The sequence below is a fragment of the Vigna unguiculata genome, chromosome 2 (assembly GCF_004118075.2).
Source record: "Vigna unguiculata cultivar IT97K-499-35 chromosome 2, ASM411807v1, whole genome shotgun sequence".
Lineage (NCBI taxonomy): Eukaryota > Viridiplantae > Streptophyta > Magnoliopsida > Fabales > Fabaceae > Vigna > Vigna unguiculata.
In genome coordinates, this window is record NC_040280.1 from 27,496,426 (window position 1) to 27,557,373 (window position 60,948).

Sequence of the window (60,948 nt, forward strand, 5' to 3'; positions counted from 1 at the left end):
GCTTCAATTTGGGACAACGCGTGGACTACCAAATTCAAAGATTCCACTCGGACTCAGACTCTATACAAGTGAAATTAATATACTACAATTGAATTGAAATTGGACTAACCTAATAAAATCGTCAAATAAACCCAAAAAGAAAATATTGTATTTTTAGAAATAAAATAAATAAGATCCCACACACGTATTATATGTAAAAGAAAATTTATGGTTTGGATAATTATAAATCCATCTCATATTTTTCCTTCTTTATTAAAAATATTGGATAACATTTTTAATTATGTCTAACTAATCAATGGAGAGCACTTAACATTGTGTATAGCTATTGTAACACGAAGACTATAGTTCAAACTTATTGAAAAAGTAATATGAATGATATTTTTATACTTTTTATTTTCAAAATTAATGCAAATTAGGCATTGTGCGCTGTTTTGTTATTATCGTTACTTGTAGCTTTTGTTAATGTAATTCAAGACTTCATTTATCTAACATCTAATTTTAGAAATATAAAATTAATAAAATAAGATATTTTATAATAATATTCAAAATAGATCATTCAAAATATAAAATATATTAATAGAGAATCAAAAGATAGGATCATAAAACATATACACAAAAAGTTTTATACCAAAACTAACCATTAATGCTCCCAGAGCATCTTACAACTCTAACTACTGACTCCTTATCTTCTATAGGTGCCTTTATTCCTACATCTTCATCTATTCACACCAATAAGGTGATCATTACAAAAGAAAGAGAGAACTACAAAAAAGATAAACAAACACAAAATAGTAAACTAATTTGCAAAAGGAATATCATAACAAACACATTGTATCAAATACAATGCACTCCAAACAATCATATAGATATAAATCTTATAATCAAAGACTCTTCTAAACTCAATTATTCGAATACATGCATTGATATCAGATTCACTTGAGACATGCACTTGTGGTGGCCTTTACTGCTTTGCAGAGCTAGTGCCAATGAGTTTCACCCTACCACTCACAAGGTTAACCCCTTTCTCGTCTTAGGCAAAGGAAAAACACACACGCATACAAACACACACACGCACACATGCACACGTCAGCATTCCAAATCCAGCAAGCCCAGTTTGTGCCCAATGAGAACACCACCACAACTCCCAGATTTTAAGTTTAGAAAGCGGTGCCCAACGACACTATGTGGTGCCCAATGACAACCAACACAGAGAGCATTGTCTGGGTGGCGCCCAATGGTATTAGTGTCGTCCGATTATTATACCAAAACTTAAAACACCCCCTTTTGAGCTTTAGTTGAGTAATTCCCAACTTTTTATAAACATCCTAATACTTCAAATTTTAGGTTCTTAACTCAAATTAGACAAAAGCGCTCAATTAAAGGCTTTCATGTTAAGCATTCCCAAACCAAACCAAATTTCAACTTTCTTACATATCACAACTTAATGTAAAAATTCATTAACACTCAACAAAAGAAAACAAAAAATAGTCCAGATCATAATAAGTAATAATTCCAAATTTGAATATCACAAGATTTGAATTAGAGCCAATAATTAGAATGAGAAACACAACATAATAAGGTTAAAATTGACATCACTTGCCTAAATTAAATGCTCTTAAGCTCACCAACGCTTTCTCACAACTCCCACCCACGAAACCCTATTTACACATACAAGAAAGATAAGATCAATGATCTGAGTATACAACTAGACTCACCAACATACAAGGACATATTTTTGATGAAACAGGACAACATGCAATACCGAATAGCCAACAGAAACAAAAATTTCAGATTTGATTCTAAGAGAAGAGGTAAAATGGAATTTACTCTACTCATGAATTTGATTGGTGAGTAGAGTGAAAGAGTTTACCAGAATGACTCTGATTAAAGAAAAGATGAAATTTGAGCGAAATATTGAAGAAAGAATATGAAAAATTATGAAGGAACAACTTAGAAAGAAGACTAAAACATGTAGTTTCATGAATGGCTTCTTACACGAAGAAAAAAACTTTTGCCTTTTACTTTTTAAAAAAACTAAGTTAGTGGTCTTACAATTTACAAGAGAATGGAAAGTGTGATTATTTTATGGTAATAAAAGTTTATATGATCATGACGAGTTTTGTCACCAAAAGCAACTCACTCCGTTCCTTTATCTGATGATAAAAAAATAAAACATGATTTGTTTAAACCTTTTGATAACCTCCACATGCTTTGCATAAGTCATGAAAAATAAAATTTTCATGTAAAATGTCTTACCAAATACAAATCACACTGTTAGCGTACTCCAAGATTCCATTACGCGTAATTTGACCCTTGTAGGTTAAAACGAAATTAATAAAAAAAAAAAAGAGACATGCATGAGACAACACATTTCCAAAACATCAACACTTAAATGCAAAAGCCCAATTTACTTTCTCCTTCAACAACTAACAACAAAAAATACACCGAACCAATTTTTTTTAAAGTAACATAGTTTAAAAAAAAAAAAAAAACCAAGTCAATAAATTGTTGGATGATTATAAAGAATATAAAAGGAAAAATTTGAATCCTCATTTGAAGATGTCATGTGACTACAAATGATATGGGTTCTTCGTTTTTCTTCATCACCTGGAATGGAAAGAGAATAAGACAGTGTTTTTCCTACTCTGTAAAAGGTAAAATGAGAGTTTTTGGAAATTCACTTTGCAAAGTAAAAAATATATCTAACTTTATTTTTGCCAATTTAGTTAATCTCAATTATTATCAATTTGACATGTTTATATTTACAACCAAGTGTTTATAAGTGTAACCTTACCAAATCTTCCTGCACGACACGACGAAATTAAGTGATTTTCCCCACATTTAGGAGCTTTTAATGATTAAACTATTTTGGGAAACTAAAATCACCACACCATACATTTATAACGCGAATTTGGTCATTTATCCAAATTATAACTTTATCTTGAAAATTATTATTTTATGTTCAATTATTCTTTCATTCTTTTTAATCTTTTTACGTGAAAGATATTTATTAAATTTAAACACTTTAAGAATAAAATTAGTAATAAAAGCTCAAATTTTCTTTTTTAAATTTAATTCATTTAAATAAATGATTCAATTTCAACGTATCAATTTGCCAAGTTTACCTTTAAAAAGTTAGACAGATTATTCATTTATAACCTATTTGATTTCCAAAATATTAAGAGCATGTGCTCATAATGCAATGATGCAACCAAACACCAACTAACCCGTTTATTGTCTTTTAATATAGTACTGAAATTAATTAACTTAGTTTCCAAAAAGAAATTCATCCAAACTGAATAATGTCTGCCCCTAAAAGAGAACGTGGAAATATACGAGCCAATAAAGAAAAGACACGTGGGTTAGCTTTATCACTTGTATTTCTTTTTAAATATTCTCTTCGTGTTCCATTCCTTCTCGTATTAATTTATTTAATTTACTGATATATCAGTAAACTATGTTGCTTTTTTATTAAATTAATATTTTGTCTTACAAATATTTTCGACATAATAACGTGTTGATGGGATCCTGTATAAAAAATAATAATTATAGGGTCAAGTTGACCAAAAGCCCTTTGGCTATTGCCAAGTCAATAAAACTCGTGCTTTTGATTTGTGCTTAATGTTACTGCAAATATAGAAAGGAGACAACCTTGGTGTGAACGGATTTAATTCACATGTTGAAGGAAGCAAAACTGTATAATCTAGCTGGCTTAGTCATCATAAAACCATGGTCGTTTTTCATGTATCAATGTCCAGTGTCTAGATATTCATTCTCCCATATCTTGGGATTCGATTTTTTTTTTTTGGAAAAGTGAAATGAAAATTTATAATTGTTAAACAAATAATTAATATTTCAAGCATATATGTAAATAATAATGGATATATTAAATTAATAATTGTTTTTCTAATTAATTGTAATCGTTCTTTTTCCAATTAATAACCAATATTCATATGATTCGTGGGTGGTAGGTATTATTATTGCACATGTGCTTATGGTTGGGTGCCAGTAGTCACAGATTCACAATATTGAGACATGAATAATCGTAAAAGTGCAATGAACTGAGATTTTTTTTAATAGGTTGTTATAATACGAAGAAAGCGTGGATTTATAGAGGATTATAGTAATTGACATCGTAGTTCTATTATATATATAAAATATTTAACATCATTTTTACTCTAAAATTTTAAAATAATAATATTATAGACCTTTATTTTTATATATTCTACGCATAAAGATAAGACAACATTAGAAAATAACAAAGGAAATAGATTATCTACCGAAGCTTATTTAAAGAAAATAAAACAATTAATTAAATCACGTGTAAACACAATAGAAACCATGTTATTTTAGCAGTCTAACTGTTCGAAAGTCAAATCTAATGACTTATATTATGCAACGAAGGGTTGGAGATAGAACTAATTAACAACACACTTTGCTGCTCAATCATTACTCTAATTATTCACACTAATGTGTTTGTTTTAACCTTTATTTGGAATGAATTTTTTCAAAAGTTTTTTTCTCGCATTTTTTCTTTAATAAAATAAGAAACAACAGATATTTTTAATTTATTTTGCTAAACAAATTTCTTCAGAATTTACAGGGTTTAATGTTACAAATAAACAAGCACAACGTTCCTCTTACCGTTAGAAAAGGACGGTAAAGCCGAGGCCCATTGTAGACCCGTATCAGCCCAATAAAGGCCCATAAATCAAAAGGCAGAAACTAACGGCTACTTCCTCATCCATCATCATATTCATTCTGTTTTCTTATAAACCCTCACTACTACTCTGTTCTGTGCAGTGCAATTACTACTATTTTTTCTGTGCAAAGTATTATTAGGTTATTATTTTCAATGGAGACCCCATTATCCACCAGAACAGTACCGACACATAACCCCTCCACCACAGTTTCCAGTGAGTGATTTTTTCTTGTTCCACTGACTGTTAATTTTTCATTTTTTTTCTCCTTTAAGCTCAACCAAAATGACCGTTCATTCATTTTTTTTTCTAGGAAAGATTGAAGATTCTGGAAAAAACGTGTCAGCTTCAAAATCAAGGGGGCAACAATGGAATTCATCTGCATTAATAGACATAACAAATGATTCCCCAATTGTGGGACTCGCCAATGGGGTAATTCTTGATACTCCATTGGCGAAGCAGAGCGGAAGCAGAATGAAGAACACGCCAGGGTCAGGGGAAGACTTGCTGAGGGGTCAAGTGAAGACCCTTTTGCTTAAAGTGGAAGAGGAAGTTGAGATTACCAAGTTCTCGCTTGAAAGCTCGGAACTTCTTGCACCCATTCCCGTCAATGCGTCTGAAACTCAGAATATTTCTGGTTTGGCTTCAGTCACTCCTTCTGATGTTTTCCAACAACCCCTTGTTCCTCAGGTTCGTCGAGTCTTTACCAAAGGAAAATGCCAAGAATATGTTGTTTTTACAACTGAATAGACAAGATAACCAATAAACTAGCACATTTGTTTTGGTTGAACTTACTTTCTAAGAAATTGCAGCTTATTTTTTAAAACTTCATCTCCCAATGTTCTCCCAATGTGACGAAAAAGAAAAAAAGGTTTGTTTTTTCTAAAACAATCTACATCAAACATGTTAAACTCATGATTGAAAAATGTGTATTCAAAGGTTTTGTTTTTAATTTGCAAATTTGTGACTTTAATATCAATTTATGTGTTTTATTTTTACATATTTGTAGAAAATTAAGAAAAATTCAAGTGGTTCTTCGACAAATTCTAAAGTATGAGACATGACAGAAAATAAAAATTACTTTGACCCTTCCTAATTACTTGATCTTTACGACTAATCTTGTGTCATAACTTTGGTGATAGGTGGTGGTGAATCAAGAGAACTTTGAATCTGAAAAGAGTGTGATAAGCAGGTCCCTTTTACTTGACTTCTCAGACAAATCACCAGATTCAAATGCGTCAGAAGAATGTTTCTCTGAGCTGGTTAGTAGCTCCTTCACAGATGATGATGATGATGATTCTATGTGGTCAATGCAGACCAATGCAAGCATCCAAGATGAAGATGAGGGAAAAATAGCTGAAGATAAAGAAGATTATATAGAGAACATTAAAGGAGGGATAGTACTTGATGAACTCTGTGAAGGTTTGAACAGGATTAACATGAATGAAGGAATGGCTCCGAAGTTTGAAGGTAAACACACAAGGTTTATATACGACAGTGATGATAATGAGATTGTGAAAGAGGAGGTGGAAGAGAAATGTGCTCAGAATGATTCTTCACCTAACATACTGTGTTTGAAAGGATTGCCAACCCCGAAAGGGAAACACTTGCGCTTTTATGATGACGAAGAAGAGGAGGGAAAATCTTCTTTATGATTCTTGGATGAACTTTTTTGGCATATTGGTGAAATTTTACAATGTGAATGACATTTATAGGAAGAAGAGAAACTTTTGTTTTGATTCTTGTTGTTTTGATGGAGTATTCTTTGGATTTTAATATGGGAAATTGAGAAGCTAGTTACCACACTTTAGTGGTCCAAACCCAAAGTAAAGTGTGCCACTTTATTGAATGATTTTGTTATAAGTTTCATATTTAAATTCAACTTAATCAATTCACTTCTGATATTAATCAGTATTTAAAAAAAAAAAACAGTAGTTTCAAATTTTTTTCCTTATAACTGATTTTATCTTTATTTGCTTCTCTAATTTGAATGGTTTGATTTTAAAGTAGATAGTAATTTGATATATCGATTTCTCATCTAATTTGTTATTCAAATCCAAATTTTATATGAACTGTATGATTTTATTTAAATTCATTTGTTGTCATTGGTTTTGGTTAAGTTTTAATGTTACATTTAGAAATAAAATAGGAAACACATAAATCAACTGAAATAGTTAATCTGACTTTTAAAAAATAATTCTAGTCACAAAATATGAAACTCAGTTAGTACTTATTAAAGAGTATATGGTATTAGAATACGAAATTTTGTCCAAAGCACTCACTTTCATTAAAAAAGTAGAATTAAATTTTTTGGGAACAAATTTACTTTTTCCATTTTTTAAAATTAACATTATGAAAAATTATTTTTTAATCTTTTTTTTATATATTTATTGAGGCTATTAAATAATATTAATTGCATAATTTAGTATGTCTCTTAGATATTTTTTAGATATATATATTTTTTTCTAATTTGAATTTATGAATTTTTTTATCATTTTAGTAAATGATATTTTTAATATTTATTTTAAATTTTAATTTAAAGAAATTATTGGAAACAAAATTTCTAACGCATTTAAATAAATTCATTTTTATAATATTAACAAAATAAATTTAAATAATTTAAATAATAACTTAACTTTTCAATTTTCATTATCAAATAAATTTATCATTATTAAACAATTAAGTACAAAAAAAATTTATATTTTTAAAAAATTATTATTTAAAAAAAATATATATTTTTCATGTAATGGGAGCTGAAAGTAATTTATATATTTTAAAAAAAAAATTAGAAGTTTGACACAACAACCTTCATTATTTGGTCAACCACATCTCTTTGTTTTGAGGTTAACCATCTAAAAAGAAAAAAAAAAAATCCTCTCTTATTCTTCTTTATCATAATTTAATTCATAGATTATTTGGTAATTCAATTTATCATGGTAGTGTGAATAAAAATTCTTGAAAAACTTTTCATTTAAGAAAAGTAATAATTACTTGCACCTTTTATTTGTTTTGTTGTTCATTTTATTTTTATATTTGTGTAATTATTTGAATTATAAAAATAGTTACTAAAATTATTAAAATGATAAAATAGACAAATAATTTTTATTGTGAATAACTATTTTAATTTAAAAAATAATAATTAAGAGGATAAAATTATATAAAAAAAAGAGGACACAACAAATATATATATATATATATATATATATATATATATATATATATGTATATATATCTTTATATATGTAGTTATTGTATTATTATTATTTTTATCACTACGAGATATTATTATAATGGTATTATTATTATTATTATTACTATTATTATTATTATTATTATTATTATTATTATTATTATAAATAGACACACATCTTAAATTAATCGTATTTCAATTACTTGTCATTTTTATTTGTTTTGTTATTAATGTATATCTTTATATATAATTTATATATAATTATAAACTATTATAGTTGACATTAGTCTTAGTGTTAGCATTAATATTAATATTAATATTAATATTTATAACATAAATATTATTATTATTATTATTGATATTATTATTATTATTATTACTATTCATAATGGTGTTATTATTATAAGTGTGCTTTTTTTTAATTATAGAAAATGTTGTTATACTAAATACTATTGTTAAATAGAGTTTTAATCTTTTAAATTTTTATAATTTATAATTTATATTAATATTATTATTAGTATTTTTAATGGTTAAATAAATATAATAGCAATTATATTATTATTCTAAAAAATTTAAAAATAAAAAAAAAGTAAAAAAATGTCCGCTCAATTAATTATATTATATTACAATATCAATTCTATTTATTATATTTAAAATTGAAATTATTATTACATCACTTAAATTTACTATTTCATTACTTGAATAACAACATTTACAATAATATAACTTAATTTTCATAATATTTTATTACATAATTCTTTCACTATTTTATTATTTAATATACAAAATAAAACAAATATATATCGGTATACTAGTATTTTAAAAAAAAAAAATTAGAAGTTTGACACAACAATCTTCATTATTTGGTCAACCACATCTCTTTGTTTTTAGGTTAACCATCTAAAAAGAAAAAAAAAAATCCTCTCTTATTCTTCTTTATCATAATTTAATTCATAGATTATTTGATAATTCAATTTATCATGGTAGTGTGGATAAAAATTCTTGAAAAACTTTTCATTTAAGAAAAGTAATTTTTCCGAATTCAATCAAACATCAATCAAACTTTTCTTAATATTATAACAATTTATCCATGTTTTAGTTAAACTATACACGACAAAAGTATTAACTTTTATAATTTATATACTTTTTATTATTTTAGCATTTTTTTCATATAGAGAATTACATAAAGATAAATTTTAATAATATATAGATAAATAATAAAAGTAACAGGTTAATTCTGAACACATTTTAAACAGTCATTTACTCAATGATTCACAGATGTATACAAATGTCTTCTACAAATCAATGACCACTTAATTATACATGTGGGTACCTCATCATGCTCCTGTAACTAATACTCTACTGTGTATAGCTCTAACCTATAGCAGAAGAAAAATGAGACCTAATATATAGTCATTTAACAATTGGATTCAACATAATAGCTATCACAGCTCTACAAATCTGGAATATGTACACATATTTACAGTGCTGTTACTTTTCAAGAAAAGAAGACTACCATCAGAACTTAAAACCAGGGATGCCACGTTGGATCCATCATGCACAAGTTCCTAGGGTTCAAGGCAGCTTCAACCAATTCAGTAACACCCCTCTGCACAGGTTGTGGTGGATCCATAACATTCTCCTCCTACATAAAAAAAAACGTAAATACTATAAATTAAAATAGCAGGCAGCATAAAATAACACTAAATAGGTAGAAACTTGGGATAGATATAGTTAAAAATTCTCAAAAAGTATTTTAAATACTACGTTCCAGAACATCAATTGTAGTGGAATTTCTAACTAAATTAAATGAAAGGAAAAGTAATTTCAGAACACTCAGAAGAGAACGCAATTTTGTTTAGTTGCTTGCTACCTCTTCAGAAAAATTTTGAGGAGCGATTCCCTTAACCCTCGTAATAACATGTTCCACATTTGTGATAACTTTTTGCTTGAAGTCAACTGGGCTCATGGTACCACCTGCAGCCATAGAGGCCATGGGCATCCCAAGGGGCCTTCTCCAAGACCAAGACAGTAGCTCATCGCGGAAAAACATAGCTAGATGATGCCACAGGTGCTGACTTTGCTGTAATACCAATAATTTAACAGATCAATTTGGAAGTATTGCATTGAAGTAACATCAAAATATTGAAGAGAATTCAAGTTTATGTATGAACGCTCAGTTCTTACCTTAGGTGAAGCCACAGCCTGCGCAGCTGCACACATTGAAGATACGATTAGGCCTTCCACGCCATGGGAGAAGAAGGCTTGCATATTCCTTGTCAGTCTAAATGGGACTGGTTCGTTAAACTCAATCAACCCATTTGCATCATATGCAGGATGAAAATCAGTTTGGAATATTTTTCCAGTGTTCTTTGCAAACAAAATCTTATTCGGAGACCTCCCACCAATTTGTAGCATAAAAGACATGAAACTTGAAAGGGCTAACTGGACGGCAAATTGCTTCTTGAAAGCCCAACTATGGTTGCCACTCGGTAGTGTTTTATACATATACTGTGAAAAAATGTTGTCATTAACAAGATTTTTCGTTATCTCATTATAGGCTTGCAGACGAAGATCAACAACAGCTTCTGGTGAGATTTGGCCGGAGATAGCTTGGTTCAACTGCTCCTTGAAATAGGTTATTGGAAGATCTGCCTCACGGTCATTCCTTGCACAATGATTCTCATAGACCTCAAGGAAAGTACTATACATCAAATCATCTTCCACCATGCGAACCTGTCCATACAAAAATTCATGTAAAATTAGAGGATACTTTAGGCAGGTAAAAGTTTCAATTGTTGTCTTGAGTTGATAGTCTTTCTTGGTTGCAATCAAGACCATGGTTCCATCAATCTAAAAATTAGTGAAAAGATACAATAATGAACTAGGAAAATTAATTTAACCTGAGACCAAACAGGAATAATTATGGGTGTGTGAATGCATATGTGACGGCGTCTTGATTCCTTGTGCTTCTCAAACATTTGGTTCATCACACGGAAAAGCTGCAATATGCGCTCATCACTTCTAGCATTGGGAGTCAAAGATGTCTGAACAATAAAATGACGTTGGGAGCCATCAGAACCAATTAGTGTCAAACGGCGAAAACTGCTACCATGCCTCCGCACAATTGGAATATCTGCCGCAACCCTATCCAACTTAACAGTATGATCTGGTGCAATTTCCTGGAACAGAATAAATAGGAATCAGTATGGGATGCACCAAACACTCCCCGGGGTAAACTCGGGGTTAGTTTAATGAAATATCAATTCTGTAATATATTGTAGTGCGACAAAAATTCAAACTTTGGCAACTTTTTGGAAATAAACAATTCAGAATCAGTTACCTGATCAGTGAAATATTGCCCTGGAACTTCAACATCAATGACATGGAAGTCCCGCAATACCTTGCTTTCTTCTTCCAGCTTTAATACTGCTGGAAACCGATCCTCAACATTGCTTTGAAGAACATTTTTCCAGTGTTTCAACCGCTCAGTCAATTGAGAGAGGGTAGATGGAAAAGTGGCAGTGCTTTCTGGATCAAGATCTCGTTCGAAATCCTGTTTGTACTCCCTCACAAAATCAACATGCTTATTCACAGCGTCAGCAGAAAAGCAAGCTCTACAAACACCAGAGAGTTCTTTCTTGAGAGACTGAGGAACTTCAGCGGTTGTAGCTGTTGGATATTTATAGCAGCGATGAAGCAAAGCATTAACCACTGCCAGAAGTCTCTCTTCAGGAAGAGTGACAAACCTTGAACCAATTTCAGTTAGCAAGATCTGTGAAATAAAGATTTTGTTATAATAATCCAAGTAACATCTAGTTTACGCAACATGTAATGCAGATTTTATTTTCAGATACAATGGCACAATTCACAACATAGTTGTATAAAAATCGTTTTAACTCCTGTGCTAGTTCAATCCACATAAACATGAAAGACGAGCTTCCAGGAAGTACCAAACAAGTAGACAATTTTGCTACAAATCCAAGTATATAAAAATTATCTACTGTCCTTTTTCATGTGGCTTTGTCCATGGTGTACTCCTTTATGTTTACTTTGCTACATTGATTAATAGCTCCATTCAATAAATGTGTATAATTATCTCATCGCTATTCCTAAGTGCTAGCAGCAATGGTTTTACGCATGCAACAGGAAGAAAGGGTGAATGAAGATGGTGAGGTTGAATAGCATAGACTTTAAACGAAGAAAAACAACTTAAAAAGTGTGGAAGATGATGACCTCGAGTTCACTAGCCAAATTAGCATGCTTGCCCCTAAGTGCCTCCATTATATCTTTTGCAGCATCAAAAGCACTCGCAGCTGAAGCCACAAAACCTAAAGCACCAGCAGCACGTCTTAAAGTGTTTTGACTACCTTCATTGAGGTTTGCAGAACCTTGCTGCAAAGGTTGGTCATTTCCATTGTGCATGTTGCTTTCTACACTTGTAGACCTTTCAGGTTCTTGCCCGTGTGAGTTTCCACCATCATGAGATCCAATTCCACTTGCAGGCTGGGAGCCTTGGTGAGCTTGAATATCAGATGGCAAGTTACTCCCTCCTGGACCCTGTACTCTTGCATTTCCATCAGCCAACCCACCAAGAGAACCAGTACTAGTACCAGAAACACTCTGTTGTGTTCTTTGTTGAGCCATTGCAATCCTACCAAGTTCAGATTTATTCGCCACATCACGTCGTTCCAGTAAGTATGTACGTAACCAATAATACAGAGCCTGAAATTCAGGAGAAGAAACTTGTAATAATTTAGGATCAACATAATGTGCAATAAACAAATGCAATTATGGAAACACTCACCTGAGGATACAACGTTGCAATCTTCATAAGAACAAGTTTACAGTGAGGAGCTTCGGTCCTCTGAAGAGAGAGTAAGAGCTGTGGAATCCAAGAGAGCCAAACCCAATGTGGTATTTGTTCATAGTACTTATCAAATGCCCTTCCAACAGGCTCATTAGAAGTATCAAAGCTAAGAAGATAAAGCACACGAGCAAGATGGCTTCTTGAATTGGACACACCAAATTTTATACCTTGCAAAAAGCAGCTGACAGCATATTCCAACCAAATCTCTTCATGAGTTTCTCTGTAAGCCTATTTGAAGTAGATGACAGACAGTACAAAACTTAGTTAATACTAGATCAGTCATAGAAAATAACGTGAAAAACAGATACTAATTACCATATCACAGTAGTCTCCCCAGCTTATCCATCCTTTAGGCAAGTTTTTGAAAAGACTAATGGCATTTGAATAAGCAACATTAGTAGACTCGGAATCATTCAATTTTAACAAGAAATCCCCTTTCAGACGGAAAATTTCAGCCTTATGCTTTGCAGGAAAATACTCTAGATTAGTGCTGTTGATCAGATTAATACCACTTGTAAGTTCTCCCTTACTTTCTAGGTATGCCTTTGCTTGTTCGGTAATCTTAACAAACGCTTCCTGTAAATACTTGACAAAGAGCATATCAGATAAAATCTACACAAGTTCTCAAATTTCAGAGTTCAATACAGTCAAATAAAACGTACTGTGAAAATAAAAAAAGGTATGTTAATGCTGTACATATATAATTATTAAGAACTCCTATTATGTACAAATAACATACAGATTAATAAAAAAAACTGAACTTGCCAGATGGTTTTTATGTCAAAATGATCAGAACAAAATGTAAAGCGACCCCCAATGGTTAGGCTCATAATTAAAAATGTACAGATAATGAAAAAAATCAGATAATCCTCACTACAGATGACCAGATATCCTACCTGCACTTCCATAGTTGAATGGCCGTATAATTTTTCAAGTATGGTGACACAGACATCAAAAAGGCCTTGCTTACGAGCAATGTGAGCAAGCCTGTTTACAGTCCAGGCTTTGTCACGGTAACCTAGATGATGAAGTGCTGAATTTGTGGCACCAAAATCTTTGAAAGCATCAATGACAGAGTTGTACATTTCATTCCTCCACTGAAGCAAATCATACCAAACAGACATATTATCCCATTCATTTGGGGTTCTAAGTCTCCATGTCTCAAGGATGTCCTTCAGATCAGCATAAAGGTTCCCTTGCACACCAACCACCGAATTTCCTGAGAGTTTATTTCCATTGGAAATATCTATTAGAATCCTAGCTGACTCTTGAACTTCAACTATTTGTTGGAATTGCTGCAGAAGAGGAATTCTGGAATGAACAGACATTTCAGGCAGCTGCCACCATTGTTCTAGAGCAAGATCAACAGCTTTACCTACCATATTCTCAGCATCCCCCACACCATTTGTATTTTTATCATGAAGAGCAAAGTATGCTTGAATTAGACGAAGCTTTGGAGTTTCTTCCACTTGAGCTTTGGGAATGACATGCTCCTTCATATATGTCCAGTCAGGCAATTTCCAAAGACTGTCAAGCAGAATTTCGTAATTCTCAACACTCTTACCAAAGTCTGCAAGTGCTTCCCATTGACTCAGTTGACTAGCACAGTATAACCACTGCTCTTCCCATAGACACATCTCAGCCTTAGGCACAGTGTTATTATATGTTCCTTGAGTTGCCTTCACCATGGCTTGATAGAAGAGACTTTGGGCACGATGCCAATAGCCATGCTGAACAAGAGAAAGGCCAGCCCGGGTTTCTGCAGTGACTGATCTCTTCTTCCACAGCCCACATCTCATATCCTCTTCATTGAGCAAACGATAGAGCTCAGCCAGAGACTCGGAGCATTTGGAATCATTAGGGAACAACATAACATGACTTTCCAACAAAGCTAGTGCAATGTGCCATGCATTATAAGTTTTTCCAATATATTTAATAAGCTCGCTTGGCATTCTGGGTTGAGGATGGCTCAACTGAAGCCCTTCTAATAGAGCTTGTACTACATTTGGTCTGTTGGCTTGCTGCTTCTTGTGGTAATCTTTAGACAAAAGATTAATCATTGGTTTTGCAAGTGTTACCTGTTCTTCTTTATGCAATGTAACCCAGACAATTGGAAATACCAGTACCCACAAATGGTATGCAACGTTAGCATCTGTGTGGGCTAGCTCTCTCAAGGGAATTAATAGATCAACCACCTGGAAGAAATTTTATCATTGTGTGAGATTATGAAGTATTTGCCAATAACTAGGCACATCAGATACTTACAAATTTACAATGTGTGACATAAAACAGTGATAGGTCTGTAGTCCTCAATTTGACAAATCCAAAGTATAAGGCCAAAAAAACTCTCAATCATTTTAACGTTTTTAACAAACACAAGAAGTTTTACACATAAGAAATACTGTGCCACTACCATATCATGAAACTTCATGATGCAATACAATAACCAGAGCAATAAAACTCTAAATGTACAACTTTAATTAAGAGAGTAAAGAAGTACTTAAGTGATTAAACATTCAGTATGTTAGTAGAAACAAGTTAGTTTATAAAGTTTATATAAGTATTACATGTAAACCTCTTTGGACAGCTAGTAAGTCTCTTTGTACAGATGTAGATTTATTAGTGAGCTACTTAGTACAGCTTTAAGTCTTTATATAGCAGTCAGTAAGCGATGCCTATATATACAGCTGTGAGTCCTCTTTCAGTTTTATAGTAGTACTTAAGCGATTAAACATTCAGTAACCTGGAGTTTGCTCATGCTGTTAAGAAACTGGGCATGCTTATGCACAAGGGTCTCCAGTGTTAGAGGAGCATCCTCGGATCCTTCAAGTACATCATTAACCTTATGTGGCATCCCACTCAATTCCATAATAGAACCTGAAACGAAAAGGGGTTGAACTCTGGCAGAATTTGGAGCTAGTGTAATAGGTTTATCCTCAACCAATATTGCCAGGAGAAGATCAAGGCCTTGCTTGAGCCAGAAGACATCACTCAAAGCCCCCCAGTCTTGAATTTGGATGATAAATTGAAGTCTGGTAAAAAGAGTTTTTCCAAGAGACTCGTGATAGAGAGAGAAAAATTTCATCCTAACTTCCGGATCTTTGGCTCGTAAACCAAGCATATATAACCTTTCCACCTTCTGAAAAATCTCTTGACGCAAAGGTAAAGGGTATCTGGAAATCATTTAAAAAAATAAGACAGAATACATTTCAAGCATAGCACAGATAAACTTAAGATGAATAACTTACTTATTTGAATCTGCACAAATCCCATATAGAAGTTCAAGATATTTCCTGTCCCACTCTTCTAGAGCAACTGGTGTGAAATTTTGCTTGTCAACTTGTGACAGCTTTTGAAGAAAAGAAACTATCTCCTTGGGGGTGAGAAAGGAACCTGGCGTGATTGGAGTTCCTTGTTTACAGAAGTCATCTTCAATCCACCCTTTAACCACATCAAGAATGCAAAGAAGTACACTAGCATCAATTGCTTTCTCCGAGAGTAAAGCATTCAATATTTGAGACACAGACCGCTTGCACTCAGAAACAATCATCACTCTATCAGTGATAAGTTTCAAAATTGATTTTACATTTGAAATAACTGCTCCAACATCAGCACCTTGACGAGAAGACGTGACTGCTGAATCTGGATCTGTTCTCTGACCCTTATAATGTATGAAAATTTATCAAAACATGAAACATAAAACCAGATCACACGAACTTCTAATAGATTTAAAAAACAAATAACGCAATCAACAAGACAAAATATATGTTAATCACACCAGAATGGTTGGATAGATTTGATTTAATACTAGAAAGAAGTCCAAACGACCTTTGTTTTATAACCATGTCTATAAAGCACCTTACCAAATAAAAATCAAGGCTGCAGAGTAGGTCTTGCTACATTACACCACGGAATTTAATTGTCAAGCAGCATATTAACAATATAAATAAATAAAACTTCAATGTATCCAAAAGAAAAATAGAGGAACTGACACAAACACAACTACTTCAATCTGGATAAAAATTAGCAAGTTTATAGTCATTATCATAAGCTTTTACCGAGTGAGGTTAAAAAAATTAGATAAAAAAAACAATTTAAATCATGCATGTGCAGACCGATTTATCATGATGCATATTTTCCCACTAAGTTCTAAGTATTGAGTTTGTTCTTACAATGATTTCTACTTTAATACAGAAATCCATTCTATACCTGAAACTTAATAGAATATTATTAATTCAAAAGGAAAACCAACATACTTGTCTTAAATGAGGCCCTGCTGCTGAACCCATATCTCGTTGCAGCCGTTGAAGAATGCGAACCAAAATTAAAGGATCAACAAAGTTCCTTTGTACCTCTGTCAAGGTTTTTATGACAAGCAATAAGAAACTAATTGAACTAGCATTATTATCATCACTCGCTGTTTGAGGAGCTGTGACAGTGGTAGCATGCTTCTGTATCAAATCATCAAGCTTCTGGTACAATAACTTAACATCTGCAGGTGTGGTAGTTGCTTCTTGAGGAAAAGCAACAAAAATCATCCTCAACAGTGAGCAAAAAGATTTGCCAGCATCTAACAGCTTATGCTTGAAACATGGTTCAAGAATCTGGAAGAAAAATACAATAAATATCAAAACTGAATCAGAGGAAATGAAACAAAAAAAAAACAATATAATGTTAGACCCACTTGAGAAATCTGATTAATGTTATTTCTTATGAACAAGTGAGGTTGTTTCTCTAACACTTTGTTCATAACATCCAAACCCTGTGCCAGTGCAGTGGATGGATCCTTTGCTTGAGATGGCTGTATACTGCTCAGAAGCTTTTCCAAATAATTAAATTTTACGTTAGCATTCGGCCACACCTCCAAAGCTTGTGAAAGTAGCTCCAGAGCTTGTTTGTACATGGCACTTGCCTCTTTGTCCTTTGGTTCTATGACCAGAGCAACCTAATCACACAAATAAGAGGTAATCATCAATAACATCCTTATTAAAAACAGAATGTTTTAAGAGTTGTTTCGAATGCATTGAGAATCTTTTCAACAAGCAAACCTATTTTGGCCTTGGAATGAAAGTACTCTGTGTCAATCACTTTCATTCATATACATACATGTCATTTCTGGACATCAAAGGACAGATGACTATGATTAAGAAGCACAAATATAACTCAGGTCACAAAAAATTTGGTAAAATTTTATTCAGTAGATGTCACAGTTATAGAGTAACATAAAATTAAACTAAACTACATAAATCTTTAATAAAAGGAGAGAATGTTGGAATAAATATTTTAAAAATGAGTAGAAGTCACAGTAAACATGATAAAATCTTAAAGCTATCTAATTATCATTGTATCCAAGTTGTAATGGCCTTAAATAAAGAAATAAAAGTAAATTATTAAAACTCAGCTGAAATTATTCAGTGTCTACACAACTTCATGGCGGGCAGGTACTACACTATGTACAATACACAGCCAGCTACAACTTAGAAGTGTCCGTGATTAGGCAAGAGAATATTGCAATATTAAGAAACTAATAAGTTATCCTTTGAACCTTTAATCCATAAAGATGATAATCATAAGGGAAAGCAACCACAATTTCAATATCACAACATCAAATATTGGAAAGTGTGTTTCCAAGATGTTAACTTATCTTGCATTGAATTAGCCAAATTGCATCATCACCATACAATAAGAAAGCAGGTTAGAAGTAAGCCTCACTCTGATAAGAAAGTTGATAATCATTTCCTCCATTGCAGCATTTGGTTTAAATTCTTCATCAGGTTGACTGCCAGATCCCGGGGTTTCAATGTTAGGTATTGATGAAGGACCACCAGGTGACATGACACACATGGATTGAAGGCCAGGTTCAGCTTTCACTCGCTTAGTTGCATCTTCAGGAAATGTAGACCCATCCACAGATCGCTTAGAATCAGCTGAGCTAGGATTAAAGACATCATTGATCTGGTTGGGTGCATCAGAATCGGTAACAACTTTCATCTCATTTTGTCTTTGCCTCTCCCAGTTAACAACTAATCCAGCAAGCTCAATGGCGAGTCTTCGGTTTTCTGCTGTGGTATTATAAGGCAATCCAAGCCGGCTAAGAGAATTCACCATCTGAGGAACAAACTGTGCTCTGCAGCTATAGAAGAGATCGGAATGCCGGACAATAAGTTGGAATATGTGAATAAGATTGGGAATTGAATGACCTTCTTCGACAAGGATTTTCTTGGTGTATCTTATCCATATGGGCATTCGAGAATCACCAAGGGGCAAACGTCGTGGCAGTGCTGGCATTAGAATGTCAAGAGCTTGCTTGACCAACATTTTATTTTCCGGTTGGCAAGTCCTGAGAAGTGCAACAAAAACCTGCAGTTGCAAATCAGAGTCAAGGTATGGATATAAACGTTATTTTTTTATTAATTACCATTTTAGTCCTATCATTTCTTTATTTCATTCAATTTGGTCTCAATATTTTGGTTGCTCCTAGGCCACTAGATCAATTAGTTTAAAGACATACACAGATTGGTGCAAATCAGGTGATGAGCATTCAAAACTCCAAAAATCTGCCATTCATGTAATTCACTCCAAATAAATTTTTGTTCTTGGTTGTATTCACTTTTGTAAAAAAATAATTCATTCTGCATGAGATCCTGTTGTTTCTTGAGTTCATTCTGCATGAGCTTTTATTGTTTATTGAATTCATTGTGCATGAGCTTCTTTTGTTTATTGATGTTAAGAAATAGATTTTAAGTCTAACTCAACTTCACAAAATCGGCTTGTAAGATGAGGTTTGCACCCTAATTATATATTATGAAATTGCCATATCTCTAGTTAATGTGGGATTTCCAACACCTCATCTTACAAGCTGGTTTTGTGGGATTGAGTTAAGCTTAAAATTCACTACTAACATGGTATTAAAAACATAGTTCAATTAGTTTAAAGACATACACAGATTGGTGCAAATCAGGTGATGAGCATTCAAAACTCCAAAAATCTGCCATTCATGTAATTCACTCCAAATAAATTTTTGTTCTTGGTTGTATTCACTTTTGTAAAAAAATAATTCATTCTGCATGAGATCCTGTTGTTTCTTGAGTTCATTCTGCATGAGCTTTTATTGTTTATTGAATTCATTGTGCATGAGCTTCTTTTGTTTATTGATGTTAAGAAATAGATTTTAAGTCTAACTCAACTCCACAAAATCGGCTTGTAAGATGAGGTTTGCACCCTAATTATATATTATGAAATTGCCATATCTCTAGTTAATGTGGGATTTCCAACACCTCATCTTACAAGCTGGTTTTGTGGGATTGAGTTAAGCTTAAAATTCACTACTAACATGGTATTAAAAACATAGTTAAAAAGCCTATCCTAGCGAGATTTTTCTTAGGCATATAGTTTCATCTGCGAGTTAGACTTAAAGTCCACTTTCTAATAATTGAATTCATTTTGCATGAGTTTATGTTGTTTAGCTTCACATGTAGCTTCTCAAGAAGTGAGCATAATTGGAGTTCTTCAGAGGTGATAAGTTAATATTAATTAAAGTATATCTCTAGAATAGAATCGTTAGTCTACTACTTGCTTACCATATTTATCATTGCATATGTTTAGGTTCACAAAGAGAAGGAATAGGCTGAAGCAAAGCACAGTGAATGTTGTTTTTGGGAGGTTAATTCAAGATTAGCTAACAAGTGAACAAGAAAACCAATTCGTATGATGATGAGTAGTTCATGGAAGAGGAAAACTTGGATTTGGATGAAAACTTGGTTCCTATCCAAGTTGAGGAGGACATGGAACTAGAAACGATGGAGTTGAAGGTTGCTATGATGTTATTGTATAAGGATTTGTGTTGTAACTAGGATATAATTGCTGTTTGGAAATAAGATGGAGCTATTGGTTTACTGTTTTGTAAACTAGGAAGGAGTTAGTGTTATGTAACTAGGATGGGGTGTTTACACCTATTGACTTCTGTTTTATGTTTATTGTATTGTTTTTATTTGTCATTTTGAATTTATGTTCAATTATCAGTTTTGAGTGAGATACAATGATCTTGTGCGTGCACATATGAATTTTATAAATTTTATAGTATCTTACAATCTGTCCTACAATTATTTACTATCCATACTTTCCTTTCTGATTCTGATTAAGATCTCGATTTTGACTACATTTGGTTGTAATAGACTCTTAGAGATGTTAATTAAATTGCATTGTAACAGCCTCACATCTATAACTAACTTTGCTACAGGAATCCTTTCAGCATCTCTACAAATAGGTGTTCCGTGCATGTAGAGACAATTATATTTTTCAGATCAATAATTCTCTCAATACGAATTCAAATCTGTCCCTCCGCTCTCTTGAACTTTTCACCACTTTCTTTCATTTACTTTCAGTTTCCCACCAGCTCACGTTTACAAGATACTTATATGAGTAAGGAACATTTAGAAGAAGTCAATGTTTCATACCTGGAGTATTATTTTTTCAGGGGCTTGATATGCCTCCAAGAAATGGCAAACATTCACAAATGCCCATTGTTTGCTGGCTGTGTCTTCTCGCTTAAGATGATTCCACCCAAACTTTATCAGTTCCTTCCTATGATGGACAAGATCATTCTGAAGATATTTAAGAAGCAAGGTGGCAAGCTGCAGTAGTTCTATTCTTAATGGCTCATCATACTCAGCAGAAACCTACAGAAAAGGGACACTATGCATTGTGAGACATCATACGTCTATGTCAAAAACTGAATCATGAAGATTTCAACAAAAGGCCAAATGAGAAATTAAAAATGATAAGGTCATACCTCCTCTGGAGGATCAAGAAGTTTATCAACAATTGTCTTTATAATACCAGGATCAACAACTTCCCAACTTTGACCATTTTGAAAGGCATGTGCAAGCATAGGAAGAATAAGCATTTGCATCACAGTAACCAAATGGTCGTGACCAAGTTGTTTTGATTGGAAAAGGCTGAGAAAATGCAGTAAAAGAGCCTTTTTCATGCCTGGAGGATAACCTTCTGCAACCTAAAAGTCACCAAAAAAATTCAAAATACATAAAGGAACCCAGATATTAACAGAAATTTCAAAACCGATTATCAAGTACCTCAATAATGTAAAACTCCTTCAAGAATGTGTAGTCAATCCGACTGTGAAATAAGAATATGGTAAGTATATCAAAGAGAACATTCACTTCGTTTTTGTCATGTCTCAAGTAATTAAGAAAGCATTTGACAAGCCATTTGCTTTCTTTAACCTGCGATACCATAATGACCATGAAAACAAGTTAACCAGCCACTTAAAAGACAAGTCAAATTAATGAATGTGCAGTTAAAAAACTATCTAAAAGAATAAAATGATAGATTAGACAAACCATGAGAAAAGAAAAACAAAATCAATCAAAAATCAGCCTCCGGCCAACTTTAAAATACCATGAATACTAATTTCACAACAGAAAACAAAGCAACAATACTAATAGTGATAATGTGAAAGGAGTAACGCATGCCGTATCCACATTAATTCTCTAATGGCATGTAGTTGTAGAACACAATAAAAAATGAAAGTGTAAATGTACGTAGCCTCAGATTGTTTGCAAGGAAAAATGAGCTTCAATATACTAAGTAGTAAGGCTAAAATGTTAGGTGATGACATTGCATTGGTGATGCTAAAACATAATTGGAGAGGGGTGGGAGATGAAACAAAAAGATATGCCACGAATCTATAAATATTCCTCATGAAGTCCAAAGTGAAGGTATCTAGAAAAAAACCAATATATCAATACAAACAATATGGTCAAGGCAGCAAACGTTTAATATGCAAAAGCTAATTCAACAGTAGACTGCAATGAAGTGGCAACTTCTCCAATATGCGTAAAACCATAAGGCAAAGCCGAGGGTTAATAAATGGCTTAAGAAAAAAAAAAATTGAAAGTTAGTGACTGAAACAGACAAGTTAATTGACGGAAAATAGCATCAAGAGGATGAGTTTTCAAGGATAAATATGACTAATCATTCCCTTTTCCAAACTGTTATGTTGTAAAATCAAATGGTACTGGCATGACCAGCATCTGCAATGCTGAATTGAAAATCCAGAGCCTATCCTCCTATTATTCTACACTATTACAATTAACTTAGGGCAAAATCTGATGAGATAAGAAGCAAAGAACAATAACACAATTAAAACTGCTAAATATCTTTACATGCCATGAAATTGAAATAGTTCATGCAATTGTTGAATAATAGAAACAAGAAATCATTAAAAAATCCACAATCAATAATGATGATACAACACTAAAAACATTTTATACTTACTTGCACTAGGTTAAGCTCCTGTTCCTTTTGCAAGCGGGATATTCTTGCAGGTGACTTCCAAACAAGTACCAATGTATCAAACACGCTACGGTTACTTTGTAACCAACCAGGGATTAATTTAACCAGTGTTTTTATAAGTGCTAGTCCCTGAAAGTAAGCATCAGATGTTGCACTGGGTGGAGGAGCAGGTGGATTAGAAGCATCACTTGACGGTGCAACACTTTCTTCACCTAATAAAGTAGTATGTGTACTTGTGGAAGCTGGAGTCATTGTCACATCAGATTTGGGAAGAAATTCAGAGAATGCACTTGCAAGTATCTTTTGTGGTGATTTTGCAAGTTCATCTCTTAATGGTTGGCCAGCTTCTGAACGAATTATATACATGAAACTAAATTTACAGTAAAAAAAAAAAACAACGTAAGCATCCAATCTTACGACGTATATAATTAAAGTTCTGCAATCTAAAACATACCGCCTGAAATACTTTGGTTCACTTAATCGAGCAAGAAAATAGTCAACTGCAAGGGAAGCATATCTATTTAAAAACTTTGTGAGTGGAAGGCGATATGGACTATTGATTTCGCTATATACTTGTCCTGGGGGTAGAGCTCCTTCCAAATCAATTGTCAATGTTACAAGTTCATCAAGGAACTTCGAGGCAGCGGGAGGAAGCAAATGAAAAAGCTCAATTATAGCTACAACAATAGAAAAGACATATCAGCACAAGTATGATCTGTTAGAAGTTGAATTAGATACACTTGCATTAAATAGGTTAAACCATAGATGTAAAACCTGCAGCAATCTTTGGTTCTTCACCAGCCTTCCACGACTTCTGACTTTGTGCCAACTTCTCAGGCTCTAACCACCTCTTGAGATGCTCTAGAAGTTTTCCACCCAAAGTAACATTAAACCAGTTCGATAACAGTTCAAGCAGGCGAGCAAGACCAAGCAGAAGAGGCATACTAAGGTTTTTTGTGTGTGCTAAATTCACCAATATAGGCCTAAGGCTGCTTTGTAGAAGTTCTTTGGGCATCCTTTGATTAATAACCTAGGTAAACAGGGTGACAAAGATGTAAATGAGGTTCAAAAATGATTCTGTGCTAATACTAATAGCATGCAAAACTAAATCAAATATTCACACAGATGTTTCCAATAATTCTCAGTCACATGGAACCTTAGGCTTGACAATCCTAGTTCTTATGTAATGCCAATGATTTAAAAAGTGTAGTCTTGCACCATTGAATAAAAAAAGTAATACAACTTTCTGCAAATGATATGGCATTTTAAGCTGACTTTTCTGAAGATTAAAAAAGTTTTTTTTCAAATATTAACGTGTTGCTATCCGTATGGAAGTGTTGGCAAGTTTGCAAGTTGTTTAGAAGTGTCAGATTAATTAGAAGGATTTCAAAAGTGTCAACAAGTGTGGGGTAGGTGTTGATGTCAGAAAAATGTCTGAAACTGCGACCTTCACACAGCAGCTGCCTCTGCGCTTCATATGTTGAGCCCCTAACCAACGTAAGGAGGAGGAAGGCAGGAATGTGGATGAATGGATAAGGGAAAGAAGAGAAACATCAGATTTGTAAAAGGTGAGTTATCTATTCCTAGAATTGGCAAAAGAAAATCTCTTTAATTCTGGTGAATCTTAATGATCTATGATCCCATAGATTCATGAGAATAAGGAAAATAGGGAATAGACAAAAATTCTTAAATTCTCACCATAATTTGTACTTTTTAGCTTGTGTACTGGTGTTGCATAAATTATTTAACTTGAATTGAAAATATTCAGTATAGCATTCGTCCAGGGATTCATTATCCAATTATAGCATTTTGGGGTATGGCTGCTCCACTATATGGGGTTGATAATTATGATTGACATAAATGATCATGGATCATATGCATGAAGAGTTCAAATATTCTATCAAATTACAGGTGTTGACATATCAATAGGGATATATTTGTACATGTGTTACAATCAAGCAAATGAAGAAGTGTAAGTTATATATCATAAAAGTTAACTGTACCTGCCGCAGACCCTCTTTTGCAACAACAACAATTTCTGGAGTTCGACAGGTTAAAGACTTGAAAAACATTGAAATAATCTTGGCACGCAACTCAGAGTGGTTTTGAGTTTTAAAATCAGCCCATGCCATTGTTGTACAAAGAAGCTCAATGCAAGCAGTACGAAGTTTAGTCAATGATGTCATCACTTTAGGGTTGATAAACTTAGCAACCCAGGCATTGTCATCAGATTCTGCTATTTGCAAGGCTTCTTGCAGGAAGTTAACTAACTCCGGTGTCAACTTGAGAAGAGGTGGCCTCAATGCTAGACAGAAATTCAATGCTGTAACTGTTCCAACCTACACAAGATATAATAAACTAGTAAAAAGATAAAAGCTAAAGAAAGATCAAATAAACCACCATCAGCAAAAAACATGTACCTGTTGATCAACAGTCTTCAACTTGAGTGATCGCACAATAAGAGGCTGGAGAAAAGGCTGATATAGTGGCTCTAGTAATTCTGACACCTCACTACCAGTCCTGCTAGCTAAAAGTGCCAGGCATGATTGTACATTCTTTCTCACAGTGATAGATGCATTCTGGTTGAATAGTTCTTGAGCAAGAAAATCAACAACCCCTTGAAAACTCTGCTTTCGTGCCTCACTGTTAGCTTCATCAACATTATTTACCACTCGAAGAACTTGAGTAAGCACTTGACTTGTCTCTTCCTGCTCCTTGCTAGCATATATGGGAAGCTTTTTAAGAACATATATTAGACCACGCACAATTCTTACTTGAAAAAGGCAAAGAGTCTCAACGGTGACCTTTCCAACCAAAGCACCAAGTCCCATGACGCCACCCATTTGAGCTTGCCATGTAAGCCCATAGCAACAGTGCAGAAGACGAGGCAATAGTTGTTCAAATACAGGTACACGAACACTAGGGGGTGGAGAATATACAGGATTCATTGATGGACTAGAGACGATCATAGGTGTACCTGGCCCTCTGGACATTATGAAATCGGTATGTTTTGAACGAGCAAGAAATACAAGTGTTTCCGCAAACACATTTAAAGCCCCAAGAGCAGCTTTGGCATGAAGCCTGTTTTCATCTGCCAGTACTTCAACTAAAGCATCCAAGAATATTAGGGGGTCCAGCTCCTTCAAATTTGAACAAGCATTGCTTTTTAGCCTAGAACCAACATGAACGTTATTTGAGAGTGATGAACCCCCAAGTGCTGCTACTGATACATTGCTGGATGAAGAATCGATGTGAAATATTACTGCAAAATGGCGACATATATTGACAACAAAATCATCGGTGGGATCTGTGAGATCTGTCTCACCATTGGCAGCAATGACAGTCATCAAAAGAATTTTAAAAACAGACTTCTCAGCCATAAGTTGGGTCTTTGTCTTTACACCTAAGTCAGCCTGAAAATGAAGTGTCATATTTTTGCTGACATCATATGCCACAGTATAGACCCACCTAACTTATACAAGTACTCAGTAAAATATTGGAAAGGATAAAAGACCAATTACATATTATTGCAGAAACATTATACTACATATAGACCCATCTAATTTATGTAAGTACTCTCGGTATATATTGGGAAAGATAAGAGACCAATTTAAGTACACAGTACCTAAAGGAAACCACATAAGTATAATGTGATGGAGAAAAAAAAAAAACAAAAGCAATCAACAGTAGCAGAGTTTTTATAATTTAATTAGACCATCATGTAAGAGAGGAATACAGTAAACTGAGTTATTTAGTCACACAAATCTATCAAAAGTGTCAGCACATATTTTTACACAATATTAAGTGTACTTAATAACAAACTAACCTTGACATCCATTAACTCAGACCTCCGCGATGTTTGATCAACTGTAGAAACTAACAATGCGGATAGTTGCTTCGACGTAGATCCATCATCAGCAACACTTCCAGGCAAATTGAGCTGAGATGACAGGCACACCCGAAGAAATTTTAGAGCTTGCTTCCGATAGAAAGCATCCATGCCACAATTTTTGTTCATTACAGCTTCCACAGCAAGATTTATGCATCGATCAAGTGGCACCAAGAATGGAGTTGCAGGCTCAAATGTCAAAATCAGGCGAAGCCCATGCTCAGGATTCTCCTTACATTCAAGTGCAAGAGGCTCTTTGAGAAATCGTCTGTTTCGGCCTCCTAATTTGCCAAGAAGCTGCAATGCTTTTGCACCCCAGGGATAGGGAGCTGGTCTTAAGTGAGACCACAAGGCAAGAATCACCTCCGACATAACACTAGCCATAATGGGTTCAAGAAAATCAGGATTTAAACTATCAACCCAAAACTCAAGGGTTCTTAAACCAAGACTCACTAATTCATCACTTCCCTTGAGACATAATACCAAAGGCTTCATAAGACGAGAAAGGTACGGTAAAAGAGAGCTTAAACGTGCGGGTAAGGTCAAGCAGAGCTCCAATAAAAGATCTCTCATGTCTTCTGCAGTTGGCCCTTCCAACATAGCAAGCAGCATATTGAGGCAGGGCTGCAACATGGGCACCAAGTCACGGAGCAAAAGTTCATATTTGCACCCTGAAAGTGCCTTGAACATTGTACGAAGCAACTGCATGTAGCCAAGAGGTTTTTCTACTTCAGTAGCATTTTTCATGCAAAATTCCATTATAACAGGAGCATGAGGCTGCAAAATCCGTTCAAAATCAGCTGGGGCTTTGGTAACAGCACCAAATATAAATCGAAAGAGATGCAAAACCAATTTTGCAGCAGGTGAATCTGGTTGCTTCAAGGCATCAAGTTTGCCGCTCACAAGAAAATTAACAAGCACATCTGCAAATGGCCGGTACACTTTTGGGGCTGATAGAAGGGTAGAGAATATATGGACAAGTTGATTATTGGAGATCATGCAATCAAAAAGCTCGGGCATACACAGAGAGAACATATCCATCAGATCTCGAGGTTCCATGATGGCCAAAATTTGTGAGAAGAGATGCATCATTTCCCTCTCCTCATCCTTCTCCTTGAAAAGAGCTAAGCAATGAACACCACTTTTTAAAACACCAGAAGCTTTGCATACCTACACAAGAACCTTAAGTCAACTTTGCCATTAAACCTAAAAACACATATGTTTAAGTTAAGCCTATCTACAGTACCTCATCTTCTCTCATGCCCCTTAATGCTTGAGGCGGTGATAGATTGGAAGATGGTGAGACAAGAGTCTGTAATGATCCATGGAAAGGGAAAATTCATATTTGAGAAATAATACATGTGTTAAGTGACGGGAAAAAATCCACAAGCAGAAATTATTTTCATTACCTGAGGCCTAGGGGAATGTGCATGGGTGATGCTCCATATTATGGTCTTCATTCCTGAAAGTTGCAAAAAAAGTATTAAAAGTGTAAACATATAATAAAAATGCATACGTTTATCAGACATAAAATAAGGTGTCAAAAGCAATAGTAGGGTTGACAACAGACCAAATTCAATCAGTAAATCTGACAAAAACCAATCCAAACTAGAGAAACACAGGTTCATTTGAATATTCAAATTAAAATGGATCAAAAAGAGCTTGACAGGACCGACAACCAAATTGGGTAGAAGATCATTCAATTTCATCCAATGAAGGCGCAATCTTAGTTTTATTTTTTCTATTTTATTTGGATTTATTATTAATGGTTATAAAAATTAAGATATATATATATATATATATATATATATATATATGTGTGTGTGTGTGTATGTGTGTGTACGTCACGGGCATGTGTGTATAACACCGAATTTTATCACTGTTTATTTTCTATAATATTTCATTTTAATAACTAGAACATAATAAATAAATAGAATAAAAGAGTATATATGACAATCCAACGACTTGATCAGATTCCAACCATTTAATCAAGTTGATTTAGGTCAGATAAGTTGAAAAAATTCAACAGCAAAGATCTAATCCATCCCAGTTACAATTAAACACATTGGAATTCATTTTGTCAATCCTCATTCAGCCCAAACCATGATCACCCTTATGTGCAACAGAAGGTTTAAGGATACAAATTACCCATCACTAAGGTTTTTATCAAATGTTTGCAATCATTTACTTCCTTCGAATGCTCTACAGGAACCTGCAAAGCCAAAACTGCCTGCAAAAAAAAAGGACAAAATCACACAGAGCCAAAGACATATGTTGATCTAACCATCATTAAAAACAACATCAATAGTAGTAGTATTTCAACTCAACATATATTAATCAAACCGTAACTAAAACAATTATGTATTGTCATTTCACAAGAGAAAAGCTGGAGTCTAGATACAGCACTACAAGATTTGTAAACTCCAATGAACAATTGCTTGACATATTCACCAAATCTCTAAGAGGACAGATAATCAATTATACAACCCATATGTTCCACAAAAGCCTGTGGATAACAGACCAGTTTGCAGGCGCAATAATAGAAAAAATCAACAGCAATGGAGGACCAAATCTATTTGAGGAAGTCAAATCTCATACACAATAAGTTTTAACAATTAATAAACAACACCATACATATCAACAGAGGCAACAACAGTACAAAGAAATGGCAGGAGTCATGTGATGTCAGAGACAGTGGTGGAAGGCAACAGCAAAGGGAGGCAATAGCACTAGTGAGGTCATGGCATGAGGGAGGTAAGAGATAGTAGCATGAGGAGCAATGCGAGAGAGAAGCAATGGTTCCATGGCCATGGCACAAGGGAAGAAAGGCAGTTGCATCATGGTCGTGGGTGCATACATGTGTTGTCACAGTCTGAGTCACACACAGAGGAATAAGATGAGAGTGAGGTGAGATTTGTAATGAGGGAGTTAGGTAGGATAGGTTTTACGAAATTAGGGAAAATAGTAAGTTTGCAGACTGTGGGTTTCCGAACTGGACTCAATATTTAATGATCATAAATATGTTTCAAAATTGGGCCCATTATTCACAAGGTTCAGGGGGCTCGACGGACTCGGTAGTCAGTAGTAATTCTAACATCAATTGTTCATGCAATACAACAATAGCATGTGCTCATGTACCAAAATGTTCAACTTACTGTCAGAATGTCTCTAATCAATTAGAAAAAATAACCTCATTCCCAATTGAGAAAATAACCAAACATGTGTTCACTTCCTCCTAGTTTCACATTATGATTTATTGACTTCTCCATCCTCCCCACTTCCCTATATGTTTAGACCACATGCACAATTGTTGTATAACATAAAAGAGTTTTGTGATCCCAAGATGGAGAATATCTATAGAAGTAACAGTAAAGAAGGTTCATTAAATTGAAAATATTCCAATAGGAGACCAAAAATAAAATCTTTAGCACAAAATTGAGGATTTACTTGTATGATACAAGCAGCCAACCCCGCCTAGCATGAAAAAATGGAAATGCTTAATTGATGTTGTTTGTAAAATATCCCCCAAGATTAGAGATCTGAGGGTATATTCTAAGCATCATGTCCTCAGCTCTTACAAACAAGAATGAGCTCTTCATTTAAATCCCCAATATTCACTTATAATTGAAAAAAAAGAATAAGAAGTCTCTCCTTTATTTCAAAAGTAATTCAAGACGGATAACATTTAACCATCAAAATTTATTTCCTTTCTCTACAAGTGAGTAATATTTCTTTGTTTATTTCCAAAAAAATGCAAACATAGCTCAAAACAATGCAAATCATGACCATTCCAAATGTGAAGATAAACATCTTAGTACCATTATATAGCCTGAAACAAAATCACAAACAGAACTTTTTTGATAACCTGCACAGGTAGTTCAAGCTTTGATCTCAAGGTAGCTCGATCCTTTCCTTCCTCACCTTCCTCCAAAAGCTATAAAAAAATAGCAGCAAATCATATTACTAAAAGATTATGAAGATATGCAGTAACAATTACCCACAGATTCAAATTAAGAAAAGTAAAATGCAATTAACTGTAAACATTGTGAGGCAAATTAGAGATTACTGATCAACCACCTGAGCAAAAGGGCTCAAGTGGTAACCCAACTCATTATAATTATGCACAATTATAATGAGGCAATAGTTAGACATGACATGGAATCATAAATTGACTCAAGTAACCTGGGGAATCGTCCGTTTGAAAGTACTGAATTTCCCAACAAAAGCATCCAGAATGCGGCCCTACAAAACAACACAATTAACGTCAATGCGATAAGTGAATGAAGTACAATACAAAATTGCAAATTGTAGCAAGTATCAAGCAGCAGACCAATAGAATCCTTGCTTCATCTGTTGATTGCTGATCAACCCCTTTCTCAAAAATTGGTTCCACCTATACCAAATATAAAGAAAAGAAGATTTCAAGAATTTAATCGGATAGAAAATCCTAATTTTGAGCAAAGGAGAAGACAGAAATAGAGATCAAAATTTGTATGTCATGTTAGAAGTAATGATGGATAAATAATAACTTTAAGAGAAAAACACTCTAGAAGCAAGCATACGAAGGTATTATATAAGAAGAAATTACAAGATATAGAAAAAAATAAATAGTCCAGAGAGTAGAATAAAAAAAACATGGCGAAAAATAAAAATGATAATACAACCAAACACCAAGACTACATGAGAAACAGTTAGTCAGGCCCTGAACTCCTAAGTTAAAGAAGGCAGCACCCTATGTTTTAATAGTTCAATATAAACATCACACCTAATAGTAGTACTTCTACAAAAGCCCTTGGATCTAATAGTAGATCAAGACAGAAATTGGAAAATCAAACCAGAGAATAAAATTAACTATATTATTAAGAGAAAGGATAAGCACCAGGTTCAACATCAAGCGAGCACAAGTGGTGTGGATGCTCAGTGATAAAGAAGCATCATGCATATTACTTGAGAATAAGTAAATAATTCGCGACAGCTGCAACCATAGAGAATTCAAATTAGCAAAAGATCATGTCTAGCAGAAACCTAGTCAGTTAAAAATATTTGCAGAAACAATTTCTCACAAATTCTATAGACTATAAAAATAATAGAACAATCATTTATATGTAGTTCAGAAGTATTCCGTGTAAATTAGGGAACAAATGTATAAAAAATAACTATGTATTGAACTCCAAGGAGACACGGCTTTTCATTATAGAACCCCAGAAATCCACCTGCTTGTTTTCTTTTGTTTAAAATTAAATGTAGAAACCTTCTTTGTATTTTTAAACTAATTGATATTCCTTTCTTGTTTTTCCCTAAATTAATTGTTAATTATTCCCACTATTGGAGTGTACATCCCTTTCTTAGTGAAACATTAGCTATATATGAGGAGAAATTTAATTAAAGAGTAGAATAAAGGAAAATTGGACCAACAGATGTTATGATCAAAAATGAAACTCAAACTCAAATCCTAAACCCTATAAAGAAAAAACAATTCAACAAGGCCAGGCTTTGAATCTTTCTCAATATCCAACAGAGACCCCCATTGAAATAGCCATTACCTAACCATCACAAAAACGCTCATAACACTACTTTATTCCATTCAAAACAATAAAACATTATCCGTGAAAACATTCATCCTGTCCAATTAAACGCAACAAATTCACATTCACTACACAGAAGCAAAAAACCTTCTCTATTTTATTCTTCATAAAAACACATAAATGTTCCAAATTCTCCACATTATATTGGCTTGCTGAATTACTCCTCCCTTCTATACTGCTGGTCAACTTTAATTTTTAGTTTCCAACATATGTTCAGTTGAATAACGTGGAAGAAAATATCATACCTGTGATAAGGAAAGATCTTGCCGAACATGATGTACAATCTCTGCCAAAAGACTATAAGCCAAGGGTCTCAATGTCTCAAAGCATGCCCTTCCAGTCCCAACTAGAACCCTAAAAGTTTGAATTATCTACAACATTAGAGAACATTCAACAGAGTTCTATAGATGTTCAGATTAATCCTGACACATGATGTACTTCCTAGTTCCCTCTAAAAATATTCTACTTCCTGACAAACATGGATTTATCCATTTAGACCCTCTCCCCATAACACAAAAGTTATACTTTGATCTAGGATCTCAAACATCTAATATTGGAAACACAAATTAAGAACTATTATCTGAGAGGCTACAGGAACATGGATAATAAACTACACAAATTATGACTCTCAATACAATTGACAGATAACTATCTGATGCAAGTACAGCTTATACAGTTTAATCCTTATTTACTCAACAAATACACAAGTGTATTTCCAGAAAAATTTAAGACCATCTAGTTTGTACTTTGACTTCCTCAAAAAGGAAAACAGAATCATCAAAAGGTTCTCTGGATAAATATGTAATTTGACAGGATAATAATGACATTAGTTTTTAAGTCACATTTAAGCTAATATAGTAGGCATAACTTAACAGCCACTCGACACTTAAAAGTTATTTATATTTCATGTAAAATAGTACTGACAGGAGTCCCCTATTTGGACTCCATCTAAAGTGTATCTGCATCAAGATCTCAGAATAGGTCATCATCATGTTACCTTTCTTCCAGTAGAGTATCTATAAGAGGAAATAAACCTCTCCTGAAATCTGTTCCAAGGACATGTTTCAGAGATATCAATAGCTCCTGCATCCAACATTTTTGTCTTTAAATCAATGAAACAGAGAAATAAAAAATAAAAAATAAAAAAACAAGAGTAACATCAGTATCACCTTTCTAATGGATACAGAATCAGAGCATGTTACAAGCAAATTTACAATGCTTTTACATATACTTTCTTCATGTGGCCTTATATAATCAGCATAGCTCTTCAATAAATAAGTTAAAAAGGAAACCGTCTGCAATAACAAAAAAATAAACTAGTGAGTGTATAATTATATTACATCAGGAGAAGGATTAGTCAATGAACGTGGCTTTTCATTCTCAATTGTTCACCCCAAAATAACTATGATAAAATAGAATATATATATATATATATATATATATATATATATATATATATATACACACACACACACACACATACATACATATATACACACCCACAGGTGAACCAAATGCCAAAATTAACCATCCTCAAGGTGTGTCTTTCACCTCACTTTTTCTCATAATCACTATTGTTGAAAATCTTAAAGGACTTCCAAAATTAACAAGGGACAAAAGAGATGCAAAAGGTAATAGCAGCAAAATTATGAGTAAAAGAATTTTCTTCAATAACTTCACTTGCCTAACTTGTAAATAATAAAATTTAACTATTCTGCAGATTAAAATTGAGAGGGTACCAAAAAAAGGATGACACAACAGCTAGATATTTAAGGAAACAACTGTGGTTATTTCATTTGAAAATGTAGTCTTTAGAGTTTGTCATACATGTTCTACCATGCCTTCAATAAATGGAAATATTTGAGGTCATTGTTTTCTGATGCAATTAATATGTTTTCACTGATAACTACAAAAATGACACATTGTTTTAGTTTAGAAGGAAATGACAAAAAAAAGGGTTGTCTTCACCATTTCATTCCCAGGAGTTTGTAAAACACGGAACACGGTGAAAACAAGGTGGCACTTTTTTAATTATTAGTGAAAAAAAAAAATTAAAGCAGAGAGCAAGTAAAACACCAGCTTTACTTCCCTACGATTGCCAATTTATGCCATGTTATGTGATAGGTGTTGAAAATTCAAAATCCAAAAGTAGTTGGTGACGGTCATCACATATCTCATAAGCTATACTGAAATATGTTGTGCTATTCCTCTAAGTACTACAAATACTAAAATTTCAACTTACTAATATAATTATTAATAAAATCTAGGGAAAAAAATTTACCCAGCCTTCATTATTACCATAAACACCTACCTTAACCTGCGCACCCTTGAGCTCAATGAAATGAGTTTTCAAATGAGGAGGAACCCTTTCTGGGCCAGGAACTGATATAGCAGCAACCATCAATGGCAATAATTGAGGAATATTGGCTTGCACAAGACGACTGTATAATTGAAACAGAAACATCACCACCAGCGGACTCTCCGTAACTATCTTGAATGAGCGTGTACTTGGATTAAGCTGTGAACCAGTTGCAGTGGTGGTGTTTATACCTTGATCAGATAGTGAAGTCTCCATGGGCTTGACATCTTCCCCAGTCATTGCCATGTTATCAAAGAAATGGCTAACAGTCAGTTTAAAATTTTGGTAAATCTTGCAGACAAAGTCCAGAAACGGCTGGACCTCATTCTCTAGAGTTGGCCTAAAGTTCCTCAAAAGGTCAAAGATTATACGAATACAAATTAGGCCATTCTCCTCATTATCAGTGGTAAGCACTTGCATAGCAACCTTCAAGAGGTCCTGAACAAAGGGGCGGAGAACTTCACTGTGTGGAAGTCTATTCAATATCTCAACTACAATATTCCGAAGCTTGTGCTCTGGATTGTCCACAAACTGTGGCTTCGTAATTTGTAGCAGTATCGCCGAGAATGCCCTGAAGTAGCACTTCAGAAAATTCAAGTACTCAGCTGTGTGCGCAATCTCTAGACTGTCCCTAACCTCCATCACCATCTGCAGCCTCGATGGAATAGCTGTTTTCAACCAGGAAAAAACATTTTTTAAGAAAAAGAAAGGGCTAAATGTCAAAACTACAATAATCTGGAAGCACTTAAATCCCAATAAACACAGGTATAGTTGAATCCATTTCCTACTGCAAAAGAACGTGAAAGTAAGCACCAAATGCCAACAACAAAAACTGAGAGGGCTTAATTGCCAGTACAACAGGCATATTGGAATGCATTTTCCTATAGCAGCAGAAAATGAAAATAAGTGCAACATGTCAAGACAAGAAAAAATGGATGTATTTAAAGGCCAGTACAACACAGGCATAGTTGAATTGAATCCATTTTCCTACTGCAAGAAAATACGAAAAGAAGTGTCAAATATCAAATCGATGACAACAGAAAACAATTAGATGCCAATACAACAGAGGCGTGAGGCATGGTTGAATCCCTTCCTACTGCAAGAGAACATCATAAGCTCCAGATGCCAAAACGACAAAAACTGAAAGTCCTTAAAGGCCAAAATATGAAATATGGCACAGACATAGTCGAATCTTTTTTCCTACTGCAAGAGAATATGAAAATAAGCACCAAATGACAAAACAAAAAAACTGAAGGCATTTAACTGCCAATAAAAGAAAACGGCTCAGTCCAATCCATTTTGGTACTGTAGAAGGGAAAATGAACTCCAAATATCAGAAGAGAAAATTGAAAGCACTTAAATTACGATACAACACATGCATGCTCGAATACATTTCCCTACTGCAAGAAAACATGAAAATAAGAAGAAATAAAACCACAGTCGAAAACAGAGAGTGAAAGCATCCAGTGTCTAAGTTTCCGCCATCACGTAACTTTCTTTTTTCATTTCAATCCGCAATCAAACAGTAAATATAGCACACAAAATGATAAATAATGATTGTTGCAGCAAGAGAGAAAGCATACGGATGTCGGGCTCCACGAGGTGACGAGAATGTTGTTCGAAATTCTGAACAGGGCTCATTTTGGTACTGTAGAAGGGAGAGGGAAATAAGAAAAGATTTGAACCCTAGTTCAATTTTGCGAGAGAGAAACGAGTCTAAGACGCGTATGCTACGATTCTATCTCTAGGGTTCAATGAAGTAACGCTAATCCAAAGGTTCTGCCAGCAACCTAGAGCAGACCCCTCACTCTTGCAATTGGGAGAGAGTGATTTTAAACAAAACTGAGGGGAATTGAAGGAGTTAAAGAAAGAAGAATTTGCAGTAACTATGAGTTAGAGAGTTTAGAATTTGTTGTTAGGGCTTAAGAAGCAGCATTGAGGAACAGTATTTCCCTCCTCTTTCCAGTGTCGTGTTCTCGTCCTTCTACGGGACTCGACTCGGCACCACCGGGAATTGCACTTACTCGACGGGCTAGAGCTTTCGTTTTATAAAAGTGTCATTTACAATTTTACCCTTTGAAAAAATTTTTTTTTAACTTATGTATAATGTCATCAATTTTATATTTTGCAAATTTTATTAATGAATTTTATTTTGATATATCTTATTATTTTAATATTACAATTGTACATTTGGTTGTTAGATCACTGATGAATGTGAACTCACTTTTAGTTTCAAATTAAATATGTACTATATTTCAAATTTTGTATTTTATATCATTTAATTTTTTCAAATTTATTAATTTTATCACTTTCAATTTTATAAATTTTCAAAAACTTTAAGTAGTGTTTGGACTAGGGAGTAAACATGAGGAAGAGTAAGTAAATAAGGAGATAAAGAGAGAATTATGAATTTATTTAGATTAAAATATTTGAAAGGGGAAGATGGAATCTTAAGAAATGTTTTTAAGAGTTTTTGAATGATTGATGGGTGTTTTAATAGGTAAAAATATATGATTATTAATTTATATTTGTATAGAAATGTGATAAAAATTTAAATTAAACCGTGAAAATATATTAAAATAAAATTGAAATTACAAAAATAAAATTAAAATCTATAAAAAAAATTTGTAGAAATAAATTTTAAATCCATTTTCTTAAATAATAATTTGTATATTATTATTTAAATTATTGTTAACAAAAAGGATTTTTTTATAAAAGGATTTGTAAAAGGGATTTATTATTTCTCAAATACATTTATATAAGAATTTGTTAATACACTTTTACTATTCATACATTCATAGACATGTTAGCTTAGATAATACAGTTCTAAATAAAAATTAGGTTAATTTGGTCTTTCACTATGTAATATATCCGTACATTAATGTTCGAATTGATAAAAACATTATCCTGCAAATCTGCTTTTCTAAATTGACTTAAATAACTGAGAACAAACATAATAGTAAGTCTCGTATCTATTTTCAAACACATCCATAGACAATGGATTCTAGTAAATAAACAAAACTATAAACTTTAATAGTATTTACCATTTAAATTCTAAATTGTATATATATAACAAAAGTTTTTGTTCCGGAGAAAATTGAACAAGACAAATATTATTACAAAAAATTAAATATAAAACATAATTTTGAATACATATTTTATTTAAATAATTAGTAGTATATTTTATTGTATTTTATATGATAATTTTAAACTATTTGATTTATTGACCACAAAATATCTTTATTTTACTTTTTATGATTAAATAAATTATTTTTAAACGATTATATGGCAGAAAATTATATTAAATATTTGGAGTAGTTGTACAACAAAATAATTTTACTATGCATCGATATAAATATGTCAACAAATTTTGATGACTTATACTTATTTATAGTGATTAATTTTAAAAAATGCTAAATTATTAATTGTTAAACTTTTATATTTAGTATGACATGTGATTATGTTTTGTGTTGCGCAATGTTTTACTTATGTTGTTTTGTTTCTAACTAACTACTCTCTCATCTCATATCTATCTTACACATACTCTCGAAGGCTTCCCTCTCCCTCCAACCACCACGAGACTACACACCACACACTCATTCATAACAGGGGGTTAGGGCAGGACACCACGCACCCCTTGCGAGCCACCACCACAACATGAAAAACGCGAGTCTTGTCCATCATTGCACAGGAACAAACCACCACCACAAGAGATTGGAGGCTCTCACACAACGTGAAGGAGAGCAACGCCAGTTCCCACAACAACGATGGTTTTGAGAGTGGTGACAACCACTACGAATAAGTTCGTTGGAAAAATCCAGTGCGAGACTAAGAACACACCACGCAAGTCATGTTGAATGTGAAAACTCAATAACAAAATTTCAATTAATTTGTTTCACTATAAGAAAATCTTTTATTAATGACAAATTTTAGTGACAAAAAATAATTAGTCATTATAGTGACTAATTTAAATATCAAATTATAAACTAAAAATTATTGATAACTAAAATAGTTTCAAAAATTATAATTGATCTTTAAATTGGTAACTATAATAGTTTTTAGGTTTAAATGGTCTTTTGGTCCTATTTTGGACGACTTTTTTCACTTTGCTCTTACTTTTGAAAATATTTTCAGTTTGGTCCTACCTTTCGTAATTTGTTTTCAATCGACTCCTTTTCATTAACTTCGTTTAAATCGTTAACGGAACAGTGCCAGAGTGTGGTAATTTTGTGTGACGTGATAACCATTTAGTTGAAATTGCACTGTGCTGACCATTTAGTTGAAATTGCGGATTCATTTTAGGGTTTAAGTTGGATTAAATTAGGTTTAGGATTGTTTATGTCGAATTGTGGATTTGGGGGTCGAATTGGGGATTTTGTCGTCGCTCTTTGAAATTCTGGAATTTGGCCTTTCAGATCAATTTTTGTCTTCTCAGTTCGTCGCTCTTTGGACAATCGTTGCGGAGGGAAAAATGTTTTCATCGTGGAGGTATGTCCTGCTTTAAGGTATTATTTTTGGTCAATATTGATTGGGTTTACCCAAGTTCTTTATAGTTTTAGCTGTGTGCACCACTGCAATGTATCCGCAATCACAAATTGGGGGTGAGCCTCAAACCCTAGAACCACCATGGTAGGAATTGCATGTTGGGTGAACCCAGCTATTGCAAGAAGATGAAGATGCCCCACGAGACATTCGTTTTCAGCTGAACTTTAATGGAACCCTAAACCACAATGAACATAAACCTTAAATTTCAATTTAAAATCTGGGCTATGACAGTGCAAACGGACATGTCACTGAACAGTATCTACGTCACACAAAGTTACCACACTGGCATTGTTTCGTTAACGATTTAGACGGAGTTAACGAAAAGGAGTCGATTGAAAACAAATTACGAAAGGTAGGACTAAACTAAAAACATTTTCAAAAATATGACCAAAGTGAAAAAAGTCGTCAAAAACTAGGACCAAAAGACCATTTAAGCCTAGTTTTTATTATGAATTGGTATCTAAATTTGTCACTAACATTAGGTTTTGACTACCAAAAGAATTGGTCTCTAAATCAGTCTATAATTAGAAAATTGGTCTCTAAACATATTTTTTGTCATAAATTTTTTCATTATTTGATAGTTTTCTTGTAATATTTCATAATAATTAGTTGTGAAACTTAAATCAAACTTAAAATAATATATTATTACTATCTAACTTATGATAATCCATAATATATATAAATACAATAATCTACATTACAAAATAATCAATTATATTTTAGCATAATCAATTAATATTTATATCAATTTTTAAATGACTTTAAAAAGTAGTTAAAAGTTTTTCCTAATGACATAAAATTAAAATGAAATATACAATTAAAAATAATTTTATAAATACATTATTCAATTTAGAAAGAAAAACACTTCAAAGTATATCAAAACCAAATATATTATTTTAAAACATACTTTTGAATAGACATAATCAAATATCACATGTATTATTATTATTATTATTACATTAGATTTGTTTTCCGAAACCCAAACCCTAAAATATTATACTATTTAAATTTAAATATATGTGTATTCCCTATTAAACGAGTGTATTTCAACCATGTTTTAAGTTAATGATTCCAATCCTTATAAAATAATATTTTGGTTTTATTCAAAATATATATATTTTTCCTTTAACTCATCTCATGTTGTGTTTGCTTTCACTATTCACGCCAGGAAAAGACAAATGCTATATGTGTTTGCTTCTGTTTTTTTACTTGGACTATCTTCTGATACTTAAAACTACGACACAAATTAAATTTGGATGAATTTAATAGAAATTTACCAAAATCAAATCAAAATAAGTGTTAAAATTATCTTAAAATTCACTCAATCTAGACACTTACTACCAGACTTTTATTTCCACTTAGGTCGTGGCGAGCGTTGCCTAGTAACGATGCCAAGAATCGAGATCGATTTCTTACTTGTTTTCTGCAGGCAAAATAAAGTCCGAGTAAATTAGATTTTTCAAATTAAACCTTTGGCACATATATTTTCCCTCATTTCCCAAAAAACTAAAAAAATAAATAAATAATGCAAAATATAATTCTACGTGAGCTACCAACTAAGTGGGTAAAAATGAGGTAAGGAAATAATGGATCAAAATATCATTTTTCTAACAAAAACAACTCTTTTATGTTTAAAATCAACATATTTTGATAAACACGGTATTATTTCAATCTGACTGTTTAATATTTTAATGAATAGATACTATTTATTTAACTAGCATAATTTATTTCGTTTGTCCACCTTATTAGCCTTAGAAATAAAAGCTCAAAAGTTTAGAATAAATAATCCAAAAAGAATTTAAAATTAGGTATTAACAACAATAAAAATAATAATAATAACAAAAACATCTTTAAATTAAAATATATAGGTAGGTCTAACTATAGGGTGTTGGATACCTATTTAATTAGCAATTTGGACGATGCACTCGAATGAAAAAACTCTCCTCCTTAAGAACACGAACGTGCCAAGTCTTATTTTCTTTCTGAAAATGTTTTTCATGGGTCCACTGATGCCTGAAATGGAACCAAAAAGAAAGTATATGCTATCGAAAATTTCGATATCATACAGATTGAACTAACTAACTAAACTAAACTACGAGGACAGTTCAACCACCCTTGTCAACTTCAATTAACGAAATACCAGTGAAGTGGACGCGAAGAAAAGAAAGGTTTTGTGATTCTACTAATTTTCTTTTCAAGTTACCCAATTATTACACCACCAAAACCCATTACTAATCACCCTTAAGAGTAGTCCCCTCATCTGTTGCATTAAATGGAGCTTTGTCTTCACACATTCTCTCATACATATCTTACCATCGTTATTAGCAACTTTCTCATTCTATCACGGTTTAGTTTCTGCACAAACTGAGGACAACTCGGCAACTAGTTAGCTCAAGAACAAATATACATTCACTAGAAAAATGGTGATCATGGAACGCACAGAGATTGACACTCGTGCCCCATTCAAGTCTGTTAAAGAAGCAGTTATGTTGTTCGGAGAAAAAGTATTAGTTGGGGAAATTTATGCCAACAAGCTCAAAGAGGTTCTCCCCATTTCTCTCTCTATTCTTTAGTTTTCACCTACTTTCATGTATTTTGTCTTTCTGTATCAATGTATTTACCTTAACTAAAATGTTCTTGTGTCTTAAAAACATGTAAAGTTGAATCCACTTTCTCTTTTACCCTCTACTAGATTCACCAAATCAATCTTATTTTTTCAAATTGTTAGTATAATGATCAAACTACAAACTTTTTCTCCATTCTCTTCTGTCTTATCACTAAGTTACCTTATCACTCTTTTCAAATTGCAGAAGAAGATGTGTGTAGTTTGTTAATTAATTTTTCTCGTGATCATGCATGTGTCTGGACTGATTAAGATGCAAGTTGAAGGGAGTGCACAAACCAGAGGTGGGGCAATGGCTGCTGAGCTAGAAGAAACAAAGCAAAGTCTTGAGGGAGCCAGAGAAGAAGCTAGCATGCTGGTTCAGCGCATCAAGACCCTGAAGAAGGAACTGGAACAGACAAAGAAAGAACTTGAAGACACAAAAGCAAGGGAGAAAAGGTTGCTGCAGGGACGGGATGATCCAGAGATTGAAGACCTCAAGTTCATTGCAAATGCAACCAATGTGGAAACCAAAACACCAAGCAATGAGGAGAGTGTTGAGTTTCAAAAGAGAAGATATGTGAAATTCGCTAGTCCTCATGCACTTGCTCATGTGATTCCTAACAGGGGTGAATTGCTTGGGAGACCCCCTTCTGTCAAGAAGACTAAGAGGAAGCCATTGATGCCTTTGATAGGATGGCTTTTCTCTAAAAAGAAAGGAAGCCATGAAATTGACTCTCCCAGACCCTGAAAAGTGCTTCTCACCTTCCTAGTTGCCTAACTTGCTTCTGTTCTTCTTGAGTTTTCCACAAACATGTGTTGGGTGCCATCAGTTTTCAGATTAATAATCACCCCTCGTTTTTTTTTTCTTTTTTGTGTGTTGTCAACAAGTAAATACAGCACAGAAATCTTTGCTTTTTTATCTGTAGATTTATTTCATTTTGACTAATAGTCATAAGCCCCTTTATCCGTCACGAGTGCTTAGCATACATTAGCCAAAGTCCACTACAAAACCGACACAATATGTTTGCAAGTCTAAAAACAAAGTTTATTGTGGAAGCACTTTTAACTATTTTATTAAATTTTAACTACAAATTAATTAACTTTAAAAAAAAAGAAGTAAAGTATTGATGATAAGCACACGCTTGTCATCATTGATAGATTTTATAACTAATAAAAAAAAAACTTCACCATGAGTCTGAAAACAAGGCCTAGGAAGTTTTCTGCTTGATACCAGGAAACACGTTCCTCCACCACAAAATTGTTATGTACATTTAAGTTAGGTTTTTAACCGATTAAACAGGAGATTAAATATAAATTTAACATAAAATATTATAATCATCAAAGTATGACCAATACATATATCTACAACCACTACAAACTTTACGCATAAATGCTATTAAACATGTCCATTCTTCTAAAACTTTGATAAAAAATATTCAACACAATCTACAACGGAGACTATATACATAATTATTCATCCTTGATCTTCCAAGTTTGATCCTAAAGGGGAAGCCCAAAAATTTTAAAATGAAAAATCATGTACATTCATAACCAGAGGGTGGTTTTGACAGCTGAGGTAGCCCCTCCACCAAACTTAATTGTCTTCGCAGCTTAACAATGTGAGCTTGCACCTAGGGCATGGCAACAAAGTCAACAACTGTTAAAAGACTAAACATTTAAAAAAATGCTTTCAAGCTGTAAGACAGAGGGGCCCACATGTGCAACTGGAGTAGTTAAGTTAGTGCTCACTTCATATGCATCCAAAACAATGCCAAACAAATAAAACATTTAGTGAAAACCATGGACTAAATCACTAGGTTTCACCATCCAATAAAAGCCTCCTAGACTTTGTGAAAAGATTATCTTGATTAATTGCATATCAGGATCAGTGATTTTAATATATTTACTTTCATATGGTAATCCTCATGGCGCATAAAATAATATTACTTTAAGGAAGAGGAAAAAACGGCTTAACATAGCATATCATCCGCAAGAAACTAATGCAGAATAAAAGCCACTAATAAATCCCTACCATAAAACTGCCAAGTTCAAGAGGCATGGTAGAATAATTTGAATAATAAACAATAACCTGCTGGCGTGCTGCTGCAAGTTTTAAGAGCTCATCCGCCTCGGAGAAGTTCAAGAACCATTGGCTTAGAGAATGATCTTTGGTGTCACCTCTCTCCTTGTCACTCATAGTGTCAATTGGTACTGCATAAACCAAAATAAGGGAAAGCTTAAGGGAATAAGTCTTAAGGGGGAAAATTCGAAATAATAGTAGGAATAGGAATAACATTCAAAGGAAAGTACCAGGACTTGGTAAATTCAAAGCAGCAGGAAGCCTAGGCACATTAACAACAGGATGATTCTGTATACGTGCAAGAAAACCCTCAGAGGGTTCAGGAAAAACAATCTCATTATAAGATTCAACAACTACAGGTTTTTTTGTAGACTGGGGGCCAGATTCATCTTCTGGATATAATTTCAAATGGTGATACCTACAATATCGAAATTCATTAACATAAATTAGTCAAAATAATGTGATCGTAGAAGTACCAAATCCAAGTAATCAGTAAAGAATAAGCCACCGATTTCATTTGTGACATGTATTACTCTTTCTCCTATGAAGTCTCTAAGTAAAACAAACTACTCAAGTAGCCCTAAAAGTATCAGAAATCATGCTAAATAGCATCTCACGTATTAAAACAACCTTCAAATTAATTCTTAAAATGTACTCAAATAGTTCGAGTACGAAATTGATGGTTTATTCAATCAGAAAAGTATGAAGACGTCAAAAGAAGCAACTGAAACTCACAAATCCAACTGTTTTTCACAGACATCACTGTGGAAATAGAGAGTAATGGCTATTTCAAATTCACCCCAACCGCTTTCTGACAATTCAAACGGTGGCGACTCCACAACTCTAGTGGGGTTATTAAAACTAGGATGTAATTGAAACACAACCCGCTTAATCACCACCCCAAGATCTTCATTCGAAGCTCCGCGTACATACACTGTCCATTTGTGTGATTGAGACCTGGTAGCAATGAAGGATTAGAGACTATAGCCAAATCCAGTGACCCAAAAAAGAAAACAAACAACGACCCAACTTACTCACTGGCCTTCCTACCAAGATAGAATGCAATGGTCCCATACACTATCGGGACACAAATTTCAACATCTTTGATCCTCCTGTTCGAATTCTGAACCAAAATAAAAATCTTTAGGGAAAAAATTCGGTACCCAAAACCCAGAAAAGTGGGAAAAAGAAACCAAGAAGGAAAGAATCATGGAGACCTAGAGGAACAATGAGACAGAATTAGGGTTGAAGAAATTAATGATAGAAGCTGAAAAAGGGGTTACCTTCTTGTCGAAATCCTCAGATGGTATTGCTATTTTGAGGCGAGAGGGTTTAATGGCAGATGCACCATCGTCGGACAAATGCTCACCTTGTCTCTTGAGGGGTAACGGTTGAGAGTGAGACATTTGCCAATTTCAGTGTATTGTTTTTGTTTTCCAAAATTGAGAAAGATACAAGTCAGGAGAATGAAGTTTAGGGTTTTACAGAAATTGGTGGCACTCGTACTGCCTGATTCATAGGACTGGACTATGCCTTGCTTGCTTTGATCCTCGGCAGTTGTTCGGTTTTTTGCGTTACACTTTAAAAAAATAAATAAACCCTGGAATGTTGGCTTTCTCCTGTGCAACAAAATCCAGATATTTTAACTTAACAAAAGAAATCCAAATTTTTTAAGATAGAAAAAAAGAAAGATGAAGAAGAAGAAGAAAGAACTCCTTTTAGAAAAATATAATTAGAGTATTTAGTCTCAATTTACCTTTGGATCACTGAAATAAGTTGTAGTTAGATTTTTATTACATCAAAGTATATATATTTTTATTATTTAACGAGTAATTAATTAAAAATAAACTAATAATACAATCTAATATATATCTATAACTATATATATATATAATATATAATATATAATTATAATATATATATATATATAATATAAAGATAATTCCCTCTTTTGTGTCCATATTTCATAATTCCAACTTTACCCTTTATAATTTAATTATTTATTAAATCTTTAAAAATTAAAGGTTATTTTTACAAGTTTGAATTCCGTCCATATTTCATAATTCCAACTTTACCCTTTATAATTTAATTATTTATTAAATCTTTAAAAATTAAAGGTTATTTTTACAAGTTTTTATAAAACTATTTACTTATCTCCTTCTTCTTTTTTTTTCTTACTATTCATCAACAATTTTTTTTTTATATTTTCTCCATACATTTTACTTTATTTTTTATAAATATACTTTTATTTTGTTTATTAACTTAATAACATTATAATATTATTAATTATTAATATAATTTAAAAAATACGTACACACAGGACTATCGCGCATGTGTTTACGCTAGTGTATATATATATATATATATATATATATAGTATTAAAAAACATTAACGTTCTCGTTACTTTTAAAAAATAAATATATAGTCATTAAAATAAAAAGTTGTTTTTTATTCAATTTATTATATAAACTAGAGTAAACACAGCCACGATAGCGCCTGCGTGTACATATCTTTTTAATATGTATGATATTATATTAGTAGTTGATGATATTGATGTATGGAGAAATAAAGTGAAATGCATAGAGAAAATATGAAAAAATAACTATTGATGAATAGAAGAAAAAAGAAGAAAGAGATAAATAAATAGTTTTATAAAAACTTATAAAAGTAACAGTTAATTTTTAAAAATTTTAACAAATAATTATACTGTAAAGGGTAAAGGAATTATGAAAAGTGGACACAAAAGAGGGAATCCTCTTTGTATATAGGTATAGATAAATTATTTTTATAAAAATAATTTTAGAAAAATTATGAGATCGTTATTTAAAAAAAAAAGATTATTTAGTTATTTTGAAATAAGAAGTTGTCCAATTATTTATTTTATTAAATAAATAAATACATTTTTTTTCATTTTATATTAAAGGATGATACCTTATTTATGAAAAGGTGGAGATAAGATAAATGGAATGCAATCCAACTCAGAAACAGCTTAGTGACGTTAAAGTTAGATATAAAATTACGTATTAAGATAATATTAATATCATTTAAAGTCTACAGTAATCTATTCAAGTGTATCACAATTACTGTTCACTACATTACTTCACTAAAATTGCTTACAAATATATAATATGTAATATTTTCATCCTTTGATTTAAAGATTAATAAATCAAATTAAAATACTTTATAAAATATAAAACTAAAATCAATTAGTGTGGATATTGATTTCAAGTTTTTACACAAATCGTAACTCATAAATCATCGAAAATCGACGAAAGTGAATATCAGTGTCACTCACAATCAAATCACTCTCCTTAAACATGACATTCCTAATGTGAACATAGTATAAAGAACTTAAAAGATGATCAAATTTAAACCTAGAAGAATGCTCTAGGACCCACATCTACCCAATCATACCTGGGTGAACCTTCCTCACTGCTACCAACAACAACCGTCGTGGAAGGACTAGTTATTTCACCTTCAATGACAATCACACCCTCGACAAGAGGTTGATCAACAACTTGAGGTAGAGACTGAGTGACCATTAGGGGTTGTTCGACTTTGAACCTAGTTGGTGACTTCACCATCGACTGAGACACTTTAATATGACTACTTTCGGAAAAACCTTGAGGTGACCCCGACTTTGAGGTGTCTAAACTTATTACTTTAAAATTCGGGACCAAACCTTAGGGATAGTATCTGACATAAAAAAGAAATTCGTTTATCTCGACATTGCAATCCAATATCTCAAACTTGAAGTAGAAAAAACAAACAACCGAATGTCAACCGAGAACCACAAGAAAAGGTTATCCTATACAAGCATTCAACCGAGGACACAATTGTCAGAGACGACCTCTTGGCTAGAGGATGACACCAAGGAAGGTCAATTTTCGGTAACCAAAATATAGGATTAAAATAGAGAAAAGGATTAACAAAACATAAACAGTACTAAGCATGATTAAGATATTATTGGGCCTATGCTAATTCGTGAATAGTATTAGGCCCACAAGGTAACCCTATAAGAGTGAGTAGTAAAGTAAGATTTTTAGACTCCTTCATAATTCTAACAACCTATTTGTGAAAAACTAACTTAAACATCAGAATATCTTCAGCAAGTACAACCGCTTCCTATGCCGAAGACCGAATAAAGGAGAATCTAAGCCAAAGATCGAATAGAGTAGAATTCGAGAAAGAAACCGAGACTGCTAGAATACAACAAAGAGAAAAGTGGAAGAGTGGTCTTGTGGGATTTACTGGGTTTTGTAAGAACATCTTTCATATCAAATAGAAAGTCAAAGATAAAATCTTACTTTGTTTGATGAGTTTTATGACATTTTTCCAACCTTCTTCGTATTTCTAGGAAACAAACAGAATTAGGATAAAATGAAATTAATTAGTTTTTAGCTTAATTTCAAAATACTTGTATCAAAATTTCCAAGCTCTTGATCTTTGTCCCATAACTATGTGACAAACTGGAACACTTCAACCTTTCGGCGATGTTCATGCGTTTTTATGTTTCCTCTAATGCCGAAGTCACGAGTTTCAATGTTCTGGTGCAACGCGTTGGGTTGCGAATTGAGTTTTTTTAGCTGCAACGTGAGACAGAGTGATAGATACAATGACATTGATGCACTCATTTGACGCCAAGGGCATGATTCTCACGCATGGAAATCAGTCCTTGTCCCATTGATGATTATTTGGCTATGGAGATCCTCAACATGTTGCTTTGCCTTCACCTAATGTTTCACTTGTTCCGATTGATACTTAGTTGTACGTGATAGTGTTGGACATTCAACAATTCCACATTTGAATATATATACATAAGATAGACTTATAATGAATCTAAATATCATTTTAGAAGTCAAATTTGTAAATAAAATAACATAAATATCTTGTTTTACGATCACGATATAACTAAAATTGAAATTAGAAAACTAATACAGAGAAATTAAAAACTAAAAACCACTCCAAATTACTCCTTTTGTTCTTTACTGAAGTTTTAGTATTTATAATATCAATCTACTTCGAGTTTTAACAGTTTACTGATGTGAGGTTAGGATTCAGGCTCAACGTATTTGGAGCAACGAGACACCCCATTCTCATTTTTTTTTCTTCCCGTGAAAGAGCACGCTAAGTTTACATTCCAAGCACAAGTATCTTCTGTATTCAACCTTAACAACAATAAATGGCACCAGAAAATAAAACCAAGGCATTAATGATGTTTATGGATAAGCTTTGTTTAATGCCTCTTCTGGACGAGAGGACCTTGATCAAGTTTTTTATCCAGTGAAGCTTTCATTTTAGATGTGCCTTCATTGGTCAGCATAAAGCAACCGTCCCTAACGTGCTATGGCATTTACATGTTTGAAGCACTTAAGGCCATTACCTTACATTGTTCATTCAATGCAAGAAGTTGAGCCTCTTTCTTGTCAAGCAGTGCACTCAACCTGACATTCTCTTGCATAAGTTTCTGAACTTCAGCCTCTTTCTGCATCTTCTCACCCTCTAATTGTGTAGTCTTTGCAACTAGCCTGCTCCAGAGGAACATAAGGCCATAAGAAATGAATGTACATATCAGAGGTACAAATGAACATTGTACATCACAATTGAAATGAATGTTTAACCAGTTCACAAAAAATGCAGCAGGAACTATACTGAAGACACGTGATAATATTGTTCATATCAAATAATATACTTACTTTTCAAACAGCCTCTCAATAGTTCGAAATTGTTTCTCCGAAGAAAGCAAGGTTTCTCTTACTGTGATTAGACCACTAACGTATGATTTCAGAGACTCAAATTCTCGCTTCACTCTAGAAAGTTCTTCTTCATTTTCAGCAGCTCGTTCTCTCTGTCTGGTTGTTTCTTCCACCAAGTCCTCAACTCTCTGCCGCATTTCATTTAGAATACTGTTTGTATTCAAAGCAAAACGCTCCATTTCCTCTAATTTCATAGACACGTTCTCTAACTGTGTAGACTTCCGCTTAATTTCTTCCTGGCTTACACTTACTTTTCCCTTTTCTATTGCAGTTTCTGACTCAGCCAAGAAAACTCTTTTGACAAGGGCTTCCATCACATCTGCAACCATTTGTACAGACTTGAGTATCTCTCCTATATAAGCCGCATCTTGTTCGTCAAAGGAACCATGCTGATGGCTAATTTCCATCCAAGATTCTTCATCTGCGTCATCAAATGAAGAAAGGTCAACATTGCTGGACCAACCTGATAATGGTATCCCATTTTTGTCAACAAAGCCTACCCCCTCTAATTGTTTGATGCCACAAGCTGTATGGGCTAGATGAGGAACAGCCATGAGCCTAGCTTTTGATTTCAAGTAAGTCAACAATGTAGAAGCAGTCTTCACTCTTTGCCAAAGAACCCTCAATTCCTTTTTTCCTTCTCCATCTGAACCATTATTGCAAGCCTTTCCCTCTGTAAGTTCTGTCTGCAATACATCTACTTCGGATTGGCTTCCTGAAATCTCTTGCTTCCATGTTTCATGTGATTCACTCATCTCGGACTTCACATCTAACAGGTCAGCATTTTCATCTGTTGCCATGCCCTGTTCAATGTTTCACAGAAATGTCAAGAGCACAATATACATGGAGGATATGTATTGTGATACAAATAAGCTAACAAAGGCCAATATTTCATCGTATGAAACCTTTGGCAAAGCTCCACCAAAGAGTAATCTGGAAGATACTATCAGTTATCTTAAAGTGATTATATAACTAGAAGGATGCAGCACAGCAAGTTCAAACACATATTAAAACAAAGCAAACAAAGGTAAATCCAATTGTGCTTTATTAAGATACATGTCGGCCAGTGTCCTCATTTCAAACACAAGTACCAGGAATACGCCCAAGAACTTTAACATGTTTAAAAATAATGTCTCCGGGAAAGCAACAAGAAGCACAAAATCTATATACTTTGCTTGTTTGAAGCTTCAGAAAGTTAATAGCATCCACCTATCTATACCAACTAGAAGTACTAAAATATTGTAATCCAAATAAAAGACAAACCTCTTGGAATCACACTTCTACGTCACGCATTAACTGGTTTGCAATGGTTTATGTCTTCAACTTACAGAACAGACAAACAGTTAACTCAACCCATGTTTTTGGACAAAGAAACACTACCATTACTTTTCAAGCTAGATCTCTCTGACAGAGAAAACCTTCAAGCGGGAAAAAAATAATAATTAACAGACAAATAAAATAAAAAAGTGTTTCTGACACTATAAAGCAGCCGGAAAAACACAATTAACCTTAACACAACCAGCTGTTAACTCCTGTGAGCTCTAACCTCGAAAAACATTTGCCACTCTCTCTCTCTCTCTCTCTCTCCTTTTTACTTAAAATTAACTAAAGCTTGGATTTTAAGCTGTAGTCAATTCAGCATAGTTTGGTGAGCAACACAAGCACCGCCCAGGATCAAAGCAGCACGTCGAATTGTTAACCAAACAAAATGAACTAAGAAAACAAAACTCTGAACAATCTCATGGTAGGAAAAGAATCCATACGTATTTCAAAAAACAAAAGATCTCACCCCTTTCTCTAAACAGATCTTATAGTGGAAGGGGGAAAAAAATCAAATTTTTACCCCAACCCATAACCAAAGGAACAAAGTTGAGACCGAATATCCCCTAAAAAGAGCAAAACAGGAAATTGCATGCTTAAAGATAACAAAAGTGATTACAATTGTGGAATCTGGTAAAAGGGGATAAAAGTAGAAGAAAACAATCAAGCAAATAAGAAGGTAAGAGGAGCACCTTCTTTGAGAGGAAAAAGTGAGGATCGGTTGAGTGGAATGAATATTACAGGTCTGAGTTGGATCGTGTTCTCACCAAGTCTTCCTCTCACTTACATGAAAACGAAAAAGAAACGCGATGAGAACCAGAATCTGCTGTCCGCAACAGTTTGCTGCTTTACCTTTGAAAATGTTTTGTTTTTCTTACTTCCTTAAAATGAAAGTAAATTGGATGATAAATTTTAGTATACGATGTTTCTTAATCTTTTTAACTATTATTTTATTGATTTATAATAACTTATTTCATACTAAACAATAATAATTATTAAAAATTTTATAAAATTAATACGACATTATGGATAATAACTTATCCATGATGTATTTTAAATTTTATACCTTTATCATGTTTTTAGTCTATAATAATGTATTTTCTTATTTATAAAATGAGCTAAGTTTAAAATTTAAAAGTAATTATTCGAATATTATAAACAAAAATAGTTTTCCAAGTGCTACATCTTTTAAAAAAAATAGTACGTAACGTCAAGGCTTAATCATAAAGTAGTTTTGATAGCTAAAAGCTAACTACACCAAAACATTGGTTCCTTGCCTCTGCTTTGCTTAGCGAACAAACTTTACATTATTTATTCATCACATAATTCTCTCTAAAATTTGAAGATGCTTCTAATGCTTAAAAATAAAATATTTAGCCTCATAAATGTAAATATTCATTCTACACAATTATGCATCGTATTCAAGTCCAACATTTTTTAACAGATTTTTTTAGTAATATCTTTTTCTAACATTAAAAATATATTGATATTAAAATATTATAATTTTTTTAATATATTTTAAAATATCGAAATTAGTATTATTTAATATGTTTTGAAAGCAAAACCAAAAAACCTATCATAAAATTCAAAGTCATTTTTTTTCACCATGAGTAGTAACCTCTTTGTTTTTAATGAATAATTTCCTTTTAACCTTTTTCTCACGTTCCATTGTATTTACTCAATAAAACCAAATTTAATGAAAATCAATACATGAGAAACATGATTATCTTTTAATCTTGAAAAAAAAATAGCATAAAAAATGTATATTATGACAACTTAATTGTGTTTTTTTATTATACAAACAATTATAGGAAATATACTTTCTTTTTTGCTTTTTGTTATTAACAATTTTTTCTTACCTTTTTTTTTTCACTCCCACCATTCTTTTATCTATAGAAGCATCGAAAAGTTATCTGTATTTTCCTTCTTGTTGAATGAAAACTGGGTGGATGCTTTTTTAAGATCTAAGTCGATTGAAAAGAATGGAAGTATATGTTGAGGCCCATTGTGGTATGACTTTCATCCATTACAAAAATCGTTTTAGACTTTTTGCTATATTATTTTTTATAAGTTGAAATATTATCAGTAATATTTTGATTCAGTTAAGCTTTTTTAATCATATTTTCTATACAATGAGTATTCAAAAATTTTATATCTTTTAATTTTGTGTTGTTTATTTACTTTTTCTAATTAATGATGTGCTTACTTGAAAAAATGTTAAGTTTTCTATTAATATAAAATAGAAATAATTTTTATTATTTTTCTTAGGGTTAAATATGATTTTGGTTCTTTAACTTTCAATGAATTTTGAAATTAGTCAATTTCGAAACATTTAACTAATTTAGTCATTCATTTTTCAAAATATGTGGATTTAGTATTTTTAATAAAATGTTGTTAAATTTATTTGACATTTTAAACGCGTTTCATAATAGTATTTGACTTCACATTAAAAGAAAAATATGTCAAACAGTATAAACAACTTAAATACAATCTTGAAATGCGTACGAAACATCAAATAAACCTAACAAAATTGGATTAAAATGACTAAATCCACATATTTCGGTAAATGAAAGACTAAATTGATCCAAAATTTTAAAATAAACTAATTTTAAAATTCACTAAAAATTAAGAGACCAAAAATATATTTAACTCTTTTCATTAAATATTTGTTTTGGATAACGAGGTTTAACACTATTATCGTTTATTTCAAAACAAAAGTTAATCATGATACGTTAGTCATTTGAATGGGCTTTTTATGCATTTGGGAGGTCCATCAGTTGTGGATTTGATTTGTCCCATGGTAGCCTCATTTATGAAATGCAACAGCTTCTGAATCTACTTACCTGATATGTTTAATATATTATAAGTTAAACTACACTATAATTTTTATTAGAATAACTTGAAAGTATGTATAGGGTAAAAAAATATTATTTCTCATAATCATTTTAAAAACCATACATAAAAAGATTTCTAACTAATTTATTGTGAAAAAAAATTATAGTAATACGTTAAAATCAAACACTTATTTTGTTTAAATAACATTTTACTTTATCATTTTTTTAATTATTCGTATTATCATTTAAGTTTTTTTTTCATACAAAATATAAGAGAAATTTGTCTTAGTGAAAGGCATCCCCAATAAGAAAAAAAATTAGCTCGATAAATTCTAAATTTATTGAGTTAAATTCTAAATTAATAATTAAAAAAAATTCTAAATTTAACTCAATTTTATCAATTCGATTTTATAAAATAAAATTCAAACTCATATATATATATATATATATATATATATATATATATATATATATATATATATATATATATATATATATTACATCTTCTTACCTTAAAATATATACATATTATAGTAAAAATGTAACTAAATATTAACGGACAGTCTGAGAATATATAATACAGTAATAACAAATATTAAATAAAATAAATTTGGAATGATTTTAATAATACCTATAAGTAGTGAAGAATAATTAATTGTAACAATTAGGGAGAATGTAATGATGCATTGCAAGCAAGTATGTCTCGGGGGCAACAATTGAAAATTCAGCTCGATGAATGTCTGAAAATCTGATACATGACTAGACTTTTCAATGTTTTCATCAATCGGAAAAGGAATCTGCAGAGGATGTTATAAAATAAATAACATCTAATTAATATTCACAGAAAAAAGAATAAAAACTTAGTACAAGAAGAAAGCCCACGCGCATGGGTCCATTCATGATGTCAAGTGTTTACAAATGCTAACAACATATTAAGGTAATTACAGTTTATGAAATTGTCTAAACTTCAACTTATCACCTAATTAGATAATAGAGACTATTTTTAGGGATCACACATTTTAATTTAGGAAAGGAATTTTAAGCTGACTAAACAATCTTAATAAAAAACCTAGTTAAAATTTAGATACTATATTATATACAATTGAGCTAAATATACAATTAGTTGGTGGATAGGTGACAAAGAATAAGCTCTGTGCTGTTATAGCCATTTTATTGAAAAAAGAGAGAGTAAATCTTTAACTTTTTATACAACCAATAACAATATAAAAAAGTAATCTCACATTTTATTTTTTCTACCATTTTATTGAAAAAAAATAAATCTTTAACTTTTTATACAATCAATAACGATCTAAAAAAAATAACCTCACTTATTTTTCCTTTTTTCTAAACCAACCTAAAAGGTTGATAGTATGTTTTGACATATATTATTAATTACATCTCTTTCTAATCTTCATTTATTTCATAGTGGGCATTTTTATTTATGAACAATATCATAGGATCTATAACTTCAAATTTCACTGGGCAAACCTAAATATCTATCATGATATTTTTATCAACTTCTAAAATTCATTTTTTTATAAATTTTTTTAACAGGTAAAAATAAGAAGAAAAATGAAATGATTTTTTTATAACTTAAAATTAATTTTTGCATAATTTAATTTATATAAATTCTCTCTGTGAGAATTTATAATGCCTTAAACTTTGGCACATGAAAATAAAAAATCTTCATTTGGTTCTCATACATATACCTGCTGGTTGTGTGGAAGCAAACCTTATCAAATATAATTACCACAACTTTTATAAATAATTATACGCACATCTTAAGAATTTACATATTGATTTGAATAATTTTTTCCACTCTAGTCCATAAGTAGTTCTCTTGTAATTAAATATCCTCCAAATTGATTATAAAATCCGTATGGTGATGTAAAAGCATATAACAGGATTGTATTTCGTTATATATTTAGTTAACTTATACATGGTGTATTGAGAAAATTGTTGAATTGAATGATAGATTGAAGAAATGTGGGTTTAGGTAAGACAGTTTGGGTATATCGTGTTCACTACCTCTCTGCTGCTGGCATCATGGATCGTGAAGAAACTTATAGGAGGAAGAATGTTGGTGGGAAAGTGCTTGGTTTCTTTTACTAGTCTAGTTTACTTTGAAAGATTTTATGTTGATTTCTTAAACTCAAATGTTGAATCTTAGACATGTAGTTTTTACTGAGTATAGCATAGCATAGCATAGCAGGAGATGCTTTGTTTGTTTGCAGAACCAAAATCATATCACAAAAAACCAGCATTTATGAAAGCAACTATTTCCTACAGAAGCTTGAGAAAATATTACGTGGGGATTTGAATGTTGATGGTGGAGAATATATAGGAAGAAAATGAAAAGGGTTGTGTGAGTAGGAGTTTACTCTATATGGTTGCAAAGTGAGTGTGTGTAATAAGGAAAGAAGAAAAGCAAAAAGAAAATGAGAGCAGTAGTAGAAGTAGAAGGCTAAAGAGAGAGATCTTTGTGATGTATGTTTGGAGATTCGGGTAGAAAATTAGTGCAAAAGAAGATGATTACCCGTAAGACTAGGGTGTGTACCACTGCGGCTGTGAGCTCTCTCTAGCTTATGAGGTAAGCAGTTTCAGGATTTTGGAGGAGAGAGAGAGAGAGAGACTGGCTTGGAAAATCAAGTGTTGCTGCTAAATCTAAATCAAAGAGAACAAGAAAATGTGAGTGACCATTTAAAAATAAAATGAAGAAGAAAGAAGAACAAAGTGTGTGTGTGTGCGTGAGAGAGATTGCCATGTAAATGCATGATAAGGAAAGCCAAATCTCATGATGGCGGTGTCAAAATCAAGCAAATTATGCAATCTGAAAAAGTTGAAACATAGAGACACGTACACCAAGGATTGAATAAGGTTCAAATCAGTAGTATATTGTTTCCAATGTTTTTGTTTTGTATCAAACATCAAATGAACCAGACTGTTACAACAGAATGAGTTCAGAAAGGAAAGATTGAATAGTTCCATCCACACTAGTTTCCCTGATTGGTTCGTTTTTATGTAAAACTTGTACAATGGTACTATTTTACTGTAGAGTTATATGCACGAGAGGGAACCCAAAAAGCACTGTCCACTTCTTCTCTTTTCATTTCCCTACATATATATATATATATATACATAATTTTTTTTTTTTGAACTTTGGAGTTACATATGTATAACTATAATGTCCCAAGAGAAGCATATGTACGCACCCACATGGCATGACATGACCCAGTTCATCAGTACATAAGATTATGGACATCAACTGTGTTGTGTTGTGGATAATTTATTTTATTTTATTTATTAATTTAATGGAGAGTGAAAGTAGTTCTAGAAATCTGCAATGTTGCAGAAGAAAATGAATTTTGTGTGTGGTTGAGGATTAATAAGTTGAAAGGTACATATAACCAAAACAGAGTTTGAGAAGAAGGGTTTTACTTTATTTTTCTGTTTTTGGTGACTGCTGTTGTGTTGAAAGTGCAGGCATGCGAAGAAAGAATTAGAAAAGAGCTTTTAGGATATCCCTTTTCTCTCAACACTGTATATTTTGAAAATCTTTGTCACATAGGGTATAGTCTTCATTGCACACGCATCATCTACTTCACAAGTACAACTTCAAAACTTCTACTTCTCATATGAGTTTATGAAAATTATAAAAAGCAAAAATGAAAAACAGAAAATTTTTATGTATTGGTTGGGAATGATGAGAAGTTGAGAAATACATTTTTGCACTCCCTCCATGTCCACAAACATGAACATAATGTACATAACATGCTTGTTCTTATAAGTACATAATATCTTGGTAACTTACAACATTTCTCACTATAAAACGATATATTCAAGTAGTTAAAAGATGCATTAGATTTAGTTTCATATGTGTATGACTATAAACACTAAAAGAAAATAAAAAAAATGTATTGGAAGTGTTTCTCAATTAAAATTATTAAAACAACTTTTTTTTTGTCAAATTCTAAATCAAGAATTATAATAGACTTCTAAAAGAATTTAATATTATTAAATTCAAAACATGTAAACGCATAGGGGTTTTTAAAATATAGAATATGATTTTACATAATTTACTTTATAAAAAATATTAAAATATCCACTTACTATTTAAGAATATACTTTTAAGAAAAAAAAATTAATATATTTATTAAATTTTATATAAATATTTTATTTATAAAATTAAATAATAATAATATTAAACCAAGTTTTTTTTTACATTTACAAAACTACACATTTAAAAGAAAAAAAAAATCTATACATTTTGTCTTATTTTTTGGTAAAACCTATAATTTTGAATTTATATAAGAAGGATATAGAAAGTTAGTAATAAACATTATAAATAGAATTTGATGTTAAAGTTTATAATTAACAATTAATTTGAATAATGATTAAAATATATTTATTTATGTAGATGTTGATAGAAGTACAAAATATCTTGATAGGTTTAGAGTAGAGTTTTGTACATAGTATATAAAAATGTGGGTAGGGGCCATTTTGTGATATCTCTCTCCATGAAAAGAAGAACCTATTGAACTCCCAAATGACAACCCGCATCATTCCATTCCATTCCATTCCATTGCCATTCATTCATTCTTTCATTCAGAACATCTACTTTTCTACTTTTTTGCTTTCCTTCCATCCAATATATCATTTCATATTTTTCTACCTTTTTCTGTATTTCATTATACCTGGTCATGCCTTTTCGTCCAAGTAATTCCTGATAGTACCCTCACTTTCTAAGCTCTCTTTTGTCCCTTCCCTTTTTATGAACACCACTCTGTCAACCTCAGTCCTTATCTCCCAGATATTTTTTCTGATTTTCTCTCTTTATCACTCCATGTACTATGTGCCTGTGCCTCCTGTGCCTCCTCATCTATTATCTCACACCTATTATAATAACTTCATATCATCTTCATTCCAATTCCATCCCATTCTATTCATGCACTCTCCCTCCTCACTTCACCTACCTCTCTATCCAACAACAACAACAACAAACAACATTGTTTTTTGTTCTTTGTTCTTTGTTCGGTTCCCTTTGTTTTGTTTTGTTTCCAGTACTCATGATGGAACCTCAACAACCACAAGGGAGCCAACCAAACGAGGAGGGTGGCAGTGGAAAAGGGGGCTTTCTGAGCAGGCAAAGTAGTACACGGTGGACTCCCACCACCGACCAGATAAGAATATTGAAGGACCTTTACTACAACAATGGAATTAGATCCCCAAGTGCAGAACAGATTCAGAGGATCTCTGCTAGGCTGAGGCAGTACGGTAAGATTGAAGGCAAGAATGTCTTTTATTGGTTCCAGAACCACAAAGCTCGAGAAAGGCAGAAGAAAAGGTTCACTTCTGATAATGTCCCCATGCAAAGACCTCCTGCCCCAACTAATGCTGCTCCTTGGAAACCTGATCATGATCCTCCTATTCATACCCACTATTCTAACATTTCTTCCACAGGGATCTCTTCTGCATCATCTTCTTCGGTTGAGATGATCACCGTCTCCCAGATGGGGAATTACGGCTATGGTTCTGTTCCCATGGAGAAAAGTTTTAGGGTAAGTTATAAAACTTTGGATTTTACATATTACCCTCATGAACTTTCTGTATTTTTTACTCTCCTACCCTTGTTCATCATTGCACATGATGCATTAAAATGGAAAGTTCCATTAAAGGAAGAACCTACCCCACTCATCTCTTCAATCTTCTAAAACGACAAGGCAAAAACATTTTCATGAAATAAAAGCTACATTTCTGTTGAAGCCAGGAACTTACAGCATTCAAAGTTCAAACAGTACCTCACCAGCTCATAACTAGTTACCTGATTTAGAGAAATGTTTTGTACAAAGAGCTAAACTAAGTGCTCTAAGTGTTTGTTAATTCTTCATTTGTTTTGAACCATTATAGTTTTTTTCAGGACTGTTCAATATCTGCTGGGGGTAGCAGTGGCCATGTTGGAATAAACCACAACTTGGGATGGGTTGGCGTGGATCCTTATTCCTCACCCTATGCCAACTTCTTTGGCAAAATAAGGCCAACTGAAGAAACCCTGGAAGAAGAAGAAGAACAAGAAGAGGATGGTGCTGCTGAGATTGAAACTCTTCCTTTATTTCCTATGCACGGTGAGGACATTCATGGCTATTGCAACCTCAAGTCTAATAACTCTTACAACTACGATGGAAACGGCTGTTATCATTCTGAAGACGGCTTCAAGAATGGTTCTCGTGCTTCTTTGGAGCTCAGTCTCAATTCCTACACTCGCAGATCTCCAGATTTAGCTTAAGTATCATATATATGTACACACTCAACTCAACTTAGTAATTATTATAATTACAAGAAGATGATAACATTTCCTGATTAGTTATCATGTTAAGATTAACTGTAGTTATTAATGTCTGTGTGGCTGTTTAGTCAGTTATGTTTTATGTTTAATGAGTGGACAAATGTAATGATCTCTAATTGTGTTCAGTGAGCAGTTCCCAAACTGACACATGTCATGAGCAGGGAACTTAATGGACTGACACTGACTAATTAATCATAGTTATCTTATTTTGTCCATCTTCCCAAACATTCTTTCATTAATTTGCTAATTGAAATGATTGGCTTTTGAACAACAATAATTAATAATAGTGATGATGGAAGATAAGCTTATCTGAAACTGACCATACATAAAACAAACATAAAACCAAGAACAATACTTAATCACATGCATGCAGCTATAGACTCTCACCATATTGTCATGTACTTTGACCTTGAATCCTGAGATTTTTTATGAATAAATGATGCAATAATGACTTAAGTATCATTGTTTTTAACGTTCCTCATTACTCAATTGTTTTGCTCTTGAAGCAACAAATATTGCCTTGTTCACAGTATTAATTTCTTCATCTTCCCCAACTT

The 60,948-nt window shown here is 32.7% G+C and overlaps 6 protein-coding genes across 9 annotated transcripts; 3 read left to right on the forward strand and 3 right to left on the reverse strand.

The window, feature by feature from the left end:
• Positions 1 to 4,784: 4,784 nt before the first annotated feature.
• LOC114174201 lies at positions 4,785 to 6,534 on the forward strand. Its single transcript, XM_028058992.1, has 3 exons — positions 4,785 to 4,916; positions 5,014 to 5,390; positions 5,843 to 6,534. The coding sequence occupies exons 1-3, from the start codon at positions 4,856 to 4,858 to the stop codon at positions 6,353 to 6,355; spliced, it is 951 nt and encodes a 316-aa protein (XP_027914793.1). The 5' UTR covers positions 4,785 to 4,855; the 3' UTR covers positions 6,356 to 6,534.
• A 2,587-nt stretch (positions 6,535 to 9,121) lies between these two features.
• On the reverse strand, positions 9,122 to 36,913 carry LOC114173054 (transformation/transcription domain-associated protein). 2 transcript variants are annotated; one of them, XM_028057258.1, is made up of 35 exons: positions 36,491 to 36,913; positions 34,860 to 35,575; positions 33,718 to 33,843; positions 33,546 to 33,631; positions 32,794 to 32,902; positions 31,843 to 31,938; positions 31,294 to 31,356; positions 31,146 to 31,205; positions 30,829 to 30,897; positions 29,112 to 29,193; positions 28,373 to 28,425; positions 28,210 to 28,275; positions 26,901 to 28,133; positions 25,495 to 26,487; positions 25,078 to 25,413; positions 23,849 to 24,104; positions 23,529 to 23,751; positions 23,057 to 23,444; positions 21,853 to 22,002; positions 21,552 to 21,773; positions 21,217 to 21,438; positions 18,473 to 19,120; positions 17,445 to 17,705; positions 17,017 to 17,364; positions 16,009 to 16,421; positions 15,504 to 15,933; positions 13,657 to 14,955; positions 13,076 to 13,345; positions 12,698 to 12,988; positions 12,127 to 12,615; positions 11,234 to 11,665; positions 10,794 to 11,072; positions 10,078 to 10,626; positions 9,764 to 9,973; positions 9,122 to 9,535 (listed from the first exon to the last, which is right to left on the reverse strand). In XM_028057258.1, exons 1-35 carry the CDS (start codon positions 36,546 to 36,548, stop codon positions 9,416 to 9,418), a joined length of 11,646 nt encoding a protein of 3,881 aa, XP_027913059.1. In that variant the 5' UTR covers positions 36,549 to 36,913; the 3' UTR covers positions 9,122 to 9,415. The 2 variants fall into 2 exon arrangements, with proteins under 2 accessions (XP_027913059.1, XP_027913060.1); XM_028057259.1 differs by having other exon boundaries at positions 9,137 to 9,535; positions 13,076 to 13,336.
• A 4,770-nt stretch (positions 36,914 to 41,683) lies between these two features.
• On the forward strand, positions 41,684 to 43,028 carry LOC114174125 (WEB family protein At2g17940). Of its 2 annotated transcripts, none has more exons than XM_028058889.1 (2): positions 41,684 to 41,995; positions 42,263 to 43,028. In XM_028058889.1, the coding sequence occupies exon 2, from the start codon at positions 42,305 to 42,307 to the stop codon at positions 42,803 to 42,805; it is 501 nt and encodes a 166-aa protein (XP_027914690.1). In that variant the 5' UTR covers positions 41,684 to 41,995; positions 42,263 to 42,304; the 3' UTR covers positions 42,806 to 43,028. The 2 variants fall into 2 exon arrangements, with proteins under 2 accessions (XP_027914690.1, XP_027914688.1); XM_028058887.1 differs by having other exon boundaries at positions 41,690 to 41,995; positions 42,329 to 43,028.
• A 361-nt stretch (positions 43,029 to 43,389) lies between these two features.
• On the reverse strand, positions 43,390 to 45,748 carry LOC114170853 (transcription initiation factor TFIID subunit 14b-like). The gene is made up of 7 exons (XM_028056313.1): positions 45,623 to 45,748; positions 45,421 to 45,513; positions 45,172 to 45,260; positions 44,873 to 45,094; positions 44,368 to 44,555; positions 44,147 to 44,268; positions 43,390 to 43,688 (listed from the first exon to the last, which is right to left on the reverse strand). The coding sequence occupies exons 1-7, from the start codon at positions 45,653 to 45,655 to the stop codon at positions 43,593 to 43,595; spliced, it is 843 nt and encodes a 280-aa protein (XP_027912114.1). The 5' UTR covers positions 45,656 to 45,748; the 3' UTR covers positions 43,390 to 43,592.
• Positions 45,749 to 49,207: 3,459 nt separating this feature from the next.
• On the reverse strand, positions 49,208 to 52,095 carry LOC114174177. 2 transcript variants are annotated; one of them, XM_028058960.1, is made up of 4 exons: positions 51,907 to 52,092; positions 51,158 to 51,312; positions 49,835 to 50,697; positions 49,396 to 49,666 (listed from the first exon to the last, which is right to left on the reverse strand). In XM_028058960.1, the coding sequence occupies exons 3-4, from the start codon at positions 50,692 to 50,694 to the stop codon at positions 49,492 to 49,494; spliced, it is 1,035 nt and encodes a 344-aa protein (XP_027914761.1). In that variant the 5' UTR covers positions 50,695 to 50,697; positions 51,158 to 51,312; positions 51,907 to 52,092; the 3' UTR covers positions 49,396 to 49,491. The 2 variants fall into 2 exon arrangements, with proteins under 2 accessions (XP_027914762.1, XP_027914761.1); XM_028058961.1 differs by lacking the exon at positions 51,158 to 51,312 and having other exon boundaries at positions 49,208 to 49,666; positions 51,907 to 52,095.
• Positions 52,096 to 59,114: 7,019 nt separating this feature from the next.
• On the forward strand, positions 59,115 to 60,331 carry LOC114174617 (protein WUSCHEL). The gene is made up of 2 exons (XM_028059445.1): positions 59,115 to 59,606; positions 59,966 to 60,331. Exons 1-2 carry the CDS (start codon positions 59,115 to 59,117, stop codon positions 60,329 to 60,331), a joined length of 858 nt encoding a protein of 285 aa, XP_027915246.1.
• Positions 60,332 to 60,948: the final 617 nt, after the last annotated feature.

Coding starts and splice junctions, on each gene's coding strand:
- LOC114174177 (XM_028058961.1), bottom strand. CDS start 50,694: ATGGCAACAGATGAAAATGCTGACCTGTTAGATGTGAAGTCCGAGATG. Junction 49,667..49,834: donor ATTGAGAGGCTGTTTGAAAA/GTAAGTATATTA, acceptor CCTCTGGAGCAG/GCTAGTTGCAAAGACTACAC.
- LOC114174617 (XM_028059445.1), top strand. CDS start 59,115: ATGATGGAACCTCAACAACCACAAGGGAGCCAACCAAACGAGGAGGGT. Junction 59,607..59,965: donor CCATGGAGAAAAGTTTTAGG/GTAAGTTATAAA, acceptor AGTTTTTTTCAG/GACTGTTCAATATCTGCTGG.
- LOC114173054 (XM_028057258.1), bottom strand. CDS start 36,548: ATGAGCCCTGTTCAGAATTTCGAACAACATTCTCGTCACCTCGTGGAG. Junction 19,121..21,216: donor CTGAAAAAATAATACTCCAG/GTATGAAACATT, acceptor TTGCAACTGCAG/GTTTTTGTTGCACTTCTCAG. Junction 11,073..11,233: donor GGCAATATTTCACTGATCAG/GTAACTGATTCT, acceptor ATTCTGTTCCAG/GAAATTGCACCAGATCATAC.
- LOC114174201 (XM_028058992.1), top strand. CDS start 4,856: ATGGAGACCCCATTATCCACCAGAACAGTACCGACACATAACCCCTCC. Junction 4,917..5,013: donor CCCCTCCACCACAGTTTCCA/GTGAGTGATTTT, acceptor TTTTTTTTCTAG/GAAAGATTGAAGATTCTGGA. Junction 5,391..5,842: donor AACAACCCCTTGTTCCTCAG/GTTCGTCGAGTC, acceptor CTTTGGTGATAG/GTGGTGGTGAATCAAGAGAA.
- LOC114170853 (XM_028056313.1), bottom strand. CDS start 45,655: ATGAATCAGGCAGTACGAGTGCCACCAATTTCT. Junction 44,556..44,872: donor TGTGAAAAACAGTTGGATTT/GTGAGTTTCAGT, acceptor TCGATATTGTAG/GTATCACCATTTGAAATTAT. Junction 44,269..44,367: donor TTTGAATTTACCAAGTCCTG/GTACTTTCCTTT, acceptor TGGTTTATGCAG/TACCAATTGACACTATGAGT.
- LOC114174125 (XM_028058887.1), top strand. CDS start 41,873: ATGGTGATCATGGAACGCACAGAGATTGACACTCGTGCCCCATTCAAG. Junction 41,996..42,328: donor ATGCCAACAAGCTCAAAGAG/GTTCTCCCCATT, acceptor GGACTGATTAAG/ATGCAAGTTGAAGGGAGTGC.